Source organism: Primulina eburnea, chromosome 13, assembly GCF_022965805.1.
Source record: "Primulina eburnea isolate SZY01 chromosome 13, ASM2296580v1, whole genome shotgun sequence".
NCBI lineage: Eukaryota > Viridiplantae > Streptophyta > Magnoliopsida > Lamiales > Gesneriaceae > Primulina > Primulina eburnea.
The window spans coordinates 12252782-12324870 of NC_133113.1; the positions used below are offsets into that span (position 1 = coordinate 12252782).

Consider the following 72089-nt stretch of genomic DNA (forward strand, 5'->3'; position numbering starts at 1 on the left):
AACAATTACTGGGATTGTTTTGTTATAAATTATAATTGATGTATACAGATATTGTATAATCAGCATGACAAGATTGATTCTGTCAGAGTTAGTTTGAGAAGTATTGTGATAGGATGCTTCTTAGCTCTGTATTCCTGATTAGAATCAAAGAGGGATACTAGGAAGATATTTCAGAACAAATCTAATGAAGCGAGTTTGGATGATAAACTCTGTTCTACATTTCTTCTAGATTTCTTCTAATAGATTTGGATTGCTTGTGGCGAGTTCGAGGACGAACTCAGATCTAAGAGGGGGAGAAATGTAATGCCCCAAGAATTGTCGTAGAATTAATCAGACAAGATTAATGTAATGTCCCAAGACTTGTAGAATTGATCAGATAAGATTATGGGATGTTGCACGGACCAAAAATAGAATTTTTGGTAGTTTGTACAACCGCACCCGCGGTGCTAGCACGACCGCCCCCGCGGTGCGTGTGCAGAAAATGTAGTGCAAAGCCCGTAGCCACACCGCACCCGCGGTATTATAAGCAGCGCACCCGCGGTCAAGCTTCGGGAAATCTGGATAGAATCGACGAGACGGGACCGCACCCGCGGTGCATGTAGGACCGCACCCGCGGTGCGACGTGCACTTTGAAAAATGATGCCACGTTTCAGACTTTGCATGCAGTATATATATGAGGATTGCACGTGTTTCTCTCCAGATTGCAGAAAAGGGGTCGAAGGTTTGAAAGGAAAATCCTTACGCCTTTTCGATTGGTGATTTCGAAGAATCCGTGTATCAGAATTCGAATCCGAAAGTAGTATCGTTCTCCTCGTACTACGAGCTATACAAGGACGTAAGTTTTATTACGTTTTGCAGTGTTTTGGAATTATGATGTTGTCAGAATTGAATATGATTCAGATATAGTGTTTCTGCTATTGTAGACATTGTATAATCGAAGTTAGATTTCAGAATAGATTGGTTATGCGATTGTTATGAATTTTGAAAGATATTGACTGAGATTCTATATTAGAATTGTGTTAGTATTCAGAGTATGATTGTATTGACACTGATTATGAGTTTCAGTATTATATTTGTGATGTTCAGATTGACGGGGTTATTCAGATTGTATTGTTATGCCGTCAAAACATCAGTTGATTTAGATTGATCAGATTCAGATATGAGTTCGATTAGATTGTGATATTATTGATATGACTCAGATTGTATCTTGTTCAGACATTGATCAGATTGTATACTGATTTGAGTATGGATCAGAACAGATTGTGAATTGAGTTATTTACTGATACAGCGTATTCGATATTGTCTTTTCAGATTGATATGGACAGAGTTGAATACAGATCATCATCTTCGTCAGACCGGGACGACAAAGGTATAATTCATGTGATATTCGGGAAGAAACAACTCAATCGAGATCATCCTTGAGTTGCCCAATAAATCACATACTATATTCTTGTTTATGTTTTATCTTATTATGCTTGGTTTACAGATTTTGTATTCATGCATTAAGATAGGAAAGTCTGCGAGATCATCCAGACTTCTAGATGTTCAGCGATATCACAGCTTAGGGGAAGATCACCGCCCCTATTGTAGATGCGGATACAGATCAGGCCGAAGTCTAGGAATAAGACGTACAACACCTCGATTGGTAGGGTAGGTGACAGACAGTGACGTCTTATTCACACCTGGATCCCTAGAGTTATAGATCGAGTCAACTCTAGACATGATTTGATTAGAACTGCATACTTCTATGGATGTGGTTCCTAGATCATGGGACCCATCATTACTGCTTTCAGTTGAGTTAGCATGTTTTATGATATGCATGTTTATCTGATTTGAGTTGCATGCTTATTTGATTAATTTCATAGATTATGAAATAGATTGTTTCTTTACATGATAGCATGTTTTATAATTCAGTTTGTTTATATACATGTTTACCATGTTTTATACTGGGATTTATTCTCACCGGAGTAATCCGGCTGTTGTCTTTTTTTGTATGTGTGCATGACAACAGATGGGGCTGGATCAGGGTCGAGATGACGATGAGAGAAGACGAGTTAGCGTGGTGATTCCGGACTTGTAGAAGATTTGGTCTATTACTTGAATTTAGTAGTTGAACCTTAGACTTAGGTGGTACAGTATTGTACTTTTCTACTGAACTGTAGTTTTTATACAGAGATGTATATTGTTTAGATTCCATTACTTTCCGCAGTTACATTTTAAAAAGAAAAATTTTTAGACCCTGTTTTATCTTAATTGATAATTAAACCCCAAAGATGATTAATAAGACAGATCAGCGTCCGGGTCCCCACATCATACATTCATATCAGAACGATTTGCATTATTGCATTCTCTGCCTGTTGAGTCTTTGTTAGATGTTGTGTCTATTACTTCTCCGTTGGGAAGTGGTTTGATAGCTGTAACCACGGTTAGACATTGCACCCTACAGTTTGAGGGGCATGAGATTGATCTGGATTGCATAGTACTCGGGTTAGAAGATTTTGATTGTATTGTTGGAATTGACATGTTAACAAAGTACAGAGCCACCGTGGATTGTTTCCACAAGATTGTCAGATTCAGACCAGAAATGACAGACGAGTGGAAATTCTACGGAAAGGGTTCCAGATCTCGGATTCCCTTGATTTCGGCTTTGTCTATGAATAAGTTGTTACAGAAAGGAGCAGATGGGTTCCTTGTGTATGCTGTAGATGTACAAAAATCTAGCCCGGCATTGGCAGATTTGCCAGTAGTACGAGAATTTGCAGATGTGTTTCCGGAGGAGATTCCTGGGTTACCTCCAGTGCGAGAGGTAGATTTTAGTATCGATTTGATTCCAGGTACCACTCCTATTTCGAGAGCTCCGTATAGGATGGCACCGATAGAGTTGAAAGAATTGAAAGCACAGTTGGAAGATCTGCTAGCCAAGGGATATATCAGACCTAGTGTATCTCTTTGGGGTGCTCCGGTACTTTTTGTACGAAAGAAAGATGGATCGATGCGACTGTGTATCGATTACAGGCAGTTGAATAAGGCAACGATCAAGAATAAATATTCTTTGCCTAGGATCGACGACCTATTTGATCAGTTGCAGGGATCCTCTGTGTATTCTAAGATTGACTTGCGATCCGGATATCATCAGCTCAGAGTTCGAGATGTAGACATACTGAAGACAGCGTTTCGAACCAGGTATGGACATTACGAATTTATTGTCATGCCTTTTGGTTTAACCAATGCTCCTGCGGTATTTATGGGCTTGATGAACCAAGTGTTTCAGAGGTATTTGGATGAATTTGTGATTGTCTTCATTGATGATATTTTGGTGTATTCGAAGAACAGAAATGAGCATACAGAGCATCTCAGAATTGTTTTGCAGACATTGAGAAATGAGAGACTGTATGCCAAATTGTCAAAGTGTGAATTTTGGTTGAATCGAGTTGTCTTTTTGGGACATATTATATCTGGAGATGGTATTTCTGTAGATCCGAGTAAAGTGGAAGCTGTGATCAGTTGGCCGAGACCGACTTCTGTGCCAGAGATACGCAGTTTCATGGGTCTAGCAGGATACTATAGACGATTCATCCAAGATTTCTCTCGAATTGCCAAGCCAATCACACATTTGACACAGAAGAATGCGCCATTCCTATGGTCTGAGGAGTGTGAGTCGAGCTTTCTGGAATTGAAGAAGAGGTTGACCAGTGCACCTGTCTTGATGATTCCTTCAGGAACTGGTGATTTCGTTGTATATTGTGATGCCTCTCACAGAGGTTTGGGATGTGTTCTTATGCAGCGAGGTCATGTGGTCGCATATGCCTCAAGACAGTTGAAGACTCACGAGACTCGATACCCCATTCATGATCTTGAATTGGCGGCTATCGTATTTGCACTGAAGATCTGGCGTCATTATCTTTATGGCGAGAAATTCGAGATCTATTCAGACCATAAAAGCCTGAAGTACTTGTTCTCTCAGTCGGAGTTGAACATGAGACAGCGTAGATGTCTTGATTTACTAAAGGACTTTGATTGCGAGATCAAATATTATCCAGGGAAGTCTAATGCAGCAGCGGACGCCTTGAGTCGAAAGGTTTGTTCCCTATCCTTATCGACGATAGGTGTTACAAAGCTAGTTGAAAATTGCTGTTTCTCGGGATTAGAATTTGATACAGATAAGAAGCCACTACGACTTGCTACTATCCAAGTTGAGCCAGACCTGATCCGGAGGATCAAGGAAGCTCAACGAACCGATCAGAATGTGCAAAGATCGATTCAGATGGTCAGAGCAGGGCATTTGTCAGAATATCAGGTGCGTGAACATGTTTTGTACGTCAATAACCGTCTTGTTGTGCCAGATGTTTCAGACTTGAGACATCAGATTATGTCCGAAGCGCACTGCAGTCGGTTCAGCATCCATCCTGGTGGCAGAAAGATGTATAATGATTTGAAGACACAGTTCTGGTGGAAACAGATGAAGTCAGACATCGCCGAGTATGTGTCTAAATGCTTGAACTGCCAACAGGTGAAGGCCGAGAGGAAGAATCCCGGAGGGTTACTTCAGAGTTTGTCTATTCCTGAATGGAAATGGGATCACATTTCCATGGATTTCGTGACGAAGTTACCCCGATCTTCTCGAGGCTGTTATGCGATTTGGGTCATTATCGACAGATTGACCAAATCAGCTTGTTTCATCCCATACAGAATGACCTACAGACATGATCAGATGGCGGAGATTTATATTCGAGAGGTAGTCAGATTACATGGAGTGCCGAAGTCTATCGTATCAGATCGGGATCCAGGATTCACTTCTCACTTTTGGCACAGTTTACAGCAGGCCTTAGGTACGACATTACACCTGAGTACTGCTTATCATCCTCAGACAGACGGACAGTCAGAGCGGACTATCCAGACGTTAGAGGATATGTTGAGAGCCGTAGTGCTAGATTTTGGCACTAGTTGGCAAGATTCCTTACCTCTTTGTGAATTCTCTTACAATAATAGCTACCAGACGAGCATTGAGATGGCACCGTTTGAAGCTTTATATGGTAAGAAGTGCAGATCTCCGCTATACTGGGATGACATTGTAGAGGTACCAGAACTTGGACCAGATATGATTCGTGACATGACAGAGAAAGTAAAAGTCATTCAGAAGAGGATGAAAACGGCGCAAGACAGGCAAGCGAAATATGCCAACATCAGACGTAGACCGTTAGTATTTGAGCAAGGAGACAGGGTGTTTCTAAAGATTTCCCCATTCCGAGGCGTTGTCAGATTTGGCAAGCGTGGAAAGTTGTCTCCTAGATACGTTGGTCCTTATGAGATTCTAGAGAAGATTGGTGATCGAGCATATCAACTGGCTATTCCTCCTTCTCTATCTGGGATACATGATGTCTTTCATGTATCGATGTTGCGTAAATACATGCCTGATGTTTCTCATGTCATTCATCCTGACGAAGCTGAGCTTGATCAGACTTTAAGCTACATTGAACAACCCATACAGATTCTTGACCGGAAAGAAAAGAAGCTCAGAACGAAGACTATTCCATTAGTGAAAGTTCAATGGAGTCGTCATGGCGTCGAAGAAGCGACTTGGGAAACAGAAGCAGATATGCGCCAGAAACATCTCGAGTTATTTACTTGATGTAAGTATTTATTCAGTTTTAGATGGTAATACTGTTTTAGATACTCTAATTGATTTATTTCAAGTTCGAGGACGAACTTATTTCTTAGAGGGGGAGAAATGTAATTCCCAGAACGCTGAGTGATCATTCTAAATTGATAGATATGCTATGAACAATGTGCATAGAGATAAGAAATAAGAGATGAAGAAGTTTGGCTTAAAATGTAGAATTATGCCATTGTAATTCGAAGTCACACCGCACCCGCCGTGCTTGTAGACACCGCACCCGCGGTGCAATGGGCAGAAAGTTGGTAAAATTTTCGTAGCCACACCGCACCCGCGGTACGATAACACCGCACCCGCGGTGGTGCGACCGCACCCGCGGTCGTGCAGTGACCGCACCCGCGGTCCTCGAAATTCTGAAAATGATAGGATGGCCGAGAGCTTGGCGCACCCGCGTTCCTTACAGCTACCGCACCCGCGGTCATGCGTGTAATGTGAAAAATATAGACACTTGTCTCTTAGCATGCAATATTGATCATGTGTCATCCTTTCTCTTCATTTCAGTAGCAAACACCGAGGAAAAGGGGAAGAATTCAGAAAATCTCCCAAAGTTTCTTCTTCATTTAGAATTGTGATTTTGTAAGATTTATACATCCAAACATTAATCCGATTGCGGTTTTGAGCTCCTTGCATCGACGGCTACAAGGTGATGTAAGTTTTGTGTAGTTATAACAAGTCTTGAATCATAGATGTTGGAGAAATTGTAATATGTTAGTTATATTGGATTCTTGGCATAATGAGTATCGTATATTCACTATCGGGTTGAATATCGGATATCGTATAAGATTGTTGTTATTTTCCAGCATATTTAGAATTAAATATGCAGATTTTAGATAATATCTCATGGCTAAGTTGAGGATTATGAGTTGGGATTGATGAATTGTTGATATATGTTGTGAGTTGGACCGATTGGTATTGAGAAATCATGTCGTTATACCGTCCGACTGTACCAAGATTTCGTATAAAATTAGATAGGTGTTGAATTGAGTTGGGAATTGATATTGTATGTCTCTACATTGCCATTTCAGATTTGGAGTGACAGAGTTTATATCCCGACTTCGAGACTTCGATTTAATTCAACAAGAAAGGTATAAACTATGTTGTTTGGGAAGCCACAACTCAAATAAGATATTATTTGAGTTTCCCAAATCAAAATCACATACTAGAATTATTGTATATATAGTATCATGTTATGAATTGTTTATAGAGATTATATTCAAATCTTGTAACATGGTTATGCTTTGATTTTAGCATTGTATTTACATATATATGATCATTGTGATATTCAGATATGAATATAAGCATGCTTTGTTTACAGATTGATATTCATTGCATTTAAGATAGGAGAGTCGTTGACAGTCATTGTCAACTATCTAGATATTCGGTGTATCTCAGCTTAGGAGTAGCCATTACTCTTATTGCAGCCGTTGATACAGTTCTGACCGAAATCTAGGAATAAGACGTACAGTCACCCCGATTGGGAGGGTAGGTGACAGCCACTGACGTCTTATTCACACCGGGATCCCTAGAGTTCTAGTCGAGTCGAGTCCAGACATGGTTTGATTCGCATTGCATTGCATGTACATATGATGTCATTCATGATAGCATGTTTCATGTTAATTGATTATATGCATGTATACATGTTTATACTGGGATTTGTTCTCACCGGAGTTTCCGGCTGTTGTTATGTCTGTATGTGTGCATAACAACAGGTGGGGCAGGATCTGGGTCACGCAGCTGATGAGAGATGGACATAGCGTGGTGATCTCGGGCTTAGCAGAAGGACTAGTAGTTGTACTTTTATCATGTACTGTATTTAATTACTAGTTGTTAAATAAGAATGGAACAAGACATGTTTGTACCTTACGTTTGTACATTATGTTTGTTAAATAAATAAAGACTTTATGTTTGTTTTTATACATTAGATTTAATGTTGAAAAGCGAAAAATTTGACCCACTTTTATATTAATGATCCATTGAATCCCAAAGAAAAAGTTAGAGCTTGGGTCCCCACACCTACTCAACCGATCGTGGTAACCGTACGTCTTATTCCTAGACTTCGGTTCGAGCTGTATCAACGGCTGCAATAGGAGTAATACCTGCTCCTAAGTTGAGATACACCGAACGTCTAGATATTTGACAATGACTGTCAAGACTCTCCTATCTTAACTGCAATGAATAGCAATCTGTAAACAAAGCATAATCATATTCATAGCTGAATATGACAATAATCTCATACATTTGAATACCATTCTATAATCAAAGCATAAACATAATAAAATATAGACAACAGTCTAGTATGTGATTTTTTTGGGAAACTCAAATGAGATTTCATTTCAGTTGGGACTTCCCGAATATCACATGCATTATACATTTGTCGTCCCGGTCTGACGAAGACGATGACTTGTATCCAACTCTGTCCATCTCGAATCTGAAATGACAATATCGAATACGCTGTATCAGTGAATAACTCAATACACAATCTGTTCTGATCAATACCCAACTCAGTACATAATCTGATCAATCTAAATCAACTGATGTTTCGACGGCATAATAATACAATCTGAATAACTCCGTCAATCTGAACATCACAAATATAATACTGGCACTCATAATCTGTGTCAACATAATTCATACTCTGAATATTAACACAATTCTGATATAGAATCTTAGTCAATATCTTTCAAAAATCATAACAATTACAGAAACGGTCTGTTCTTTAATCTGACTTCAATTCTATAATATTTACGGTAGCAGAAACATCATATCTGATTCATATTCAATTCTGACAATATCATAAATTCAAATCTTGTCTAAACGTAACAAAACTTACGTCCAGTTGGAGCCTGCGTTGATAGGAATACAGTACTGTATTCGGATTTAAAATCAGACGGACGGATCTCCAAAATCGTCAATTACAAATCCAAATTCTTCCTCGGAACCTTTTTCCTCGATTCTGTACTTCAACTCTGAAGAATGACTCGGTTATTGCACATATATATATATATATACATGCAATATAAGAAAACGTGTCACACTCTTTGTACAGCACGTCTCTCGCTCGGGCGGACAAAAGTTTCCGCACGGGCGAAGAACTCTCGGCCTTCATCCATTAAACAATCACGCTCGGGCGGACATAATTTACCGCTCGGGCGCGAGATGTTCGGTCGAACATCTTGAGATGTTAGGTCGAACATCTTGATGTAAAATACACCACGCCCGGCTTCGTCATTTGAGTTTATATAACCTCAATTATGTCAATTAATCAACATCTGATTACCGTAATTAAATCTCGGGCATTACAACAAGTAGTAGATTACAACAATATTGAGCAAAGTTTAGCCCATAAAGTAATCCAAAAATAGAATCACTCCCCTTCTTAGTCCTAGGCAATCCAAAAATAAAGTCCATAGAAATGTCAATCCAAGTTCTTTTAAGAATAGCACGCAAAAGTGTTCCCAAAGTTCTATTTACAACTTCAGTTTGTCCATCCGTTTGAGGATGACAAGTAGTAGATTACAACTTTATTGTGCAAAGTTTAGCCCATAAAGTAATCCATAAATAGAATCCCTCCCCTTCTTAGTCTTAGGCAACCCCAAAATAAAGTCCATAAAAATGTCATTCCAAGTTCTTTTAAGAATAGCACGCAAAAGTGTTCCCAAAGTTCTATTTACAACTTCAGTTTGTCCATCCGTTTGATGATGACAAGTAGTAGATTACAACAATATTGAGCAAAGTTTAGCCCATAAAGTAATCCAAAAATAGAATCCCTCCCCTTCTTAGTCCTAGGCAACCCCAAAATAAAGTCCATAGAAATGTCAATCCAAGTTCTTTTTAAGAATAGCACGCAAAAGTGTACCCAAAGTTCTATTGACAACTTCAGTTTGTCCATCCGTTTGAGGATGACTAGTAGTAGATTACAACAATATTGAGCAAAGTTTAGCCCATAAAGTAAACCAAAAATAGAATCCCTCCCCTTCTTAGTCCTAGGCAACCCCAAAATAAAGTCCATAGAAATGTCAATCCAAGTTCTTATAAGAATAGCACGCAAAAGTGTTCCCAAAGTTCTATTTACAACTTCAGTTTGTCTATCCGTTTGAGGATGACAAGTAGTAGATTACAACAATATTGAGCAAAGTTTAGCCCATAAAGTAATCCAAAAATAGAATCCCTCCCCTTCTTAGTCCTAGGCAACCCCAAAATAAAGTTCATAGAAATGTCAATCCAAGTTCTTTTTAAGAATAACACGCAAAAGTGTACCCAAAGTTCTATTGACAACTTCAGTTTGTCCATCCGTTTGAGGATGACAATTAGTAGATTACAACTTTATTGTGCAAAGTTTAGCACATAAAGTAATCCATAAATATAATCCCTCGCCTTCTTAGTCCTAGGCAACCCCAAAATAAAGTCCATAGAAATGTCAATCCAAGTTCTTTTTAAGAATAGCACGCAAAAGTGTTCCCAAAGTTCTATTTACAATTTCAGTTTTTCCAACTTTGGGTACACTTTTGCATACTATTCTTAAAAGAACTTGTATTGACATTTCTATGGACTTTATTTTGAGGTTGCCTAGGACTAAGAAGGGGAGGGATTCTTAAAAGAACTTGGATTGACATTTCTATGGACTTTATTTTGTGGTTGCCTAGGACTAAGAAGCGGAGGGATTCTATTTTTGGATTACTTTATGGGCTAAACTTTGCTCAATATTGTTGTAATCTACTACTTGTTATCCTCAAACGGATGGACAAACTGAAGTTGTCAATAGAACTTTGGGTACACTTTTGCGTGGTATTCTTAAAAAGAACTTGGAGCCCATATAGTAATCCTAAAATAGAATCCCTCCCCTTCTTAGTCCTAGGCAACCCCAAAATAAAGTCCATAGAAATGTCAATCCAAGTTATTTTAAGAATCCCTCCCCTTCTTAGTCCTAGGCAACCCCAAAATAAAGTCCATGGAAATGTCAATCCAAGTTCATTTAAGAATTGCACGCAAAAGTGTTCCCAAAGTTCTATTTACAACTTCAGTTTAACCATCCATTTGAGGATGACAAGTTGTAGATTACAACAATATTGAGCAAAGTTTAGCCCATAAAGTAATCCAAAAATAGAATCCCTCCCCTTCTTAGTCCTAGGCAACCCCAAAATAAAGTCCATAGAAATGTCAATCCAAGTTCTTTTAAGAATAGCACGCAAAAGTGTTCCCAAAGTTCTATTGACAACTTCAGTTTGTCCATCCGTTTGAGGATGACACGTAGTAGATTACAACTTTATTGTTTAAAGTTTAGCCCAAAAAGTAATCCATAAATAGAATCCATCCACTTCTTAGTCCTAGGCAACCCCAAAATAAAGTCCATAGAAATGTCATTCCAAGTTCTTTTAAGAATAGCACGCAAAAGTGTTCCCAAAGTTCTATTTACAACTTCAGTTTGTCCATCCGTTTGAGGATGACAAGTAGTAGATTACAACAATATTGAGCAAAGTTTAGCCCATAAAGTAATCCAAAAATAGAATCCCTCCCCTTCTTAGTCCAAGGCAATCCCAAAATAAAGTCCATAGAAATGTCAATCCAAGTTCTTTTAAGAATAGCACGCAAAAGTGTTCCCAAAGTTCTATTGACAACTTCAGTTTGTCCATCCGTTTGAGGATGACAAGTAGTAGATTACAACTTTATTGTGCAAAGTTTAGCCCATAAAGTAATCTATAAATAAAATCCCTCCCCTTCTTAGTCCTAGGCAACCCCAAAATAAAGTCCATAGAAATGTCATTCCAAGTTCTTCTAAGAATAGCACGCAAAAGTGTTCCCAAAGTTCTATTTACAACTTCAGTTTGTCCATCCGTTTGAGGATGACAAGTAGTAGATTACAACAATATTGAGCAAAGTTTAGCCCATAAAGTAATCCAAAAATAGAATCCCTCCCCTTCTTAGTCCTAGGCAACCCCAAAATAAAGTCCATAGAAATGTCAATCCAAGTTCTTTTAAGAATAGCACGCAAAAGTGTACCCAAAGTTCTATTGACAACTTCAGTTTGTCCATCCGTTTGAGGATGACAAGTAGTAGATTACAACAATATTGAGCAAAGTTTAGCCCGTAAAGTAATCCAAAAATAGAATCCCTCCCCTTCTTAGTCCTAGGCAACCCCAAAATAAAGTCCATAGAAATGTCAATCCAAGTTCTTTTTAAGAATAGCACGCAAAAGTGTACCCAAAGTTCTATTGACAACTTCAGTTTGTCCATCCGTTTGAGGATGACAAGTAGTAGATTACAACAATATTGAGCAAAGTTTAGCCCATAAAGTAATCCAAAAATAGAATCCCTCCCCTTCTTAGTCCTAGGCAACCCTAAAATAAAGTCCATAGAAATGTCAATCCAAGTTCTTTTTAAGAATAGCACGCAAAAGTGTACCCAAAGTTCTGTTGACAACTTCAGTTTGTCCATCCATTTGAGGATGACAAGTTGTAGATTACAACAATATTGAGCAAAGTTTAGCCCATAAAGTAATCCATAAATATAATCCCTCCCCTTCTTAGTCCTAGGCAACCCCAAAATAAAGTCCATAGAAATGTCATTCCAAGTTCTTTTAAGAATAGCACGCAAAAGTGTTCCCAAAGTTCTATTTACAACTTCAGTTTGTCCATCCGTTTGAGGATGACAAGTAGTAGATTACAACTTTATTGAGCAAAGTTTAGCCCATAAAGTAATCCATAAATCTAATCCCTCCCCTTCTTAGTCCTAGGCAACCCCAAAATAAAGTCCATAGAAATGTCAATCCATGTTCTTTTTAAGAATAGCACACAAAAGTGTACTCAAAGTTCTATTGACAACTTCAGTTTGTCCATCCGTTTGAGGATGACAAGTAGTAGATTACAACAATATAGAGCAAAGTTTAGCCCATAAAGTAATCCAAAAATAGAATACCTCCCCTTCTTAGTCCTAGGCAACCCCAAAATAAAGTCCATAGAAATGTCAATCAAAGTTCTTTTAAGAATCCCTCCCCTTCTTAGTCCTAGGCAACCCCAAAATAAAGTCCATAGAAATGTCAATCCAAGTTCTTTTAAGAATAGCACGCAAAAGTGTTCCCAAAGTTCTATTTACAACTTCAGTTTGTCCATCCGTTTGAGGATGACAAGTAGTAGATTACAACAATATTGAGCAAAGTTTAGCCCATAAAGTAATCCAAAAATAGAATCACTCCCCTTCTTAGTCCTAGGCAATCCCAAAATAAAGTCCATAGAAATGTCAATCCAAGTTCTTTTAAGAATAGCACGCAAAAGTGTTCCCAAAGTTCTATTTACAACTTCAGTTTGTCCATCCGTTTGAGGATGACAAGTAGTAGATTACAACTTTATTGTGCAAAGTTTAGCCCATAAAGTAATCCATAAATAGAATCCCTCCCCTTCTTAGTCTTAGGCAACCCCAAAATAAAGTCCATAGAAATGTCATTCCAAGTTCTTTTAAGAATAGCACGCAAAAGTGTTCCCAAAGTTCTATTTGCCACTTCAGTTTGTCCATCCGTTTGAGGATGACAAGTAGTAGATTACAACAATATTGAGCAAAGTTTATCCCATAAAGTAATCCAAAAATAGAATTCCTCCCCTTCTTAGTCCTAGGCAACCCCAAAATAAAGTCCATAGAAATGTCAATCCAAGTTCTTTTTAAGAATAGCACGCAAAAGTGTTCCCAAAGTTCTATTGACAACTTCAGTTTTTCCATCCGTTTGAGGATGACAAGTAGTAGATTACAACAATATTGAGCAAAGTTTAGCCCATAAAGTAAACCAAAAATAGAATCCCTCCCCTTCTTAGTCCTAGGCAACCCCAAAATAAAGTCCATAGAAATGTCAATCCAAGTTCTTATAAGAATAGCACGCAAAAGTGTTCCCAAAGTTCTATTTACAACTTCAGTTTGTCCATCCGTTTGAGGATGACAAGTAGTAGATTACAACAATATTGAGCAAAGTTTAGCCCATAAAGTAATCCAAAAATAGAATCCCTCCCCTTCTTAATCCTAGGCAACCCCAAAATAAAGTTCATAGAAATGTCAATCCAAGTTTTTTTTAAGAATAGCACGCAAAAGTGTACCCAAAGTTCTATTGACAACTTCAGTTTGTCCATCCGTTTGAGGATGACAAGTAGTAGATTACAACTTTATTGTGCAAAGTTTAGCACATAAAGTAATCCATAAATATAATCCCTCGCCTTCTTAGTCCTAGGAAACCCCAAAATAAAGTCCATAGAAATGTCAATCCAAATTCTTTTTAAGAATAGCACGCAAATGTGTTCCCAAAGTTCTATTTACAACTTCAGTTTTCCAACTTTGGGTACACTTTTGCGTGCTATTCTTAAAAGAACTTGGATTGACATTTCTATGGACTTTATTTTGGGGTTGCCTAGTGTGGGGACCCGGGCTCTAATTCTTTTTCTTGGGATTAAATGGATTGTTATTAAAAACGTGGGTCAATTTTTTCGCTTTTTACCTTAAATCTAATGTAAACAAACGAGCATGAGTTCTTTATTTAAATACAACATACAAACATCAAATACATGTATTATTCTGTATGTCCTCACCTAACCAGTAATAAAAGACAAAACATAATACAAGACAACTACTGGTCCATCTGCTATACCCGAGATCTCCACGCTAACACGATCATCTCTGTCTCGACCCAGATCCTGCCCCACCTGTTGTTATGTACACATACAGACATAACAACAGCCGGAAAACCGGTGAGAACAAATCCCAGTATAAACATGTAGCCATGCAATAAAACAATCTAAAACATGAAACATGCTGATATGAATGTCATTCATATATAATCATGAAATGCGAGCCTAATCATGTCTAGATGCGACTCGACTAAAACTCTAGGGATCCCGGTGTGAATAAGACGGTCTGTCACCTACCCTCCCAATCGGGGTGACGGTACGTCTTATTCCTAGACTTCGGCCTGATCTGTATCCACGTCTACAAAGGGGCGGTGATCTTCCCCTAAGCTGGGATAGAACCGAACATCTAGAAGTCTGCCTGATCTCCAGACTGTCCTATCTTAATGCATGAATACAAAATCTGTAAACAATCATAATCGTGTAATGCAATGTAACATGATCTGTAAACAAAGCAACAAGCATAATCGTCTAATGCAATGTAACATGATCTGTAAACAAAGCATATCAAGATTTGTATATAAGTTCTATAAACAAATCTATAAACAATCATAATCATATCAAGATCTAGATAATAAAACAAGTATGTGATTTTGGTTGGGAACTCAAATGTGATCTCATTTGAGTCGTGATTCCCCAAAAACAAAGCATGTAGTATACCTTTCGTCGTAGAATTGCTGTCACTGTCGAGAAGATGAATCTGAAGTAAAATGTCTACCGCTTTCTAGGAAATGAAATCTCGTAGAAATGATTCTAAACTGAGACCTCGCGCCTCTATTTATAGACAACGATCGGAAGATCCGATCCACTTCGGACGATCCGATCTGACACACTTCGGACGCTCCGAACTCACTTCGGACGTTCCGAATCCTGCATGTCTTCCACGTCTCCAGCCAACTGTCTCGGATGCTCCGAACTACGATCGGTCGATCCGAACTATTGCATGCCATCCATGTGTCCAGCCACCTGGCTCGGACGCTCCGAACTTCGAACGGACGATGCGAACTCTGATCGTACGTTCCGATCTCGGTTCGGTCCTTCCGGTCTCACCGAAATGTAAATACTCCAATATTCTCGATACCGGTCAATCTAATTCTCAATAGATATCAACACTATCATATTCTTAATCATAATCCAATACAATACTTCTGTCCCAACAAGTCATAATTATACTGAAAGTCATAGGAAATACGTTATGTACAATCTTCACAACATATTCGTATATGTCAATCATTGTTCCGGGCATTACATTTCTCCCCCTCTAAGACAGAAGTTCGTCCTCGAACTGAAGTAATCATACAAATTATTTAAAACAGTTTGATAATCTAACACTGAATACGTACTCATATCATATAAATAACTCGGGGTGTTTCTGCCTCATGTTTGCTTCCGTTTCCCACGTCGCTTCCTCAATGCCATGTCGACTCCACTGAACTTTCACAAGTGGAATGGTCTTCATTCTGAGCTGTTTGTCCTTTCGATCAAGAATCTGTATTGGTTGTTCTACATAGCTCAAGGTTTGATCGAGTTCAGCTTCGTTCGGTTGAATGACATGAGAAACATCTGGCATATATCTTCGTAACATGGATACATGAAATACGTCATGTATTCCGGATAAAGAAGGAGGAAGAGCAAGTCGATAAGCTCGATCGCCAATCTTTTCAAGAATCTCGTAAGGACCAATGTATCGAGGAGAGAGTTTTCCGCGTTTGCCAAATCGAACAACGCCTCTGAATGGAGAAATCTTTAAAAACACTCTATCTCCCGTCTCAAATACTAACGGTCTACGTCTGATATTGGCGTACTTTGCTTGTCGATCTTGTGCTGTCTTCATTCGTTTCTGAATGATCTTTACCTTCTCAGTCATGTCACGAATCATATCTGGCCCAAGTTCTGGTACTTCTGAAACGTCATCCCAATATAGCGGAGATCTGCACTTCTTGCCATACAAAGCTTCAAACGGTGCCATCTCGATACTCGTCTGATAGCTATTATTGTAAGAGAATTCACAAAGAGGTAGGGAATCTTGCCAACCAATGCCAAAATCTAGCACGACGGCCCTCAGCATATCCTCTAATGTCTGGATAGTCCGTTCTGACTGTCCGTCTGTCTGAGGATGGTAAGCAGTGCTAAGGTGTAAGGTCGTACCTAACGCCTGCTGTAAGCTGTGCCAAAAGTGAGAAGTGAATCGTGGATCACGATCTGATACGATAGACTTCGGCACTCCATGTAATCTGACTACTTCGCGAATATAAATCTCCGCCATCTGATCTTGTCTATACGTCATTCTGTATGGGATGAAACATGCGGATTTGGTCAGTCTGTCAATAATGACCCAAATCGCATCGCAGCCTTTGGATGATCGTGGTAACTTCGTCACAAAATCCATGGAAATGTGATCCCATTTCCATTCTGGAATGGCTAGACTCTGAAGTAATCCAGCAGGTTTCTTCCTCTCAGCTTTCACCTGTTGGCAGTTCAAACACTTAGACACAAATTCGGCAATGTCTGACTTCATTGGCTTCCACCAGAACTGTGTCTTTAAGTCATTGTACATTTTCCTGCCACCAGGATGAATGCTGAACCGACTACAATGTGCCTCTGTCAGAATCTGCTGTCTCAAATCTGCAACATCTGGCACAACTAGACGGTTATTCACGTACAATACATGATCTCGTACCTGATATTCTGATACATGCCCTGATCTGACCATTTGGATTGATCTTTGCACATTCTGATCAGTTCTTTGTGCTTCCTTGATCCTCATAATCAAATTGGGCTCAACTTGGATCGTAAAAAGTCGTAGTGGCTTACTATCGGTATCAAATTCTAATCCAGATGTACAGCAATTTTCAACTAACTTGTTAACACCTATCGTCGATAAGGACAATGAACATACCTTACGACTCAAGGCATCTGCTGCTGCATTTGACTTCCCTGGATAATATTTGATTTCACAGTCAAAATCTTTCAATAAATCTAACCATCTACGCTGCCTCATATTCAGTTCTGATTGAGAGAATAGGTACTTTAGGCTCTTGTGATCGGAAAAGATCTCAAATTTCTCGCCGTAAAGATAATGACGCCAAATCTTTAATGCAAATACGATAGCCGCCAATTCCAGATCGTGAATGGGGTATCGGATCTCGTGTGGCTTCAATTGTCTCGAGGCGTATGCGATCACATGGCCTCGCTGCATAAGAACACATCCCAAACCTCTATGAGAAGCATCACAATATACAACGAAATCACCCGTACCTGAAGGTATCGTCAGTACTGGAGCACTAGTCAGCCTTTTCTTCAATTCAACAAAGCTAGACTCACACTCCTCTGACCAAACAAATGGTGCATTCTTTTGCGTCAATTGAGTTATCGGCTTGGCAATACTGGAGAAATCTTTGATAAATCTTCTGTAGTATCCGGCTAAGCCAATGAAACTGCGTATTTCTGGTACAGAAGTCGGTCTCGACCAACTGATCACAGCTTCCACTTTACTCGGATCAACAGAAATACCATCTCCAGAAATAATATGTCCTAAGAAGACAACTCGATTCAACCAAAATTCACATTTTGACAATTTAGCATACAGTCGCTCGTTTCTCAACGTCTGCAAAACAATTCTGAGATGCTCTGTATGCTCATTTCTATTCTTCGAATACACCAAAATATCATCAATGAAAACAATTACAAAATCGTCCAAATACCTCTGAAAGATTTGATTCATCAAGCCCATGAATACTGCCGGAGAATTTGTCAAACCAAAAGGCATAACAATGAATTCGTAATGCCCATACCTGGTTCGAAATGCTGTCTTCGGTATGTCTACATCTCGAACTCGAAGCTGATGATATCCAGAACGCAAATCAATCTTCGAATAGACAGAGGATCCCCGCAACTGATCAAAGAGGTCGTCGATCCTAGGCAAAGGATATTTATTCTTAATCGTGGCCTTATTCAACTGTCTGTAATCGATACACAGCCGCATCGATCCATCTTTCTTTCGTACAAAAAGTACTGGAGCACCCCAAGGAGATACACTGGGTCGGATATATCCCTTGGTCAGAAGATCTTCCAATTGTGCCTTTAGTTCCTTCAATTCGACGGGTGCCATCCTATATGGAGCTCTCGAAATAGGAACGGTACCTGATACAAGATCAATACTAAAATCTACCTCTCGTACTGGAGGTAATCCTGGGATCTCATCTGGAAAGATATCTGCGAAATCTCGCACTACTGGTATATCCGCCAAGGCCGGGCTCGACTTCTGCATGTCTACGGCATAAACAAAGAAACCATCTGCCCCTTTTTGCAACAATCTGTTCATAGTCAGAGCCGAAATCAAGGGAATCCGAGATCTGGAACCCTTCCCGTAGAATTTCCATTCGTCTGTCATCTCGGGTCTGAATCTGACAATCTTATGGAAACAATCCACGGTGGCTCTGTACTTAGTTAGCATATCAATACCAACTATACAATCAAAGTCAGCTAAACCCAATACTATACAATCTAGGTCAAGCTCATGCCCTTCAAACTGTAAAATGCAGTGTCTAACAGTAGTTACAGATATCAATCCACTCCCTAATGGGGAAGTGATAGATACAACATCCACTAGAGACTCAACAGGCAGTGAATGCAATAATACAAATCGTTCCGAAATGAAGGTGTGTGATGCACCGGTATCTATCAAAATATATGCAGGGTAACCATAAAGAGAGCAGTTACCTGCGATCACATCATCAGGTGCATCTTGTGCTTGCTCCTCTGTCAAAGCAAACACTTGGGCTTGTTGCCTCGGAGGTTGACTCACCGTCTGACTACCTCGGCCTCTGGGTGGAGTCTGTGCTGGGGGAGGCTGAAAAGAGTGAACCGATGATGCCTGCCGCTCAAACTGAGGTACTGAACCGGATGCTCTTCCACTCTGGCCTTGCTGTACACCTCTCTGTGGACAGACTTTGGCAAAATGCCCCGGTTGCCTACAAATGTTGCATCGGCCCGTAACTCCCTGGCACTGTTCAGTCGCATGCTTTCCTCCACAGGAACTGCAATAAACACTTATAAACCTTGAACTTTGATCAAAACCACTCTGTTTTGATCCGCTGGAGCTGGACGAGCTGCTCCCTGGTCTTTTAAACTGCTTCCCCTTCGCCTTCAACTGATCTTTGCGTCCACTACTGTTACTACCGCCGCTTTCAAATCGAGGAGGAGGAACTTGGGATGGAGGTAGTGGCGGTCTCGGACTCGGTGCAACATAAGGAGCACTCCGCTGCCGCAACAATCCTGCTTCTGCACCCTTGGCTCGATTCAATGCATCCGAAAAATTATCGGGTCTCCCAGTATTTACTAACGTAAAGATGTCCGGATTCAGGCCATTTATAAACTGATCCGCCATGGCTTCATCATTTCCTGAAACATGGGGTGCAAAGCGAAGCAGAGAGGAAAATTTGGCAACGTACTCCTCAATGTTCAGTGCTCCTTGCCTCAGATTGGCAAATTCTGCACCTTTATCCTTGCGATAGGAAATGGGAAAGAAACGCAGATAGAATTCCGTCTTGAACACTTTCCAAGAAATTTCGGTACCACGTTGCTCTAGTGCTCTCTTGATATTCAACCACCAATTTTTGGCTACATCCTGGAGTTGATGGCCAATAAGCTTTATTCTTTTCTCGTCACTGTACTCCAAGGAGTCGAATAACATCTCAATGTCTTCCAGCCAGCTTTCACAATCCACGGCCAGTTCTGTACCTTTCAAGGTTGGCGGTCGAAAGGATTGGAATCGCTTCAGCAACGTCTCCATAGGGGTCGCAGTAACATCCATAGGATCTCCGGATGTGCTACCCTGCTCTGGTGCTGGTGGTCGCAAAGGTACAACTGCTCTTCTAGGAGGCATGAATCTGATATACAAACAGATTAGTACACCTTCTATACAATCTGTCTCAGCCCTCCTCTGATCATATACCTCTGATCCAGAATCGGTTCTGATTCAGTCTTTACCAATACATGCTGAAAATCATATCGGATAACAAACCACATGTAATAGGGAAAGCAATAATCATGCTAGCACACAAAACAAGGAAGAAAACACATTCTACCCCGCTCATGCTACTCTATCTCAATCTACAGAACCTACGGCTCTGATACCACCTGTTGTGGGGACCCGGGCTCTAATTCTTTTTCTTGGGATTAAATGGATTGTTATTAAAAACGTGGGTCAATTTTTTCGCTTTTTACCTTAAATCTAATGTAAACAAACGAGCATGAGTTCTTTATTTAAATACAACATACAAACATCAAATACATGTATTATTCTGTATGTCCTCACCTAACCAGTAATAAAAGACAAAACATAATACAAGACAACTACTGGTCCATCTGCTATACCCGAGATCTCCACGCTAACACGATCATCTCTGTCTCGACCCAGATCCTGCCCCACCTGTTGTTATGTACACATACAGACATAACAACAGCCGGAAAACCGGTGAGAACAAATCCCAGTATAAACATGTAGCCATGCAATAAAACAATCTAAAACATGAAACATGCTGATATGAATGTCATTCATATATAATCATGAAATGCGAGCCTAATCATGTCTAGATGCGACTCGACTAAAACTCTAGGGATCCCGGTGTGAATAAGACGGTCTGTCACCTACCCTCCCAATCGGGGTGACGGTACGTCTTATTCCTAGACTTCGGCCTGATCTGTATCCACGTCTACAAAGGGGCGGTGATCTTCCCCTAAGCTGGGATAGAACCGAACATCTAGAAGTCTGCCTGATCTCCAGACTGTCCTATCTTAATGCATGAATACAAAATCTGTAAACAATCATAATCGTGTAATGCAATGTAACATGATCTGTAAACAAAGCAACAAGCATAATCGTCTAATGCAATGTAACATGATCTGTAAACAAAGCATATCAAGATTTGTATATAAGTTCTATAAACAAATCTATAAACAATCATAATCATATCAAGATCTAGATAATAAAACAAGTATGTGATTTTGGTTGGGAACTCAAATGTGATCTCATTTGAGTCGTGATTCCCCAAAAACAAAGCATGTAGTATACCTTTCGTCGTAGAATTGCTGTCACTGTCGAGAAGATGAATCTGAAGTAAAATGTCTACCGCTTTCTAGGAAATGAAATCTCGTAGAAATGATTCTAAACTGAGACCTCGCGCCTCTATTTATAGACAACGATCGGAAGATCCGATCCACTTCGGACGATCCGATCTGACACACTTCGGACGCTCCGAACTCACTTCGGACGTTCCGAATCCTGCATGTCTTCCACGTCTCCAGCCAACTGTCTCGGATGCTCCGAACTACGATCGGTCGATCCGAACTATTGCATGCCATCCATGTGTCCAGCCACCTGGCTCGGACGCTCCGAACTTCGAACGGACGATGCGAACTCTGATCGTACGTTCCGATCTCGGTTCGGTCCTTCCGGTCTCACCGAAATGTAAATACTCCAATATTCTCGATACCGGTCAATCTAATTCTCAATAGATATCAACACTATCATATTCTTAATCATAATCCAATACAATACTTCTGTCCCAACAAGTCATAATTATACTGAAAGTCATAGGAAATACGTTATGTACAATCTTCACAACATATTCGTATATGTCAATCATTGTTCCGGGCATTACACCTAGGACTAAGAAGGGGAGGGATTCTTAAAAGAACTTGGATTGACATTTCTATGGACTTTATTTTGTGGTTGTCTAGGACTAAGAAGGGGAGGGATTCTATTTTTGAATTACTTTATGGGCTAAACTTTGCTCAATATTGTTGTAATCTACTACTTGTCATCCTCAAACGGATGGACAAACTGAAGTTGTCAATAGAACTTTGGGTACACTTTTGCGTGGTATTCTTAAAAAGAACTTGGAGCCCATATAGTAATCCAAAAATAGAATCCCTCCCCTTCTTAGTCCTAGGCAACCCCAAAATAAAGTCCATAGAAATGTCAATCCAAGTTCTTTTAAGAATCCCTCCCCTTCTTAGTCCTAGGAAACCCCAAAATAAAGTCCATAGAAATGTCAATCCAAGTTCATTTAAGAATAGCACGCAAAAGTGTTCCCAAAGTTCTATTTACAACTTCAGTTTAACCATCCGTTTGAGGATGACAAGTAGTAGATTACAACAATATTGAGCAAAGTTTAGCCCATAAAGTAATCCAAAAATAGAATCCCTCCCCTTCTTAGTCCTAGGCAACCCCAAAATAAAGTCCATAGAAATGTCAATCCAAGTTCTTTGAAGAATAGCACGCAAAAGTGTTCCCAAAGTTCTATTGACAACTTCAGTTTGTCCATCCGTCTGAGGATGACAAGTAGTAGATTACAACTTTATTGTTTAAAGTTTAGCCCAAAAAGTAATCCATAAATAGAATCCATCCCCTTCTTAGTCCTAGGCAACCCCAAAATAAAGTCCATAGAAATGTCAATCCAATTTCTTTTTAAGAATAGCACGCAAAAGTGTACCCAAAGTTCTGTTGACAACTTCAGTTTGTCCATCCGTTTGAGGATGACAAGTTGTAGATTACAACAATATTGAGCAAAGTTTAGCCCATAAAGTAATCCATAAATATAATCCCTCCCCTTCTTAGTCCTAGGCAACCCCAAAATAAAGTCCATAGAAATGTCATTCCAAGTTCTTTTAAGAATAGCACGCAAAAGTGTTCTCAAAGTTCTATTTACAACTTCAGTTTGTCCATCCATTTGAGGATGACAAGTAGTAGATTACAACTTTATTGTGCAAAGTTTAGCCCAGAAAGTAATCCATAAATAAAATCCCTCCCCTTCTTAGTCCTAGGCAACCACAAAATAAAGTCCATAGAAATTTCAATCCAAGTTCTTTTAAGAATAGCACGCAAAAGTGTTCCCAAAGTTCTATTTACAACTTCAGTTTGTCCATCCGTTTGAGGATGACAAGTAGTAGATTACAACAATATTGAGCAAAGTTTAGCCCATAAAGTAATCCAAAAATAGAATCCCTCCCCTTCTTAGTCCTAGGCAACCCCAAAATAAAGTCCATAGAAATGTCAATCCAAGTTCTTTTAAGAATAGCACGCAAAAGTGTACCCAAAGTTCTATTGACAACTTCAGTTTGTCCATCCGTTTGAGGATGACAAGTAGTAGATTACAACAATATTGAGCAAAGTTTAGCCCGTAAAGTAATCCAAAAATAGAATCCCTCCCCTTCTTAGTCCTAGGCAACCCCAAAATAAAGTCCATAGAAATGTCAATCCAAGTTCTTTTAAGAATAGCACGCAAAAGTGTTCCCAAAGTTCTATTGACAACTTCAGTTTGTCCATCCGTTTGAGGATGACAAGTAGTAGATTACAACATTTATTGTGCAAAGTTTAGCCCATAAAGTAATCCATAAATAAAATCCCTCCCCTTCTTAGTCCTAGGCAACCCCAAAATAAAGTCCATAGAAATGTCATTCCAAGTTCTTTTAAGAATAGCACGCAAAAGTGTTCCCAAAGTTCTATTTACAACTTCAGTTTGTCCATCCTTTTGAGGATGACAAGTAGTAGATTACAACAATATTGAGCAAAGTTTAGCCCATAAAGTAATCCAAAAATAGAATCTCTCCCCTTCTTAGTCCTAGGCAACCCCAAAATAAAGTCCATAGAAATGTCAATCCAAGTTCTTTTAAGAATAGCACGCAAAAGTGTACCCAAAGTTCTATTGACAACTTCAGTTTGTCCATCCGTTTGAGGATGACAAGTAGTAGATTACAACAATATTGAGCAAAGTTTAGCCCGTAAAGTAATCCAAAAATAGAATCCCTCCCCTTCTTAGTCCTAGGCAACCCCAAAATAAAGTCCATAGAAATGTCAATCCAAGTTCTTTTTAAGAATAGCACGCAAAAGTGTACCCAAAGTTCTATTGACAACTTAAGTTTGTCCATCCGTTTGAGGATGACAAGTAGTAGATTACAACAATATTGAGCAAAGTTTAGCCCATAAAGTAATCCAAAAATAGAATCTCTCCCCTTCTTAGTCCTAGGCAACCCCAAAATAAAGTCCATAGAAATGTCAATCCAAGTTCTTTTTAAGAATAGCACGCAAAAGTGTACCCAAAGTTCTGTTGACAATTTCAGTTTGTCCATCCGTTTGAGGATGACAAGTTGTAGATTACAACATATTGAGCAAAGTTTAGCCCATAAAGTAATCCATAAATATAATCTCTCCCCTTCTTAGTCCTAGGCAACCCCAAAATAAAGTCCATAGAAATGTCATTCCAAGTTCTTTTAAGAATAGCACGCAAAAGTGTACCCAAAGTTCTGTTGACAACTTCAGTTTGTCCATCCGTTTGAGGATGACAAGTTGTAGATTACAACAATATTGAGCAAAGTTTAGCCCATAAAGTAATCCATAAATATAATCCCTCCCCTTCTTAGTCCTAGGCAATCCCAAAATAAAGTCCATAGAAATGTCATTCCAAGTTCTTTTAAGAATAGCACGCAAAAGTGTTCCCAAAGTTCTATTGACAACTTCAGTTTGTCCATCCGTTTGAGGATGACAAGTAGTAGATTACAACTTTATTGTGCAAAGTTTAGCCCATAAAGTAATCCATAAATAGAATCCCTCCCCTTCTTAGTCCTAGGCAACCCCAAAATAAAGTCCATAGAAATGTCATTCCAAGTTTGTTTAAGAATAGCACGCAAAAGTGTTCCCAAAGTTCTATTTACAACTTCAGTTTTTCCATCCGTTTGAGGATGACAAGTAGAAGATTACAACAATATTGAGCAAAGTTTAGCCCATAAAGTAATCCAAAAATAGAATCCCTCCCTTCTTAGTCCTAGGCAACCCCAAAATAAAGTCCATAGAAATGTCAATCCAAGTTCGTTTTAAGAATAGCACGCAAAAGTGTACCCAAAGTTCTGTTGACAACTTCAGTTTGTCCATCCCTTTGAGGATGACAAGTTGTAGATTACAACAATATTGAGCAAAGTTTAGCCCGTAAAGTAATCCAAAAATAGAATCCCTCCCCTTCTTAGTCCTAGGCAACCTCAAAATAAAGTCCATAGAAATGTCAATCTAAGTTCTTTTTAAGAATAGCACGCAAAAGTGTACCCAAAGTTCTGTTGACAACTTCAGTTTTTCCATCCCTTTGAGGATGACAAGTTGTAGATTACAACAATATTGAGAAAAGTTTAGCCCATAAAGTAATCCATAAATATAATCTCTCCCCTACTTAGTCCTAGGCAACCCCAAAATAAAGTCCATAGAAATGTCATTGCAAGTTTTTTTAAGAATAGCACGCAAAAGTGTACCCAAAGTTCTATTGACAACTTCAGTTTGTCCATCCGTTTGAGGATGACAAGTAGTAGATTACAACAATATTGAGCAAAGTTTAGCCCATAAAGTAATCCAAAAATAGAATACCTCCCCTTCTTAGTCCTAGGCAACCCGAAAATAAAGTCCATAGAAATGTCAATCAAAGTTCTTTTAAGAATCCCTCCCCTTCTTAGTCCTAGGCAACCCCAAAATAAAGTCCATAGAAATGTCATTCCAAGTTTTTTTAAGAATAGCACGCAAAAGTGTTCCCAAAGTTCTATTTACAACTTCAGTTTGTCCATCCGTTTGAGGATGACAAGTAGTAGATTACAACAATATTGAGCAAAGTTTAGCCCATAAAGTAATCCAAAAATAGAATCTCTCCCCTTCTTAGTCCTAGGCAACCCCAAAATAAAGTCCATAGAAATGTCAATCCAAGTTCTTTTTAAGAATAGCACGCAAAAGTGTACCCAAAGTTCTATTGAGAACTTCAGTTTGTCCATCCGTTTGAGGATGACAAGTAGTAGATTACAACTTTATTGTGCAAAGTTTAGCCCATAAAGTAATCCATAAATAGAATCTCTCCCCTTCTTAGTCCTAGGCAACCCCAAAATAAAGTCCATAGAAATGTCATTCCAAGTTTTTTTAAGAATAGCACGCAAAAGTGTTCCCAAAGTTCTATTTACAACTTCAGTTTTTCCATCCGTTTGAGGATGACAAGTAGTAGATTACAACAATATTGAGCAAAGTTTAGCCCATAAAGTAATCCAAAAATAGAATCCCTCCCCTTCTTAGTCCTAAGCAACCCCAAAATAAAGTCCATAGAAATGTCAATCCAAGTTCTTTTAAGAATAGCACGCAAAAGTGTTCCCAAAGTTCTATTTACAACTTCAGTTTGTCCATCCGTTTGAGGATAACAAGTAGTAGATTACAACTTTATTGTGCAAAGTTTAGCCCATAAAGTAATCAAAAAATAGAATCCCTCTCCTTCTTAGTCCTAGACAACCCCAAAATAAAGTCCATAGAAATGTCAATCCAAGTTCTTTTTAAGAATAGCACGCAAAAGTTTACCCAAAGTTCTATTGACAACTTCATTTTGTCCATCCGTTTGAGGATGACAAGTAGTAGATTACAACAATATTGAGCAAAGTTTAGCCCATAAAGTAATCCAAAAATTGAATCCCTCCACTTCTTAGTCCTAGGCAACCCCAAATAAAGTCCATAGAAATGTCAATCCAAGTTCTTTTTAAGAATAGCACGCAAAAGTGTACCCAAAGTTCTGTTGAAAATTTCAGTTTGTCCATCCGTTTGAGGATGACAAGCAGTAGATTACAACAATATTGAGCAAAGTTTAGCCCATAAAGTAATCCAAAAATAGAATCCCTCCCCTTCTTAGTCCTAGGCAACCCCAAAATAAAGTCCATAGAAATGTCAATCCAAGTTCTTTTAAGAATAGCACGCAAAAGTGTTCCCAAAGTTCTATTGACAACTTCAGTTTGTCCATCCGTTTGAGGATGACAAGTAGTAGATTACAACTTTATTGTGCAAAGTTTAGCCCATAAAGTAATCCATAAATAGAATCCCTCCCCTTCTTAGTCCTAGGCAACCCCAAAATAAAGTCCATAGAAATGTCATTCCAAGTTTTTTTAAGAATAGCACGCAAAAGTGTTCCCAAAGTTCTATTTACAACTTCAGTTTTTCCATCCGTTTGAGGATGACAAGTAGTAGATTACAACAATATTGAGCAAAGTTTAGCCCATAAAGTAATCCAAAAATAGAATCCCTCCCCTTCTTGGTCCTAGGCAACTCCAAAATAAAGTCCATAGAAATGTCAATCCAAGTTCTTTTTAAGAATAGCACGCAAAAGTGTACCCAAAGTTCTATTGAGAACTTCAGTTTGTCCATCCGTTTGAGGATGACAAGTAGTAGATTACAACTTTATTGTGCAAAGTTTAGCACATAAAGTAATCCATAAATATAATCCCTCGCCTTCTTAGTCCTAGGAAACCCCAAAATAAAGTCCATAGAAATGTCAATCCAAGTTCTTTTTAAGAATAGCACGCAAAAGTGTACCCAAAGTTCTGTTGACAACTTCAGTTTGTCCATCCGTTTGAGGATGACAAGTTGTAGATTACAACAATATTGAGCAAAGTTTAGCCCATAAAGTAATCCATAAATATAATCCCTCCCCTTCTTAGTCTTAGGCAACCCCAAAATAAAGTCCATAGAAATGTCATTCCAAGTTCTTTTAAGAATTGCACGCAAAAGTGTTCCCAAAGTTCTATTGACAACTTCAGTTTGTCCATCCGTTTGAGGATGACAAGTAGTAGATTACAATTTTATTGTGCAAAGTTTAGCCCATAAAGTAATCCATAAATAGAATCTCTCCCCTTCTTAGTCCTAGGCAACCCCAAAATAAAGTCCATAGAAATGTCATTCCAAGTTTTTTAAGAATAGCACGCAAAAGTGTTCCCAAAGTTCTATTTACAACTTCAGTTTTTCCATCCGTTTGAGGATGACAAGTAGTAGATTACAACAATATTGAGCAAAGTTTAGCCCATAAAGTAATCCAAAAATAGAATCCCTCCCCTTCTTAGTCCTAGGCAACCCCAAAATAAAGTCCATAGAAATGTCAATCCAAGTTCTTTTAAGAATAGCACGCAAAAGTGTTCCCAAAGTTCTATTTACAACTTCAGTTTGTCCATCCGTTTGAGGATGACAAGTAGTATATTACAACTTTATTGTGCAAAGTTTAGCCCATAAAGTAATCCAAAAATAGAATCCCTCTCCTTCTTAGTCCTAGAAAACCCCAAAATAAAGTCCATAGAAATGTCAATCCAAGTTCTTTTTAAGAATAGCACGCAAAAGTGTACCCAAAGTTCTATTGACAACTTCAGTTTGTCCTATCTGTTTGAGGATGACAAGTAGTAGATTACAACAATATTGAGCAAAGTTTAGCCTATAAAGTAATCCAAAAATTGAATCCCTCCACTTCTTAGTCCTAGGCAACCCCAAAATAAAGTCCATAGAAATGTCAATCCAAGTTCTTTTTAAGAATAGCACGCAAAAGTGTACCCAAAGTTCTGTTGAAAATTTCAGTTTGTCCATCCGTTTGAGGATGACAAGTTGTAGATTACAACAATTTTGAGCAAAGTTTAGCCCATAAAGTAATCCATAAATATAATCCCTTCCCTTCTTAGTCCTAGGCAACCCCAAAATAAAGTCCATAGAAATGTCATTGCAAGTTCTTTTAAGAATAGCACGCAAAAGTGTTCCCAAAGTTCTATTTACAACTTCAGTTTGTCCATCCGTTTGAGGATAACAAGTAGTAGATTACAACAATATTGAGCAAAGTTTAGCCCATAAAGTAATCCAAAAATAGAATCCCTCCCCTTCTTAGTCCTAGGCAACCCCAAAATAAAGTCCATAGAAATGTCAATCCAAGTTCTTTTAAGAATAGCACGCAAAAGTGTTCCCAAAGTTCTATTGACAACTTCAGTTTGTCCATCCGTTTGAGTATGACAAGTAGTAGATTACAACTTTATTGTGCAAAGTTTAGCCCATAAAGTAATCCATAAATAGAATCCCTCCCCTTCTTAGTCCTAGGCAACCCCAAAATAAAGTCCATAGAAATGTCATTCCAAGTTTTTTTAAGAATAGCACGCAAAAGTGTTCCCAAAGTTCTATTTACAACTTCAGTTTTTCCATCCGTTTGAGGATGACAAGTAGTAAATTACAACAATATTGAGCAAAGTTTAGCCCATAAAGTAATCCAAAAATAGAATCCCTCCCCTTCTTAGTCCTAGGAAACCCCAAAATAAAGTCCATAGAAATGTCAATCTAAGTTCTTTTTAAGAATAGCACGCAAAAGTGTACCCAAAGTTCTATTGACAACTTCAGTTTGTCCATCCGTTTGAGGATGAAAAGTAGTAGATTACAACTTTATTGTGCAAAGTTTAGCACATAAAGTAATCCATAAATATAATCCCTCGCCTTCTTAGTCCTAGGAAACCCCAAAATAAAGTCCATAGAAATGTCAATCCAAGTTCTTTTTAAGAATAGCACGCAAAATTGTACCCAAAGTTCTGTTGACAACTTCAGTTTGTCCATCCGTTTGAGGATGACAAGTTGTAGATTACAACAATATTGAGCAAAGTTTAGCCCATAAAGTAATCCATAAATATAATCCCTCCCCTTCTTAGTCCTAGGCAACCCCAAAATAAAGTCCATAGAAATGTCATTCCAAGTTCTTTTAAGAATAGCACGCAAAAGTGTTCCCAAAGTTCTATTGACAACTTCAGTTTGTCCTTCCGTTTGAGGATGACAAGTAGATTACAACTTTATTGTGCAAAGTTTAGCCCATAAAGTAATCCATAAATAGAATCCCTCCCCTTCTTAGTCCTAGGCAACCCCAAAATAAAGTCCATAGAAATTTCATTCCAAGTTTTTTTAAGAATAGCACGCAAAAGTGTTCCCAAAGTTTTATTTACAACTTCAGTTTTTCCATCCGTTTGAGGATGACAAGTAGTAGATTACAACAATATTGAGCAATGTTTAGCCCATAAAGTAATCCAAAAATAGAATCCATCCCCTTCTTAGTCCTAGGCAACCCCAAAATAAAGTCCATAGAAATATCAATCCAAATTCTTTTAAGAATAGCACGTAAAAGTGTACCCAAAGTTCTATTGACAACTTCAGTTTGTCCATCTGTTTGAGGATGACAAGAAGTAGATTACAACAATATTGAGCAAAGTTTAGCCCGTAAAGTAATCCAAAAATAGAATCCCTCCCCTTCTTAGTCCTAGGCAACCCCAAAATAAAGTCCATAGAAATGTCAATCCAAGTTCTTTTTAAGAATAGCACGCAAAAGTGTACCCAAAGTTCTGTTGACAACTTCAGTTTGTCCATCCCTTTGAGGATGACAAGTTGTAGATTACAACAATATTGAGCAAAGTTTAGCCAATAAAGTAATCCATAAATATAATCCCTCCCCTTCTTAGTCCTAGGCAACCCCAAAATAAAGTCCATAGAAATGTCATTGCAAGTTCTTTTAAGAATAGCACGCAAAAGTGTACCCAAAGTTCTATTGACAACTTCAGTTTGTCCATCCGTTTGAGGATGACAAGTAGTATATTACAACAATATTGAGCAAAGTTTAGCCCATAAAGTAATCCAAAAATAGAATACCTCCCCTTCTTAGTCCTAGACAACCCCAAAATAAAGTCCATAGAAATGTCAATCAAAGTTCTTTTAAGAATCCCTCCCCTTCTTAGTCCTAGGCAACCCCAAAATAAAGTCCATAGAAATGTCAATCCAAGTTCTTTTAAGAATAGCACGCAAAAGTGTTCCCAAAGTTCTATTTACAACTTCAGTTTGTCCATCCGTTTGAGGATGACAAGTAGTAGATTACAACTTTATTGTGCAAAGTTTAGCCCATAAAGTAATCCAAAAATAGAATCCCTCTCCTTCTTAGTCCTAGACAACCCCAAAATAAAGTCCATAGAAATGTCAATCTAAGTTCTTTTTAAGAATACCACGCAAAAGTGTACCCAAAGTTCTATTGACAACTTCAGTTTGTCCATCCGTTTGAGGATGACAAGTAGTAGATTACAACAATATTGAGCAAAATTTAGCCCATAAAGTAATCCAAAAATTGAATCCCTCCACTTCTTAGTCCTAGGCAACCCCAAAATAAAATCCATAGAAATGTCAATCCAAGTTTTTTTTGAGAATAGCACGCAAAAGTGTACCCAAAGTTCTGTTGAAAATTTCAGTTTGTCCATCCGTTTGAGGATGACAAGTTGTAGATTACAACAATATTGAGAAAAGTTTAGCCCATAAAGTAATCCATAAATATAATCCCTTCCCTTCTTAGTCCTAGGCAACCCCAAAATAAAGTCCATAGAAATGTCATTGCAAGTTCTTTTAAGAATAGCACGCAAAAGTGTTCCCAAAGTTCTATTTACAACTTCAGTTTGTCCATCCGTTTGAGGATGACAAGTAGTAGATTACAACAATATTGAGCAAAGTTTAGCCCATAAAGTAATCCAAAAATAGAATCCCTCCCCTTCTTAGTCCTAGGCAACCCCAAAATAAAGTCCATAGAAATGTCAATCCAAGTTCTTTTAAGAATAGCACGCAAAAGTGTTCCCAAAGTTCTATTGACAACTTCAGTTTGTCCATCCGTTTGAAGATGACAAGTAGTAGATTACAACTTTATTGTGCAAAGTTTAGCCCATAAAGTAATCCATAAATAGAATCCCTCGCCTTCTTAGTCCTAGGAAACCCCAAAATAAAGTCCATAGAAATGTCATTCCAAGTTTTTTTAAGAATAGCACGCAAAAGTGTTCTCAAAGTTCTATTTACAACTTCAGTTTTTCCATCCGTTTGAGGATGACAAGTAGTAGATTACAACAATATTGAGCAAAGTTTAGCCCATAAAGTAATCCAAAAATAGAATCCCTCCCCTTCTTAGTCCTAGGCAACCCCAAAATAAAGTCCATAGAAATATCATTACAAGTTCTTTTTAATAATAGCACGCAAAAGTGTACCCAAAGTTCTATTGAGAACTTCAGTTTGTCCATCCGTTTGAGGATGACAAGTAGTAGATTACAACTTTATTGTGCAAAGTTTAGCACATAAAGTAATCCATAAATATAATCCCTCGCCTTCTTAGTCCTAGGTGTGGGGACCCGGACGCTAATCATCTTCTTAATCATCGTTGGGATTTAATTGCTCAGTTCTGATAAACAGGGTCTAAAAATTTTTCTTTTTAAAATGCAAATGCGGAAGGTAATGGAATCTAAATAATATACATCTCAGTATACAATACTTTTCAGTATAAAAGTACAATACTGTACAATCTAAGTCTAAGGTTTAGTTACTAAATTCAAGTAATAAAACATGTCTACAGTAAGTCCGGAATCACCACGCTAAACTCGTCTTCTCTCGTCGTTTTCTCGACCCTGATCTTGCCCCACCTGTTGTCATGCACACATACAAAACAAGACAACAGCCGGATAACTCCGGCGAGAATAAATCCCAGTATAAAACATGGTAAACATGCATATACACATAATGATACATGAAACATGCTGTCATGCATAAAAGCAATAACAATAGTAATAGAGTTCATCATCTATGTAACACCCCTGACCTCTTTAAATAAAATACGCAGCGGAATAAAAATAATTTTCTTTAAAATATGGAAGGAGTTTCAAAATACATTTTCTTTAAACATTTTACAACCAAAATAAATACATGATCATTCAAAAGGTATAACAAAATACAAAACATCATTCCTTTGATCATGGCCAAAATCTTCCTTCCAACGGTGTATGCATATGACCCCAATCCACAGTCAACGTCCCGGGTCGCCACTCTGATCTGCATCACATGAAATAACTGGAATGAGAATAAATCTCAGCAAGTGGAACTCTACATAGTAATGATATATAGTATACTCTGTAAAACATAGCTTTTAAATCATAAATACCATCGACTCTGAAACATGAATACTGTAGCAATAACTGTAGCAATAGCATAGCAATAGATAGCAATACGATGGTATTCTCCTTTCTATGGTTGGATTGATATCAATAGTATCTCTGTCTGTGGTTGCCAATATCCCATCGATATAAATACCGATAACTGTGAGGGGATAAAAGCCTATGGTCGATGATCATCTAATTGCATGCAATGCTATGGCTATGATTAATCAATCCAATAAAACATTTGAATTCTCAATAGCATTTAAGGCCGTCGTTTCGCAATCTCATAATATATCTTGTATTCCCTTTTATAACAATGGTGAGACATACAATGCCTCCAATAGATAATCAATGAAATGAATACATAGCAATGGCTCAATGGAAGGGAATAACACTTTGAAACCTTTAAAACACAATACATATATCAATCATGTGAGCAAAAAGGATGAAATTCCACTTACAACCCAATAGAACACCTCAACTTAGCTCTTGATTCACCACCTACAACAATAATCCATAAATAACACCAATATCAACTCTATATCCAAGAATCCATGACAATAAATCCATAAATCCATAAGAACAACAAACCCAACAAAACTCTCAACTCTAAACCATGAGATAAATGCACCAAAAACTTACCAAAGCTACCTCTTACCACGTAGAAGCTCGATCTCAACTCGGAAATCCAAACAAATCCAAGAATCAAAGGTAGGAAGCAAAAGAAAATGGAGAAAACCCTTGGAAATGAGAGGAAACTCGAAAATGAAAGGAAAAGAATGGGTAAAGTGATGGCCAACCACTCCAAAAAGCACTAAATATCTCGCCCATACCTCCACCGCGGGTGCGCCAACACAAGCACCGCGGGTGCGCCATGCTTTCGGCCAACCATAAAATTCTGCACAACTGGGACCGCGGGTGCGGCGCTGTAAGCACCGCGGGTGCGGTGCACACCGCGGGTGCGGTCCTTGCACTGCCGCGGGTGCGGTGGTGCCACGGCCTTCCAAATGCAAAATGATGAATAGTACACCGCGGGGGCACTCCTCTGAGAGCGCGGGTGCACTCTACTCACGGCAATGAACAGTACAAACTCAACTAAAATCGATCCGAAACGCTGAAACGAACAATCAACACCAACTAATACCTCAAATAAATAATAACCAATAATACTATAGCCCAAAACACAACTATAAACGACTAATCAAATAACCCAAATAACATGCAAATCTTAAACTGCACCGTACACCGGGCTGGGCTATTACAATCTCCCCTCCTTAGAGGAATTTCGTCCTCGAAATTGACGACACTGTACTAACAACTCATGATACCTCTCTCTCAATTCAACCTCTGATTCCCACGTAGCCTCTTCTATCAAATGATTTCTCGAAAGAACTATAACAATGCCAAACTCTGCGTCAAGTCCAATGGCTCTGGATAATCGATAGCACCAACTCTGATCATATCCTCTATACTCTGAATGACTTTCTCTGATTGACTGCCGCTCTGAGGGTGAAAAGCTGCACTAAATGCTAACCTCGAACCCAAAGCTCTATGCAAACTCTTCCAAAACTCTGAAGTAAATCTAGGATCAGGATCAGTCACGATCGACACAGGAACCCAAATACATCCTCTGAAGATCACCAAACCATCACCAAACACTCTAAACTCTAAGGTACCTCTATCCTCTGCTCTAGCTTTCATCTCTATCAACCGAACATCAACAGTCTACTCTCTACGGATCCTGTCCGCCAATAAAGCCTTAATAACTAATGCTGATAAACGAGCAATGAGTCCAGGGACCATCAAAGCAATCACAAACTTCCTATCTCTGACCGGAGGCAAACCAGGCACATCAAGCTCAAACACATCAACAAACTCTATCACTACATCAATATAACCAATATTCAACTTAACCATACTATCCACATCAACAAAAAAAACCAAAAGCCCATCACAACCTCTACACAGCAATCTTTCAATCCTCAAAACAAGAAATAAAAGGAAGGACCAGCGAAGTACCTGTACTGGCTCCCTGAGGACAATCTCTGGCAACGTGGCCTGCCGTGCCACAACGATAACAAGTATGAGTGCCATATCTGCACTCTCCCCAATGATGACGACCACACCTAGGACATAAAGGCTTCTCTGAATCAGATGGGACTGTCGGTGGTCTAAGACTCAAATCCATCTTGTCTTTCTCCTTGAATCGATCTCCACCTTGCTGACTCGAACTCTGGCTCCTCCTCGCTTGCCTCTCCCGGGCAATGTCTTTCTCATCCTGCTCGGCCAACAATGCCTTGGACACAATCTCCTTGAAAGTCACAGCCTTGGACATATTGATATCTCTACGAATCTCTGCTCTAAGGCCTCGAATGAAATGAGCGCCTTTATCCTTGTCATTGGAAGCAACATACGGGGCAAACAAGCAACCCTCCTCAAACTTCAGAATATACTCACCAACATCCATGCTCCCCTGTCTAAGTTCCAAGAACTCCGTAACCTTCCTCGCTCTAAGTGCATCGGGGAAATACTTGTCATAGAACAACTCTGTAAACTCTGTCCACTTCAAGGTAGAAACATCAACTCCAACCTTGGTCGCATTCCACCAAATGCGAGCAGCTTTAACCAACATGAAAACAGCACAACTGATACGGTCTCTATCTGAATAACTGAGATGATCGAAGATCGCCTCTAAAGCCTTGACCCACTCTACAGCAACTAAAGGATCGGTGCTCCCTGAAAACTCTGGCGGATCCATGCTCTTAAACGCAGAAAAGATACCATCGGTGCCAACGACTGGAGCAACTTGCCCTCTAACCTGACCTCTACCCTGACCTGCTCCTTGCAATCGGAGCAACTGCTGGATCTGCTCACTATGGACCTTAGCCTGCTCTCTCAGTAACTTACCGAACTCGTCGACAACTCTCGAGGAAGAACTATCCTCACCCTCTACTGCTTTCCTCTTAGGTGGCATCCTCTACTCTACAATAGCTCACAAGATACAAATCAATATATAACAATGGATAGATGCAAGAAAACATACCCGGACAGTTGAAAGTAGACGAAGTCATATGCATTGGTCCGAAGAACACCGCTCTGATACCAATTGTAACACCCCTGACCTCTTTAAATAAAATACGCAGCGGAATAAAAATAATTTTCTTTAAAATATGGAAGGAGTTTCAAAATACATTTTCTTTAAACATTTTACAACCAAAATAAATACATGATCATTCAAAAGGTATAACAAAATACAAAACATCATTCCTATGATCATGGCCAAAATATTCCTTCCAACGGTGTATGCATATGACCCCAATCCACAGTCAACGTCCCGGGTCGCCACTCTGATCTGCATCACATGAAATAACTGGAATGAGAATAAATCTCAGCAAGTGGAACTCTACATAGTAATGATATATAGTATACTCTGTAAAACATAGCTTTTAAATCATAAATACCATCGACTCTGAAACATGAATACTGTAGCAATAACTGTAGCAATAGCATAGCAATAGATAGCAATACGATGGTATTCTCCTTTCTATGGTTGGATTGATATCAATAGTATCTCTGTCTGTGGTTGCCAATATCCCATCGATATAAATACCGATAACTGTGAGGGGATAAAAGCCTATGGTCGATGATCATCTAATTGCATGCAATGCTATGGCTATGATTAATCAATCCAATAAAACATTTGAATTCTCAATAGCATTTAAGGCCGTCGTTTCGCAATCTCATAATATATCTTGTATTCCCTTTTATAACAATGGTGAGACATACAATGCCTCCAATAGATAATCAATGAAATGAATACATAGCAATGGCTCAATGGAAGGGAATAACACTTTGAAACCTTTAAAACACAATACATATATCAATCATGTGAGCAAAAAGGATGAAATTCCACTTACAACCCAATAGAACACCTCAACTTAGCTCTTGATTCACCACCTACAACAATAATCCATAAATAACACCAATATCAACTCTATATCCAAGAATCCATGACAATAAATCCATAAATCCATAAGAACAACAAACCCAACAAAACTCTCAACTCTAAACCATGAGATAAATGCACCAAAAACTTACCAAAGCTACCTCTTACCACGTAGAAGCTCGATCTCAACTCGGAAATCCAAACAAATCCAAGAATCAAAGGTAGGAAGCAAAAGAAAATGGAGAAAACCCTTGGAAATGAGAGGAAACTCGAAAATGAAAGGAAAAGAATGGGTAAAGTGATGGCCAACCACTCCAAAAAGCACTAAATATCTCGCCCATACCTCCACCGCGGGTGCGCCAACACAAGCACCGCGGGTGCGCCATGCTTTCGGCCAACCATAAAATTCTGCACAACTGGGACCGCGGGTGCGGCGCTGTAAGCACCGCGGGTGCGGTGCACACCGCGGGTGCGGTCCTTGCACTGCCGCGGGTGCGGTGGTGCCACGGCCTTCCAAATGCAAAATGATGAATAGTACACCGCGGGGGCACTCCTCTGAGAGCGCGGGTGCACTCTACTCACGGCAATGAACAGTACAAACTCAACTAAAATCGATCCGAAACGCTGAAACGAACAATCAACACCAACTAATACCTCAAATAAATAATAACCAATAATACTATAGCCCAAAACACAACTATAAACGACTAATCAAATAACCCAAATAACATGCAAATCTTAAACTGCACCGTACACCGGGCTGGGCTATTACAATCTATGAAATCTAATCTAACTAAACATGCAATGCAAATCAGATAAACATGCATGTAAATAGTCTAAATCATGAAACATGCTGTCATGACTGAAAGTATTAACAATAGGTTCCATAGTCTATGAAACCAATTCATCTACGCATGCTAATCTAATCAAATCATGTCTAGACTTGACTCAACTATAACTCTAGGGATCCCGGGGTGAATAAGACGTCACTGACTGTCACCTACCCAACCACTCGGGGCGACTGTACGTCTTATTCCTAGACTTCGGTCCGAGCTGTATCGACGGCTGGCAATAGGAGTAATGGCTACTCCTAAGTTGAGATACACCGAACGTCTAGAAGTCTGACAATGGCTGTCAAGACTTTCCTATCTTAAATGCAATGAATAACAATCTGTAAACAAAGCATAATCATATTCATAACTGAATATCACAATTATCTTACATGCTTGAATACAATTCTATAATCAAAGCATAATCAGGTAAGAATATAAACAATAATCTAGTATGTGATTTTATTGGGAAACTCAAATTAATCTAATTTGAGTTATGCTTCCCGAATATCACATGAATTATACCTTTGTCTTCCTGATCTGACGAAGACGATGTCTCGAATCTGTCCATATCAAATCTGAAATGACAATATCGAATACGCTGTATCAGTGAATAACTCAAGACACAATCTGTTCTGATCAATACTCAAATCAGTACATAATCTGATCAATATCTGAACAAGATACAATCTACTTCATATCAACGATATCACAATACAATCGAATTCATTTCTGAATCTAAATAATCTGAATCAACTGATGTTTCAACGGTATAGCAACACAGTCTTGATAACCCCGTCGGTCTCAACATCACAGATAAAATATCAGACTTCATAATCTGTGTCAATACAATTCATACTCTGAATACTAACACAATTCTAATATAGAATCTCAGTCAATATCTTTCACAAATCATAACAAATACAGAAACAGTCTGTTCTTTAATCTGACTTCAATTCTATGATGTCTAACATATCAAGAACATCATATATGAATCCCATTCAATTATGACAATATCATAATTTCAAATGATATCATAAATCAATAAAACTTACGTCCTGTAGTAGCTGTCGACGAGAGGAGTACGGTACTGTGTCCGGATTACAAATCTAATAATTAAATCTCGCCAAATCGCAATATGAAGGTACGAAGAAATTTTGGAATCCCCCGTAGCTTATCTCGATTTCTACACTTGAGATGAAGGCAAAATGTAATATATATCATTGCATGGCTATCACACGTGTTTCCTCTCAATTTTTGCCCAATTTACTCAATAATTACGAAAATGCCATTGCCTCCAATAATTACGAAAATGCCATTGCCATCCAATAATTACGAAAATGCCATTGCCTCCAATAATTACGAAAATGCCATTGCCATCCAATAATTACGAAAATGCCATTTTCCTCAAATAATTACGAAAATGCCATCCGAAAATCACAAAAATGCCATTCAATAATTTAAATCAATTATTTAATTTTCGGGTTCTCACAAAATGATGACATCTCGGGCCTTACATTTCTCCCCCTCTTAGATCTGAGTTTGTCCCCGAACTTATAAACAATCACTTCGGAGATATCAGAGGACATATATACAGAGTTTAAATCAAAACTCCCCTCACGGAATCAATTCTGAAATCTCAATCTCATATCAGGACAGCTCTACTGATTTTTCAACAGCAGAATAGTCTTCATTCTGAAGCCTCTTACTTCTACTGATTCTAATTCCAATCTGGACTAGTAGTTCGACAAGTACAATCTTATAATACCATTCGAAATAATTCTGATAGAATCAATCTTAGAATATTGGCTATACAACTTCTGGATAGACCAATCATAGTTCATAACAAAGCAATACCAGTAGTGGTGATCCAATCTGTTTATCTCAATTAAGGACATATACAGTCTTCAGCTTCAAATACCCATCGTCATCATCTAACGTTGGTTTCTTAAGTCTGTCTATTCTGAACTATCTTCATCTTCCTTCGAACTTTCTTCAAAAGAATTAGAAATCTATAGTATTCACTGTATACTGTCCTGACTGTAACTATCTTGTTACCACTCTGGTAGGCTGCTAGATATTGTCATGTCATGATAATAAGTCATATCAATTAGTGCTAACATCCAGCACTAAAGCTGTACAAAAATCTTCCAATCTCTGGCTAATATATTCTGACGGTCTGTCAATCTATAAAACCATCTACGAGAGAGTTTATGATCTATTCTGTCACGACTACAAACTCCATCAAAATCATAATCTGACATATTCTACTTAAATTTTCTGTTCCATCTGAACCTTTCTTTGACATCGATCTTATGTCATCTAGTTCTGTTTGTACGTAATCTGGTACAAACTGATAGATATAGATTGAACAATCTGTCAATCTTAATCATATCATATTACAATCTGTAAAATGACAGTAATTTCATTACGAAGCCTATAGAAATGTACTCCCATTTCTATTTAAAACTATACAATTCTGTAATGAATCTTCTGATGTCTATCTTTCTTTCTTTTCTGTTAGCGATTCATACATATCAATACAATTTCTGCCAACATTTCAATACAATTCTGTTATAACTAATCTCATCTGTCTATATCACAACTATCTGTTCGAACAAAATACATTCTCAATCATCAAACTGAAAACTGAATCTACTACTATCTGTTTCTGACACCATCTGTCATCTCAGATTCGAACTATTCGATACAAACCAATCAGTTAATAATATAAGTTAAAAAAAATATACCTACCTGGTATTTGGCTCTGATTATCGATATCAATTCTGTTATACAATTCTGAAACATTCTGATACATTCTGATCTCATATTTCTGAATTGTTGCAACTCTCAACTGTTTACAATATTCGGTATCAAACATACATGCAAACCACAGTAATATCAATCAGATTCGAGATAAAACAACCTATACAGATCTAGTGAGTTTAAGAAAACTCATAAAATAACGTTTGCTGGCAATACTGATAATTCTGACTACTGATCAATCTTCACAGTGCCCCAAATCATCTGCAAATAGAATATGCTCCCAAACAATATAAGATGTCTCAAATACTGATTTAGATCAATCACAATACGCAATCAGATATAACATAATAAGAGAATAAGAGAATAAGAAAATCTGTAAAACTCAGCAATTCTGACTTTCTGACATTTCCGCTAATTCTGATATATCTGTTACCTGTGTCGTTTACCGTCGCTGATTTCTGTCTCAACTGTGCACATAAATCGGTATACAAACTGCAGATATCACATATTCTGAATACAATCTGTTTCAATTATGATTCATACCTGAGTAATTTCTGTATACAATACTCACCGTTCTCTGAATATTCAACAAAATCTTTAAATATTCAATATCGTTCTGTACTGACTCTAACAGACAAACAATACGGAATCGTAATTCGCTTCTGAAATCTATCTACAAATCTGAAATCTTATCTAGGCAGATATCAGCCGACCTATATATCACTGGCGAATCTGCCAATGCTAGGCTCGATTTCAGTGGGTCTACTGAATACATAAGGATGCAATCTGCCCCTTTCTATACTAATCGAGTCATATACAATACAGATATCAAAGGTATTCTAAATCTAGAATCCTCTCCACTGATCAGTCATCTCTGATCTGACTCTTACCATTTCTGGAAAAATTCTACAATATATCTGTACTTGTTCAGCATATACATATCAATAATGCGTTCAAATCAGAAAGCCCAAGTACATCATAATCTATCTCTATTTCATTCTCATCTTACTGTAGTATACAACATGTTCAGCAATCTCTGATATCAACATTTCCTCAACAAGCAAGGACATCAATACTACAGTACATATAAACCCAACAGATACAACATATCTCCATGCAACTCAGTCAAAGATATTCTTAAGGAATGCATTAGTATATATCAATACATATGCAATAGAATCATAAAGAATAGTACCTGTTGTGAATTCTGGATCTGTGTTTTCAATTGAACTTTGTTCCCTACAATCTTCGGGAACGCTTCTGAGGACAGACTTTAACAAAGTGTCCCGGCTGTCCACAAATATTGCATCTACCAGTCACTCCCTAGCATTGCTCGGTGGGATGTCTCCCTCCGCAACTCCTGCAATACACTCCATTATAACTCGGACTAGAACCGCTGGAGCTAGATAAACCACTTCCCATCTTCTTGAATGGCTTCTTTTAAGCTTTCAGCAAATCTTGCTTTCCACTCGTGCTGCCACGCTCAATTCGAAGAGGGGACTGCTGTGTCTGGGGTGGCTTCACACACAACCTGGTCAATTGTCTAATCAGACTCATCTCCGCTCTCTTTGCTCTACTCAAGATATCAGCAAAATGGTACGGTCGTTGCAAATTCATAAATGCAACTACCTCTGAATTCAACCCTCTGAGGAATTGATTCACTACAGCTTCATCATTCCCAGCTAAATGAGGAGCAAAATGCAGTAGAGTAGAGAATTTAGCAATATATTGGTCAATATTCAGCTGCCCTTGGCTCAAATTTTCAAACTCTAATTTCTTGTTCTCCCGATACGAAGCTGAGAAAAATCTTCGATAGAATTCAGTTCTGAATATTTCCCACGAAATCACTGTACCTCTCTGTGCCCACATTCTTGTACTGGTAATCCACCAACTCCTGGCGGCTTCTCGTAACTGATAAGGCACCATTTTAACCCTCTGTTCATCTGTACAATCAAGCAAATCAAACAAGATTTCTATATCATCAAACCAGTTCTGACAATCTTCAGATGTCTCGGTACCACTCAGAATCGGCGGCTGTAATAACTCAAACTCTTTCATCTTTTCTTCTAGCTGAGCTTCTGATACATCCATCTGTTCAGACGAAGTGCTACCCCTTTCTGGAAATCTCCGAGGCGGTATATCTGAATATCAAACAGATTAGTACCCAATCTATACAATCTGTCTCAGCCCTCCTCTGATCATATACCTCTGATCCAGACTCGGTTCTGATTCAGGCTTAACCATTACATGCTGCAATCAATTCAGATAACAAACAACATGTAATAGGGAAAGCGATAAATCATGCTAGCACACATCATGCAAGTCAACATTAACATAATTCTCATGCTAGCAATCACATGCAAGGAAAAAAATTCAATCTACCCCGCTCATTCTCTTCTATCTCAGTCTAAAGAATCTATCAACTCTGACTATCTCAATCTAAAGGACCTATCGCTCTGATACCACCTGTTGTGGGGACCCGGACGCTAATCATCTTCTTAATCATCGTTGGGATTTAATTGCTCAGTTCTGATAAACAGGGTCTAAAAATTTTTCTTTTTAAAATGCAAATGCGGAAGGTAATGGAATCTAAATAATATACATCTCAGTATCCACCTGTTGTGGGGACCCGGACGCTAATCATCTTCTTAATCATCGTTGGGATTTAATTGCTCAGTTCTGATAAACAGGGTCTAAAAATTTTTCTTTTTAAAATGCAAATGCGGAAGGTAATGGAATCTAAATAATATACATCTCAGTATACAATACTTTTCAGTATAAAAGTACAATACTGTACAATCTAAGTCTAAGGTTTAGTTACTAAATTCAAGTAATAAAACATGTCTACAGTAAGTCCGGAATCACCACGCTAAACTCGTCTTCTCTCGTCGTTTTCTCGACCCTGATCTTGCCCCACCTGTTGTCATGCACACATACAAAACAAGACAACAGCCGGATAACTCCGGTGAGAATAAATCCCAGTATAAAACATGGTAAACATGCATATACACATAATGATACATGAAACATGCTGTCATGCATAAAAGCAATAACAATAGTAATAGAGTTCATCATCTATGAAATCTAATCTAACTAAACATGCAATGCAAATCAGATAAACATGCATGTAAATAGTCTAAATCATGAAACATGCTGTCATGACTGAAAGTATTAACAATAGGTTCCATAGTCTATGAAACCAATTCATCTACGCATGCTAATCTAATCAAATCATGTCTAGACTTGACTCAACTATAACTCTAGGGATCCCGGGGTGAATAAGACGTCACTGACTGTCACCTACCCAACCACTCGGGGCGACTGTACGTCTTATTCCTAGACTTCGGTCCGAGCTGTATCGACGGCTGGCAATAGGAGTAATGGCTACTCCTAAGTTGAGATACACCGAACGTCTAGAAGTCTGACAATGGCTGTCAAGACTTTCCTATCTTAAATGCAATGAATAACAATCTGTAAACAAAGCATAATCATATTCATAACTGAATATCACAATTATCTTACATGCTTGAATACAATTCTATAATCAAAGCATAATCAGGTAAGAATATAAAAAATAATCTAGTATGTGATTTTATTGGGAAACTCAAATTAATCTAATTTGAGTTATGCTTCCCGAATATCACATGAATTATACCTTTGTCTTCCTGATCTGACGAAGACGATGTCTCGAATCTGTCCATATCAAATCTGAAATGACAATATCGAATACGCTGTATCAGTGAATAACTCAAGACACAATCTGTTCTGATCAATACTCAAATCAGTACATAATCTGATCAATATCTGAACAAGATACAATCTACTTCATATCACCGATATCACAATACAATCGAATTCATTTCTGAATCTAAATAATCTGAATCAACTGATGTTTCAACGGTATAGCAACACAGTCTTGATAACCCCGTCGGTCTCAACATCACAGATAAAATATCAGACTTCATAATTTGTGTCAATACAATTCATACTCTGAATACTAACACAATTCTAATATAGAATCTCAGTCAATATCTTTCACAAATCATAACAAATACAGAAACAGTCTGTTCTTTAATCTGACTTCAATTCTATGATGTCTAACATATCAAGAACATCATATATGAATCCCATTCAATTATGACAATATCATAATTTCAAATGATATCATAAATCAATAAAACTTACGTCCTGTAGTAGCTGTCGACGAGAGGAGTACGGTACTGTGTCCGGATTACAAATCTAATAATTAAATCTCGCCAAATCGCAATATGAAGGTACGAAGAAATTTTGGAATCCCCCGTAGCTTATCTCGATTTCTACACTTGAGATGAAGGCAAAATGTAATATATATCATTGCATGGCTATCACACGTGTTTCCTCTCAATTTTTGCCCAATTTACTCAATAATTACGAAAATGCCATTGCCTCCAATAATTACGAAAATGCCATTGCCATCCAATAATTACGAAAATGCCATTGCCTCCAATAATTACGAAAATGCCATTGCCATCCAATAATTACGAAAATGCCATTTTCCTCAAATAATTACGAAAATGCCATCCGAAAATCACAAAAATGCCATTCAATAATTTAAATCAATTATTTAATTTTCGGGTTCTCACAAAATGATGACATCTCGGGCCTTACACTAGGAAACCCCAAAATAAAGTCCATAGAAATGTCAATCCAAGTTCTTTTTAAGAATAGCACGCAAAAGTGTACCCAAAGTTCTGTTGACAACTTCAGTTTGTCCATCCGTTTGAGGATGACAAGTTGTAGATTACAACAATATTGAGCAAAGTTTAGCCCATAAAGTAATCCATAAATATAATCCCTCCCCTTCTTAGTCCTAGGCAACCCCAAAATAAAGTCCATAGAAATGTCATTCCAAGTTCTTTTAAGAATAGCACGCAAAAGTGTTCCCAAAGTTCTATTGACAACTTCAGTTTGTCCATCCGTTTCAGGATGACAAGTAGTAGATTACAACAATATTGAGCAATATTTAGCCCATAAAGTAATCCAAAAATTGAATCCCTCCACTTCTTAGTCCTAGGCAACCCCAAAATAAAGTCCATAGAAATGTCAATCCAAGTTCTTTTTAAGAATAGCACGCAAAAGTGTACCCAAAGTTATGTTGAAAATTTCAGTTTGTCCATCCGTTTGAGGATGACAAGTTGTAGATTACAACATTATTGAGCAAAGTTTAGCCCATAAAGTAATCCAAAAATAGAATCCCTCCCCTTCTTAGTCCTAGGCAACCCCAAAATAAAGTTCATAGAAATGTCAATCCAAGTTCTTTTTAAGAATAGCACGCAAAAGTGTACCCAAAGTTCTGTTGACAACTTCAGTTTGTCCATCCGTTTGAGGATGACAAGTTGTAGATTAGAACAATATTGAGCAAAGTTTAGCCCATAAAGTAATCCATAAATATAATCCCTCCCCTTCTTAGTCCTAGGCAACCCAAAAATAAAGTCCATAGAAATGTCATTCCAAGTTCTTTTAAGAATAGCACGCAAAAGTGTTCCCAAAGTTCTATTTACAACTTCAGTTTGTCCATCCGTTTGAGGATGACAAGTAGTAGATTACAACTTTATTGTGCAAAGTTTAGCCCATAAAGTAATCCATAAATAAAATCCCTCCCCTTCTTAGTCCTAGGCAACCCCAAAATAAAGTCCATAGAAATGTCAATCCAAGTTCTTTTAAGAATAGCACGCAAAAGTGTTCTCAAAGTTCTATTTACAACTTCAGTTTGTCCATTCGTTTGAAGATGACAAGTAGTAGATTACAACTTTATTGTGCAAATTTTAGCCCATAAAGTAATCCAAAAATAGAATCCCTCCCCTTCTTAGTCCTAGGCAACCCCAAAATAAAGTCCATAGAAATGTCAATCCAAGTTCTTTTTAAGAATAGCACGCAAAAGTGTACCCAAAGTTCTATTGACAACTTCAGTTTGTCCATCCGTTTGAGGATGACAAGTAGTAGATTTAAACAATATTGAGAAAAGTTTAGCCCATAAAGTAATCCAAAAATTGAATCCCTCCCCTTCTAAGTCCTAGACAACCCCAAATAAAGTCCATAGAAATGTCAATCCAAGTTCTTTTTAAGAATAGCACGCAAAAGTGTACGCAAAGTTCTGTTGACAACTTCAGTTTGTCCATCCGTTTGAGGATGACAAGTTGTAGATTACAACAATATTGAGCAAAGTTTAGCCCATAAAGTAATCCATAAATATAATCCCTCCCCTTCTTAGTCCTAGGCAACCCCAAAATAAAGTCCATAGAAATGTCATTCCAAGTTCTTTTAAGAATAGCACGCAAAAGTTTTTCCAAAGTTCTATTTACAACTTCAGTTTGTCCATCCGTTTGAGGATGACAAGTAGTAGATTACAACAATATTGAGCAAAGTTTAGCCCATAAAGTAATCCAAAAATAGAATCCCTCCCCTTCTTAGTCCTAGGCAACCCCAAAATAAAGTCCATAGAAATGTCAATCCAAGTTCTTTTAAGAATAGCACGCAAAAGTGTACCCAAAGTTCTATTGACAACTTCAGTTTGTCCATCCGTTTGAGGATGACAAGTAGTAGATTACAACAATATTGAGCAAAGTTTAGCCCGTAAAGTAATCCAAAAATAGAATCCCTCCCCTTCTTAGTCCTAGGAAACCCCAAAATAAAGTCCATAGAAATGTCAATCCAAGTTCTTTTAAGAATAGCACGCAAAAGTGTTCCCAAAGTTCTATTGACAACTTCAGTTTGTCCATCCGTTTGAGGATGACAAGTAGTAGATTACAACTTTATTGTGCAAAGTTTAGCCCATAAAGTAATCCATAAATAAAATCCCTCCCCTTCTTAGTCCTAGGCAACCCCAAAATAATGTCCATAGAAATGTCATTCCAAGTTCTTTTAAGAATAGCACGCAAAAGTGTTCCCAAAGTTCTATTTACAACTTCAGTTTGTCCATCCGTTTGATGATGACAAGTAGTAGATTACAACAATATTGAGCAAAGTTTAGCCCGTAAAGTAATCCAAAAATAGAATCCCTCCCCTTCTTAGTCCTAGGCAACCCCAAAATAAAGTCCATAGAAATGTCAATCCAAGTTCTTTTTAAGAATAGCATGCAAAAGTGTACCCAAAGTTCTGTTGACAACTTCAGTTTGTCCATCCCTTTGAGGATGACAAGTTGTAGATTACAACAATATTGAGCAAAGTTTAGCCAATAAAGTAATCCATAAATATAATCCCTCCCCTTGTTAGTCCTAGGCAACCCCAAAATAAAGTCCATAGAAATGTCATTGCAAGTTCTTTTAAAAATAGCACGCAAAAGTGTACCCAAAGTTCTATTGACAACTTCAGTTTGTCCATCCGTTTGAGGATGACAAGTAGTAGATTACAACAATATTGAGCAAAGTTTAGCCCATAAAGTAATCCAAAAATAGAATACCTCCCCTTCTTAGTCCTAGGCAACCCCAAAATAAAGTCCATAGAAATTTCAATCAAAGTTCTTTTAAGAATCCCTCCCCTTCTTAGTCCTAGGCAACCCCAAAATAAAGTCCATAGAAATGTCAATCCAAGTTCTTTTAAGAATAACACGCAAAAGTGTTCCCAAAGTTCTATTTACATCTTCAGTTTGTCCATCCGTTTGAGGATGACAAGTAGTAGATTACAACTTTATTGTGCAAAGTTTAGCCCATAAAGTAATCCAAAAATAGAATCCCTCTCCTTCTTAGTCCTAGACAACCCCAAAATAAAGTCCATAGAAATGTCAATCCAAGTTCTTTTTAAGAATAGCACGCAAAAGTGTACCCAAAGTTCTGTTGAAAATTTCAGTTTGTCCATCCGTTTGAGGATGACAAGTTGTAGATTACAACAATATTGAGCAAAGTTTAGCCCATAAAGTAATCCATAAATATAATCCCTTCCCTTCTTAGTCCTAGGCAACCCCAAAATAAAGTCCATAGAAATGTCACTGCAAGTTCTTTTAAGAATAGCACGCAAAAGTGTTCCCAAAGTTCTATTTACAACTTCAGTTTGTCCATCCGTTTGAGGATGACAAGTAGTAGATTACAACAATATTGAGCAAAGTTTAGCCCATAAAGTAATCCAAAAATAGAATCCCTCCCCTTCTTAGTCCTAGGCAACCCCAAAATAAAGTCCATAGAAATGTCAATCCAAGTTCTTTTAAGAATAGCACGCAAAAGTGTTCCCAAAGTTCTATTGACAACTTCAGTTTGTCCATCCGTTTGAAGATGACAAGTAGTAGATTACAACTTTATTGTGCAAAGTTTAGCCCATAAAGTAATCCATAAATAGAATCCCTCCCCTTCTTAGTCCTAGGCAACCCCAAAATAAAGTCCATAGAAATGTCATTCCAAGTTTTTTTAAGAATAGCACGCAAAAGTGTTCCCAAAGTTCTATTTACAACTTCAGTTTTTCCATCCGTTTGAGGATGACAAGTAGTAGATTACAACAATATTGAGCAAAGTTTAGCCCATAAAGTAATCCAAAAATAGAATCCCTCCCCTTCTTAGTCCTAGGCAACCCCAAAATAAAGTCCATAGAAATATCAATCCAAGTTCTTTTTAAGAATAGCACGCAAAAGTGTACCCAAAGTTCTATTGAGAACTTCAGTTTGTCCATCTGTTTGAGGATGACAAGTAGTAGATTACAACTTTATTGTGCATAGTTTAGCACATAAAGTAATCCATAAATATAATCCCTCGCCTTCTTAGTCCTAGGAAACCCCAAAATAAAGTCCATAGAAATGTCAATCCAAGTTCTTTTTAAGAATAGCACGCAAAAGTGTACCCAAAGTTCTGTTGACAACTTCAGTTTGTCCATCTGTTTGAGGATAACAAGTTGTAGATTACAACAATATTGAGCAAAGTTTAGCCCATAAAGTAATCCATAAATATAATCCCTCCCCTTCTTAGTCCTAGGCAACCCCAAAATAAAGTCCATAGAAATGTCATTCCAAGTTCTTTTAAGAATAGCACGCAAAAATGTTCCCAAAGTTCTATTGACAACTTCAGTTTGTCCATCCGTTTGAGGATGACAAGTAGTAGATTACAACTTTATTGTGCAAAGTTTAGCCCATAAAGTAATCCATAAATAGAATCCCTCCCCTTCTTAGTCCTAGGCAACCCCAAAATAAAGTCCATAGAAATGTCATTCCAAGTTTTTTTAAGAATAGCACGCAAAAGTGTTCCCAAAGTTCTATTTACAACTTCAGTTTTTCCATCCGTTTGAGGATGACAAGTAGTAGATTACAACAATATTGAGCAAAGTTTAGCCCATAAAGTAATCCAAAAATAGAATCCCTCCCCTTCTTAGTCCTAGGCAACCCCAAAATAAAGTCCATAGAAATGTCAATCCAAATTCTTTTAAGAATAGCACGTAAAAGTGTACCCAAAGTTCTATTGACAACTTCAGTTTGTCCATCCGTTTGAGGATGACAAGTAGTAGATTACAACAATATTGAGCAAAGTTTAGCCCGTAAAGTAATCCAAAAATAGAATCCCTCCCCTTCTTAGTCCTAGGCAACCCCAAAATAAAGTCCATAGAAATGTCAATCCAAGTTCTTTTTAAGAATAGCACGCAAAAGTGTACCCAAAGTTCTGTTGACAACTTCAGTTTCTCCATCCCTTTGAGGATGACAAGTTGTAGATTACAACAATATTGAGCAAAGTTTAGCCAATAAAGTAATCCATAAATATAATCCCTCCCCTTCTTAGTCCTAGGCAACCCCAAAATAAAGTCCATAGAAATGTCATTGCAAGTTCTTTTAAAAATAGCACGCAAAAGTGTACCCAAAGTTCTATTGACAACTTCAGTTTGTCCATCCGTTTGAGGATGACAAGTAGTAGATTACAACAATATTGAGCAAAGTTTAGCCCATAAAGTAATCCAAAAATAGAATACCTCCCCTTCTTAGTCCTAGGCAACCCCAAAATAAAGTCCATAGAAATGTCAATCAAAGTTCTTTTAAGAATCCCTCCCCTTCTTAGTCCTAGGCAACCCCAAAATAAAGTCCATAGAAATGTCAATCCAAGTTCTTTTAAGAATAGCACGCAAAAGTGTTCCCAAAGTTCTATTTACAACTTCAGTTTGTCCATCCGTTTGAGGATGACAAGTAGTAGATTACAACTTTATTGTGCAAAGTTTAGCCCATAAAGTAATCCAAAAATAGAATCCCTCTCCTTCTTAGTCCTAGACAACCCCAAAATAAAGTCCATAGAAATGTCAATCCAAGTTCTTTTTAAGAATAGCACGCAAAAGTGTACCCAAAGTTCTATTGACAACTTCAGTTTGTCCATCCGTTTGAGGATGACAAGTAGTAGATTACAACAATATTGAGCAAAATTTAGCCCATAAAGTAATCAAAAAATTGAATCCCTCCACTTCTTAGTCCTAGGCAACCCCAAAATAAAGTCCATAGAAATGTCAATCAAAGTTCTTTTAAGAATCCCTCCCCTTCTTAGTCCTAGGAAACCCCAAAATAAAGTCCATAGAAATGTCAATCCAAGTTCTTTTAAGAATAGCACGCAAAAGTGTTCCCAAAGTTCTATTTACAACTTCAGTTTGTCCATCCGTTTGAGGATGACAAGTAGTAGATTACAACTTTATTGTGCATAGTTTAGCACATAAAGTAATCCATAAATATAATCCCTCGCCTTCTTAGTCCTAGGAAACCCCAAAATAAAGTCCATAGAAATGTCAATCCAAGTTCTTTTTAAGAATAGCACGCAAAAGTGTACCCAAAGTTCTGTTGACAACTTCAGTTTGTCCATCTGTTTGAGGATGACAAGTTGTAGATTACAACAATATTGAGCAAAGTTTAGCCCATAAAGTAATCCATAAATATAATCCCTCCCCTTCTTAGTCCTAGGCAACCCCAAAATAAAGTCCATAGAAATGTCATTCCAAGTTCTTTTAAGAATAGCACGCAAAAAATGTTCCCAAAGTTCTATTGACAACTTCAGTTTGTCCATCCGTTTGAGGATGACAAGTAGTAGATTACAACTTTATTGTGCAAAGTTTAGCCCATAAAGTAATCCATAAATAGAATCCCTCCCCTTCTTAGTCCTAGGCAACCCCAAAATAAAGTCCATAGAAATGTCATTCCAAGTTTTTTTAAGAATAGCACGCAAAAGTGTTCCCAAAGTTCTATTTACAACTTCAGTTTTTCCATCCGTTTGAGGATGACAAGTAGTAGATTACAACAATATTGGGCAAAGTTTAGCCCATAAAGTAATCCAAAAATAGAATCCCTTCCCTTCTTAGTCCTAGGCAACCCCAAAATAAAGTCAATAGAAATGTCAATCCAAGTTCTTTTTAAGAATAGCACGCAAAAGTGTACCCAAAGTTCTGTTGACAACTTCAGTTTGTCCATCCCTTTGAGGATGACAAGTTGTAGATTACAACAATATTGATCAAAGTTTAGCCAATAAAGTAATCCATAAATATAATCCCTCCCCTTCTTAGTCCTAGGCAACCCCAAAATAAAGTCCATAGAAATGTCATTGCAAGTTCTTTTAAAAATAGCACGCAAAAGTGTACCCAAAGTTCTATTGACAACTTCAGTTTGTCCATCCGTTTGAGGATGACAAGTAGTAGATTACAACAATATTGAGCAAAGTTTAGCCCATAAAGTAATCCAAAAATAGAATACCTCCCCTTCTTAGTCCTAGGCAACCCCAAAATAAAGTCCATAGAAATGTCAATCAAAGTTCTTTTAAGAATCCCTCCCCTTCTTAGTCCTAGGCAACCCCAAAATAAAGTCCATAGAAATGTCAATCCAAGTTCTTTTAAGAATAGCACGCAAAAGTGTTCCCAAAGTTCTATTTACAACTTCAGTTTGTCCATCCGTTTGAGGATGACAAGTAGTAGATTACAACTTTATTGTGCAAAGTTTAGCCCATAAAGTAATCCAAAAATAGAATCCCTCTCCTTCTTAGTCCTAGACAACCCCAAAATAAAGTCCATAGAAATGTCAATCCAAGTTCTTTTTAAGAATAGCACGCAAAAGTGTACACAAAGTTCTATTGACAACTTCAGTTTGTCCATCCGTTTGAGGATGACAAGTAGTAGATTACAAAAATATTGAGCAAAATTTAGCCCATAAAGTAATCAAAAAATTGAATCCCTCCACTTCTTAGTCCTAGGCAACCCCAAAATAAAGTCCATAGAAATGTCAATCCAAGTTTTTTTTAAGAATAGCACGCAAAAGTGTACCCAAAGTTCTGTTGACAACTTCAGTTTGTCCATCCGTTTGAGGATGACAAGTTGTAGATTACAACAATATTGAGCAAAGTTTAGCCCATAAAGTAATCCATAAATAGAATCCCTCCCCTTCTTAGTCCTAGGCAACCCCAAAATAAAGTCCATAGAAATGTCATTGCAAGTTCTTTTAAGAATAGCACGCAAAAGTGTTCCCAAAGTTCTATTTACAACTTCAGTTTGTCCATCCGTTTGAGGATGACAAGTAGTAGATTACAACAATATTGAGCAAAGTTTAGCCCATAAAGTAATCCAAAAATAGAATCCCTCCCCTTCTTAGTCCTAGGCAACTCCAAAATAAAGTCCATAGAAATGTCAATCCAAGTTCTTTTAAGAATAGCACGCAAAAGTGTTCCCAAAGTTCTATTGACAACTTCAGTTTGTCCATCCGTTTGAAGATGATAAGTAGTAGATTACAACTTTATTGTGCAAAGTTTAGCCCATAAAGTAATCCATAAATAGAATCCCTCGCCTTCTTAGTCCTAGGAAACCCCAAAATAAAGTCCATAGAAATGTCAATCCAAGTTCTTTTTAAGAATAGCACGCAAAAGTGTACCCAAAGTTCTGTTGACAACTTCAGTTTGTCCATCCGTTTGAGGATGACAAGTTGTAGATTACAACAATATTGAGCAAAGTTTAGCCCGTAAAGTAATCCAAAAATAGAATCCCTCCCCTTCTTAGTCCTAGCCAACCCCAAAATAAAGTCCATAGAAATGTCAATCCAAGTTCTTTTTAAGAATAGCACGTAAAAGTGTACCCAAAGTTCTATTGACAACTTCAGTTTGTCCATCCGTTTGAGGATGACAAGTAGTAGATTACAACAATATTGAGCAAAGTTTAGCCCATAAAGTAATCCAAAAATAGAATCCCTCCCCTTCTTAGTCCTAGGCAACCCCAAAATAAAGTTCATAGAAATGTCAATCCAAGTTCTTTTTAAGAATAGCACGCAAAAGTGTACCCAAAGTTCTGTTGACAACTTCAGTTTGTCCATCCGTTTGAGGATGACAAGTTGTAGATTAGAACAATATTGAGCAAAGTTTAGCCCATAAAGTAATCCATAAATATAATCCCTCCCCTTCTTAGTCCTAGGCAACCCCAAAATAAAGTCCATAGAAATGTCATTCCAAGTTCTTTTAAGAATAGCACGCAAAAGTGTTCCCAAAGTTCTATTTACAACTTCAGTTTGTCCATCCGTTTGAGGATGACAAGTAGTAGATTACAACTTTATTGTGCAAAGTTTAGCCCATAAAGTAATCCATAAATAAAATCCCTCCCCTTCTTAGTCCTAGGCAACCCAAAAATAAAGTCCATAGAAATGTCAATCCAAGTTCTTTTAAGAATAGCACGTAAAAGTGTTCTCAAAGTTCTATTTACAACTTCAGTTTGTCCATTCGTTTGAAGATGACAAGTAGAAGATTACAACTTTATTGTGCAAATTTTAGCCCATAAAGTAATCCAAAAATAGAATCCCTCCTCTTCTTAGTACTAGGCAACCCCAAAATAAATTCCATAGAAATGTCAATCCAAGTTCTTTTTAAGAATAGCACGCAAAAGTGTACCCAAAGTTCTATTGACAACTTCAGTTTGTCCATCCGTTTGAGGATGACAAGTAGTAGATTTCAACAATATTGAGAAAAGTTTAGCCCATAAAGTAATCCAAAAATTGAATCCCTCCCCTTCTAAGTCCTAGACAACCCCAAAATAAAGTCCATAGAAATGTCAATCCAAGTTCATTTTAAGAATAGCACGCAAAAGTGTACGCAAAGTTCTGTTGACAACTTCAGTTTGTCCATCCGTTTGAGGATGACAAGTTGTAGATTACAACAATATTGAGCAAAGTTTAGCCCATAAAGTAATCCATAAATATAATCCCTCCCCTTCTTAGTCCTAGGCAACCCCAAAATAAAGTCCATAGAAATGTCATTCCAAGTTCTTTTAAGAATAGCACGCAAAAGTGTTCCTAAAGTTCTATTTACAACTTCAGTTTGTCCATCCCTTTGAGGATGACAAGTAGTAGATTACAACAATATTGAGCAAAGTTTAGCCCATAAAGTAATCCAAAAATAGAATCCCTCCCCTTCTTAGTCCTAGGCAACCCCAAAATAAAGTCCATAGAAATGTCAATCCAAGTTCTTTTAAGAATAGCACTTAAAAGTGTACCCAAAGTTCTATTGACAACTTCAGTTTGTCCATCCGTTTGAGGATGACAAGTAGTAGATTACAACAATATTGAGCAAAGTTTAGCCCGTAAAGTAATCCAAAAATAGAATCCCTCCCCTTCTTAGTCCTAGGCAACCCCAAAATAAAGTCCATAGAAATGTCAATCCAAGTTCTTTTAAGAATAGCACGCAAAAGTGTTCCCAAAGTTCTATTGACAACTTCAGTTTGTCCATCCGTTTGAGGATGACAAGTAGTAGATTACAACTTTATTGTGCAAAGTTTAGCCCATAAAGTAATCCATAAATAAAATCCCTCCCCTTCTTAGTCCTAGGCAACCCCAAAATAAAGTGCATAGAAATGTCATTCCAAGTTCTTTTAAGAATAGCACGCAAAAGTGTTCCCAAAGATCTATTTACAACTTCAGTTTGTCCATCCGTTTGAGGATGACAAGTAGTAGATTACAACTTTATTGTGCAAAGTTTAGCCCATAAAGTAATCCATAAATAAAATCCCTCCCCTTCTTAGTCCTAGGCAACCCCAAAATAAAGTCCATAGAAATGTCAATCCAAGTTCTTTTTAAGAATAGCACGCAAAAGTGTACCCAAAGTTCTGTTGACAACTTCAGTTTGTCCATCTGTTTGAGGATGACAAGTAGTAGATTACAACAATATTGAGCAAAATTTAGACCATAAAGTAATCAAAAAATTGAATCCCTCCACTTCTTAGTCCTAGGCAACCCCAAAATAAAGTCCATAGAAATGTCAATCAAAGTTCTTTTAAGAATCCCTCCCCTTCTTAGTCCTAGGCAACCCCAAAATAAAGTCCATAGAAATGTCAATCCAAGTTCTTTTAAGAATAGCACGCAAAAGTGTTCCCAAAGTTCTATTTACAACTTCAGTTTGTCCATCCGTTTGAGGATGACAAGTAGTAGATTACAACTTTATTGTGCTTAGTTTAGCACATAAAGTAATCCATAAATATAATCCCTCGCCTTCTTAGTCCTAGGAAACCCCAAAATAAAGTCCATAGAAATGTCAATCCAAGTTCTTTTTAAGAATAGCACGCAAAAGTGTACCCAAAGTTCTGTTGACAACTTCAGTTTGTCCATCTGTTTGAGGATGACAAGTTGTAGATTACAACAATATTGAGCAAAGTTTAGCCCATAAAGTAATCCATAAATATAATCCCTCCCCTTCTTAGTCCTAGGCAACCCCAAAATAAAGTCCATAGAAATGTCATTCCAAGTTCTTTTAAGAATAGCACGCAAAAAATGTTCCCAAAGTTCTATTGACAACTTCAGTTTGTCCATCCGTTTGAGGATGACAAGTAGTAGATTACAACTTTATTGTGCAAAGTTTAGCCCATAAAGTAATCCATAAATAGAATCCCTCCCCTTCTTAGTCCTAGGCAACCCCAAAATAAAGTCCATAGAAATGTCATTCCAAGTTTTTTTAAGAATAGCACGCAAAAGTGTTCCCAAAGTTCTATTTACAACTTCAGTTTTTCCATCCGTTTGAGGATGACAAGTAGTAGATTACAACAATATTGAGCAAAGTTTAGCCCATAAAGTAATCCAAAAATAGAATCCCTCCCCTTCTTAGTCCTAGGCAACCCCAAAATAAAGTCCATAGAAATGTCAATCCAAATTCTTTTAAGAATAGCATGTAAAAGTGTACCCAAAGTTCTATTGACAACTTCAGTTTGTCCATCCGTTTGAGGATGACAAGTAGTAGATTACAACAATATTGAGCAAAGTTTAGCCCGTAAAGTAATCCAAAAATAGAATCCCTCCCCTTCTTAGTCCTAGGCAACCCCAAAATAAAGTCAATAGAAATGTCAATCCAAGTTCTTTTTAAGAATAGCACGCAAAAGTGTACCCAAAGTTCTGTTGACAACTTCAGTTTGTCCATCCCTTTGAGGATGACAAGTTGTAGATTACAACAATATTGAGCAAAGTTTAGCCAATAAAGTAATCCATAAATATAATCCCTCCCCTTCTTAGTCCTAGGCAACCCCAAAATAAAGTCCATAGAAATGTCATTGCAAGTTCTTTTAAAAATAGCACGCAAAAGTGTACCCAAAGTTCTATTGACAACTACAGTTTTTCCATCCGTTTGAGGATGACAAGTAGTAGATTACAACAATATTGAGCAAAGTTTAGCCCATAAAGTAATCCAAAAATAGAATACCTCCCCTTCTTAGTCCTAGGCAACCCCAAAATAAAGTCCATAGAAATGTCAATCAAAGTTCTTTTAAGAATCCCTCCCCTTCTTAGTCCTAGGCAACCCCAAAATAAAGTCCATAGAAATGTCAATCCAAGTTCTTTTAAGAATAGCACGCAAAAGTGTTCCCAAAGTTCTATTTACAACTTCAGTTTGTCCATCCGTTTGAGGATGACAAGTAGTAGATTACAACTTTATTGTGCAAAGTTTAGCCCATAAAGTAATCCAAAAATAGAATCCCTCTCCTTCTTAGTCCTAGACAACCCCAAAATAAAGTCCATAGAAATGTCAATCCAAGTTCTTTTTAAGAATAGCACGCAAAAGTGTACCCAAAGTTCTATTGACAACTTCAGTTTGTCCATCCGTTTGAGGATGACAAGTAGTAGATTACAACAATATTGAGCAAAATTTAGCCCATAAAGTAATCAAAAAATTGAATCCCTCCACTTCTTAGTCCTAGGCAACCCCAAAATAAAGTCCATAGAAATGTCAATCCAAGTTCTTTTTAAGAATAGCACGCAAAAGTGTACCCAAAGTTCTGTTGAAAATTTCAGTTTGTCCATCCGTTTGAGGATGACAAGTTGTAGATTACAACAATATTGAGCAAAGTTTAGCCCATAAAGTAATCCATAAATATAATCCCTTCCCTTCTTAGTCATAGGCAACCCCAAAATAAAGTCCATAGAAATGTCATTGCAAGTTCTTTTAAGAATAGCACGCAAAAGTGTTCCCAAAGTTCTATTTACAACTTCAGTTTGTCCATCCGTTTGAGGATGACAAGTAGTAAATTACAACAATATTGAGCAAAGTTTAGCCCATAAAGTAATCCAAAAATAGAATCCCTCCCCTTCTTAGTCCTAGGCAACTCCAAAATAAAGTCCATAGAAATGTCAATCCAAGTTCTTTTAAGAATAGCACGCAAAAGTGTTCCCAAAGTTCTATTGACAACTTCAGTTTGTCCATCCGTTTGAAGATGACAAGTAGTAGATTACAACTTTATTGTGCAAAGTTTAGCCCATAAAGTAATCCATAAATAGAATCCCTCCCCTTCTTAGTCCTAGGCAACCCCAAAATAAAGTCCATAGAAATGTCATTCCAAGTTTTTTTAAGAATAGCACGCAAAAGTGTTCCCAAAGTTCTATTTACAACTTCAGTTTTTCCATCCGTTTGAGGATGACAAGTAGTAGATTACAACAATATTGAGCAAAGTTTAGCCCATAAAGTAATCCAAAAATAGAATCCCTCCCCTTCTTAGTCCTAGGCAACCCCAAAATAAAGTCCATAGAAATGTCAATCCAAGTTCTTTTTAAGAATAGCACGCAAAAGTGTACCCAAAGTTCTGTTGACAACTTCAGTTTGTCCATCCGTTTGAGGATGACAAGTTGTAGATTACAACAATATTGAGCAAAGTTTAGCCCGTAAAGTAATCCAAAAATAGAATCCCTCCCCTTCTTAGTCCTAGGCAACCCCAAAATAAAGTCCATAGAAATGTCAATCCAAGTTCTTTTTAAGAATAGCACGTAAAAGTGTACCCAAAGTTCTATTGACAACTTCAGTTTGTCCATCCGTTTGAGGATGACAAGTAGTAGATTACAACAATATTAAAGTAATCCAAAAATAGAATCCCTCCCCTTCTTAGTCCTAGGCAACCCCAAAATAAAGTTCATAGAAATGTCAATCCAAGTTCTTTTTAAGAATAGCACGCAAAAGTGTACCCAAAGTTCTGTTGACAACTTCAGTTTGTCCATCCGTTTGAGGATGACAAGTTGTAGATTAGAACAATATTGAGCAAAGTTTAGCCCATAAAGTAATCCATAAATATAATCCCTCCCCTTCTTAGTCCTAGGCAACCCCAAAATAAAGTCCATAGAAATGTCATTCCAAGTTCTTTTAAGAATAGCACGCAAAAGTGTTCCCAAAGTTCTATTTACAACTTCAGTTTGTCCATCCGTTTGAGGATGACAAGTAGTAGATTACAACTTTATTGTGCAAAGTTTAGCCCATAAAGTAATCCATAAATAAAATCCCTCCCCTTCTTAGTCCTAGGCAACCCCAAAATAAAGTCCATAGAAATGTCAATCCAAGTTCTTTTAAGAATAGCACGTAAAAGTGTTCTCAAAGTTCTATTTACAACTTCAGTTTGTCCATTCGTTTGAAGATGACAAGTAGAAGATTACAACTTTATTGTGCAAATTTTAGCCCATAAAGTAATCCAAAAATAGAATCCCTCCTCTTCTTAGTCCTAGGCAACCCCAAAATAAAGTCCATAGAAATGTCAATCCAAGTTCTTTTTAAGAATAGCACGCAAAAGTGTACCCAAAGTTCTATTGACAACTTCAGTTTGTCTATCCGTTTGATGATGACAAGTAGTAGATTTCAACAATATTGAGAAAAGTTTAGCCCATAAAGTAATCCAAAAATTGAATCCCTCCCCTTCTAAGTCCTAGACAACCCCAAAATAAAGTCCATAGAAATGTCAATCCAAGTTCTTTTTAAGAATAGCACGCAAAAGTGTACGCAAAGTTCTGTTGACAACTTCAGTTTGTCCATCCGTTTGAGGATGACAAGTTGTAGATTACAACAATATTGAGCAAAGTTTAGCCCATAAAGTAATCCATAAATATAATCCCTCCCCTTCTTAGTCCTAGGCAACCCCAAAATAAAGTCCATAGAAATGTCATTCCAAGTTCTTTTAAGAATAGCACGCAAAAGTGTTCCCAAAGTTCTATTTACAACTTCAGTTTGTCCATCCGTTTGATGATGACAAGTAGTAGATTACAACAATATTGAGCAAAGTTTAGCCCATAAAGTAATCCAAAAATAGAATCCCTCCCCTTCTTAGTCCTAGGCAACCCCAAAATAAAGTCCATAGAAATGTCAATCCAAGTTCTTTTAAGAATAGCACGCAAAAGTGTACCCAAAGTTCTATTGACAACTTCAGTTTGTCCATCCGTTTGAGGATGACAAGTAGTAGATTACAACAATATTGAGCAAAGTTTAGCCCGTAAAGTAATCCAAAAATAGAATCCCTCCCCTTCTTAGTCCTAGGCAACCCCAAAATAAAGTCCATAGAAATGTCAATCCAAGTTCTTTTTAAGAATAGCACGCAAAAGTGTACCCAAAGTTCTGTTGACAACTTCAGTTTGTCCATCCCTTTGAGGATGACAAGTTGTAGATTACAACAATATTGAGCAAAGTTTAGCCCATAAAGTAAACCATAAATATAATCCCTCCCCTTCTTAGTCCTAGGCAACCCCAAAATAAAGTCCATAGAAATGTCATTGCAAGTTCTTTTAAGAATAGCACGCAAAAGTGTACCCAAAGTTCTATTGACAACTTCAGTTTGTCCATCCGTTTGAGGATGACAAGTAGTAGATTACAACAATATTGAGCAAAGTTTAGCCCATAAAGTAATCCAAAAATAGAATACCTTCCCTTCTTAGTCCTAGGCAACCCCAAAATAAAGTCCATAGAAATGTCAATCAAAGTTCTTTTAAGAATCCCTCCCCTTCTTAGTCCCAGGCAACCCCAAAATAAAGTCCATAGAAATGTCAATCCAAGTTCTTTTAAGAATAGCACGCAAAAGTGTTCCCAAAGTTCTATTTACAACTTCAGTTTGTCCATCCGTTTGATGATGACAAGTAGTAGATTACAACAATATTGAGCAAAGTTTAGCCCATAAAGTAATCCAAAAATAGAATCCCTCCCCTTCTTAGTCCTAGGCAACCCCAAAATAAAGTCCATAGAAATGTCAATCCAAGTTCTTTTAAGAATAGCACGCAAAAGTGTACCCAAAGTTCTATTGACAACTTCAGTTTGTCCATCCGTTTGAGGATGACAAGTAGTAGATTACAACAATATTGAGCAAAGTTTAGCCCATAAAGTAATCCAAAAATAGAATCCCTCCCCTTCTTAGTCCTAGGCAACCCCAAAATAAAGTCCATAGAAATGTCAATCCAAGTTCTTTTTAAGAATAGCACGCAAAAGTGTACCCAAAGTTCTGTTGACAACTTCAGTTTGTCCATCCCTTTGAGGATGACAAGTTGTAGATTACAACAATATTGAGCAAAGTTTAGCCCATAAAGTAATCCATAAATATAATCCCTCCCCTTCTTAGTCCTAGGCAACCCCAAAATAAAGTCCATAGAAATGTCATTGCAAGTTCTTTTAAGAATAGCACGAAAAAGTGTACCCAAAGTTCTATTGACAACTTCAGTTTGTCCATCCGTTTGAGGATGACAAGTAGTAGATTACAACAATATTGAGCAAAGTTTAGCCCATAAAGTAATCCAAAAATAGAATACCTTCCCTTCTTAGTCCTAGGCAACCCCAAAATAAAGTCCATAGAAATGTCAATCAAAGTTCTTTTAAGAATCCCTCCCCTTCTTAGTCCCAGGCAACCCCAAAATAAAGTCCATAGAAATGTCAATCCAAGTTCTTTTAAGAATAGCACGCAAAAGTGTTCCCAAAGTTCTATTTACAACTTCAGTTTGTCTATCCGTTTAAGGATGACAAGTAGTAGATTACAACTTTATTGTGCAAAGTTTAGCCCATAAAGTAATCCAAAAATAGAATCCCTCTCCTTCTGAGTCCTCGACAACCCCAAAATAAAGTCCATAGAAATGTCAATCCAAGTTCTTTTTAAGAATAGCACGCAAAAGTGTACCCAAAGTTCTATTTACAACTTCAGTTTGTCCATCCGTTTGAGGATGACAAGTAGTAGATTACAACAATATTGAGCAAAGTTTAGCCCATAAAGTAATCCAAAAATAGAATCACTCTCCTTCTTAGTCCTAGGCAACCCCAAAATAAAGTCCATAGAAATGTCAATCCAAGTTCTTTTTTAAGAATAGCACTCAAAAGTGTACCCAAAGTTCTATTGACAACTTCAGTTTGTCCATCCGTTTGAGGATGACAAGTAGTAGATTACAACAATATTGAGCAAAGTTTAGCCCATAAAGTAATCCAAAAATTGAATCCCTCCCCTTCTTAGTCCTAGGCAACCCCAAAATAAAGTCCATAGAAATGTCAATCCAAGTTCTTTTTAAGAATAGCACGCAAATGTGTACCCAAAGTTCTGTTGACAACTTCAGTTTGTCCATCCGTTTGAGGATGACAAGTTGTAGATTACAACAATATTGAGCAAAGTTTAGCCCATAAAGTAATCCATAAATATAATCCCTCCCCTTCTTAGTCCTAGGCAACCCCAAAATAAAGTCCATAGAAATGTCATTGCAAGTTCTTTTAAGAATAGCACGCAAAAGTGTTCCCAAAGTTCTATTTACAACTTCAGTTTGTCCATCCGTTTGAGGATAACAAGTAGTAGATTACAACAATATTGAGCAAAGTTTAGCCCATAAAGTAATCCAAAAATAGAATCCCTCCCCTTCTGTAATTGTAATGCCCGAGATTTAATTACGGTAATCAGATGTTGATTAATTGACATAATTGAGGTTATAGGAACTCAAATGACGAAGCCGGGCGTGGTGTATTTTACACCGAGATGTTCGACCTAACATCTCAACATGTTAGTTTGAGATTATTGATTTTGAGTGGACATGATTATAACCAGGTTATTTTAAGATTAAATTGAGATAATAATAGTGTTGGGCGAAAGTGACTCGCCCGGGCGAACGTTTTTGACCGCCCGAGCGAGAGTGCCTAGGAGAAGAGGGCCGAGAGTCACTCGCCCGGGCGGATGTTTTTGACCGCCCGAGCGAGGCTACTGGAATGGGCGAGGGCCGAGAATTACTCTCGCCCGGGCGGCAACTTTTGTCCGCCCGAGCGAGTAACGTGTAGCTTGAAAGGCGAGCCACTTGGCCTATTGCATGTTCGTGTGTGTGTATATATATATATATATATATATATACATGCATATCAGAAACGAATTTTCAGAAAGGAAAAAGAGAGAATCGAGGAACCGAGGGAAGATTTGGAAATTGTGAACGATCCGCCTGTCTGTTTTTGAATCCGACTTCGGTATCGTGTTCCTAGCGACGACAGCTACAACTGGACGTAAGTTTTGTCACGTTTAGACAAGATTTGAATTTATGATATTGTCAGATTTAAATATGATTCAGATATAGTGTTTCTGCTACCGTAGACATTATAGAATTGAAGTCAGATTAAATAACAGACCGTTTCGGTAATTGTTATGATTTTTGAAAGATATTTACTGAGATTTTATATCAGAATTGTGTTAATATTCAGAGTATGAATTATGTGGGCACAGATTATGAGTTCAGTATTATATTTGTGATGTTCAGATTGACGGGGTTATTCAGATTGTATTGTTATGCCGTCGAAACATCAGTTGAATTAGATTGATCAAATTCAGATATGATTTTGATTTGATTGTGATATTATTGATATGACTCAGATAGTATCTTGTTCAGATATTGATCAGATTGTATACTGAATTGAGTATTGATCAGAACAGATTGTATATTGAGTTATTTACTGATACAGTGTATTCGATATTGTCATTTCAGATTTGATATGGACAGAGTTGAATACAGATCATCATCTTCGTCAGATCGGGACGACAAAGGTATAATTCATGTGATATTCGGGAAGAAACAACTCAAACGAGATCATCCTTGAGTTGCCCAATAAATCACATACTATATTCTTGTTTATGTTTTATCTTATTATGCTTGGTTTACAGATTTTGTATTCATGCATTAAGATAGGACAGTCTGGAGATCAGGCAGACTTCTAGATGTTCGGCGATATCCCAGCTTAGGGGAAGATCACCGCCCCTTTGTAGATGCGGATACAGATCAGGCCGAAGTCTAGGAATAAGACGTACAGCACCTCGATTGGTAGGGTAGGTGACAGACAGTGACGTCTTATTCACACCGGGATCCCTTGAGTTATAGATCGAGTCAAGTCTAGACATGATTTGATTAGAACTGCATGCTTATATGGATGTGGCTCCTAGATCTTGGGACCCATCATTACTGCTTTCAGTTGGGTTAGCATGTTTTATGATTAAGATTGTTTATATGCATGTTTATCTGATTTGAGTTGCATGCTTATTTGATTAATTTCATAGATTATGAAATAGATTGTTTTTATACGTGATAGCATGTTTTATAAATTTGTTGTTTATATACATGCTTACCTATGTTTTATACTGGGATTTATTCTCACCGGAGTTATCCGGCTGTTGTCTTGTTTTGTATGTGTGCATGACAACAGGTGGGGCTGGATCGGGGTCAAGAAGATGATAAGAGAAGACGAGTTAGCGTGGTGATTCCGGACTTACTGTAGATTTGGTTTATTACTTGAACTTAGTAATCGAACCTTAGACTTAGATTGTACAGTATTGTACTTTTATACTGAAATATATTTTATACAGATATGTATAATATTTAGATTCCATTACCATCCGCATTTACATTTTAAAAAGAAAAATTTTTAGACCTTGTTTATCAGAACTGATAATTAAATCCCAACGATGATTAAGAAGATGATTAGCGTCCGGGTCCCCACAGTAATGCCCGGGAATTATTGAATGGATAAATCAAGATTATCAATCTTCATTAACGAGAGATTTGGAAGATATGAGAATGCATGACATGCAATGAGGGAAGAAAGATTTGAGAAACCAGGTGTTGCATGATCAGAAAACTAGAATTTAGAAGTTTGCACGACCGCACCCGCGGTGCATGTGCAGAAAATTAAGTACAAATTCCGTAGACACACCGCACCCGCGGTATTAGACGGAGCGCACCCGCGCTGATGACACCGCACCCGCGGTCGTGTAGGCAGCGCACCCGCGGTCTCAGCTTTGAGAGAATGGATAGGAATCACCGCTTGAGCGCACCCGCGCTCCTTACACTCACCGCACCCGCGGTCATGCGTGTTGCATGAGAAATGAAGCCACGTTTCAGACTTTGCATGCAATATATATAGGAGGATTGCACGTGTTTTTCCTCAGAAATTCAGTAAAAGGGTCGAGGATTTGAGAGGAAAATCCTTATGCCTTTTTAAGTTGCGATTGTGGAAGATCCGTCTACCAGAATTCGAATCCGAAAGTAGTATCGTTCTCCTCGTGCTACGAGCTATACAAGGACGTAAGTTTTGTTACGTTTGAGATGTTTTGAAAATATGATGTTGCTAGAATTGCATGTGATTCAGATATGGTGTTTCTACTACCGTAGATATCGTATAATTGAAGTCAGATGAAAGAACAGAATATGTATGTAATTGTTATGATTTTTGAAAGATAGTGACTGAGATTCTATATTAGAATTGTGTTAGTACTCAGAGTATGATTGTATTGACACCGATTATGAGTTTCAGTATTATATATGTGATGTCAGATTGGCAGAGTTATTCAGATTGTATTATTATGCCGTCGAAACATCAGTTGATTTAGATTGATCAGATTCAGTATTGATTTAGATTATTCAGATTCAGATATGACTTCGATTAGATTGTGATATTATTGATATGGATCAGATTGTATCTTATTCAGATATTGATCAGATTATGTACTGAGTTGGGTATTGATCAGAACAGATTGTGTATTGAGTTATTCACTGACACAGTGTATTCGATATTGTCATTTCAGATTGGATATGGACAGAGTTGAATACAGGTCATCGTCTTCGTCAGACCGGGACGACAAAGGTATAATTCATGTGATATTCGGGAAGCATAACTCAAATTGGATTAATTTGAGTTTCCCAATAAAATCACATACTAGAGTATTGTTTATATTGTTACCTGATTATGCTTTGATTATAGAATTGTATTCAAGCATGTAAGATAATTGTGATATTCAGTTATGAATATGATTATGCTTTGTTTACAGATTGTTATTCATTGCATTTAAGATAGGAAAGTCTTGACAGCCATTGTCAGACTTCTAGACGTTCGGTGTATCTCAACTTAGGAGTAGCCATTACTCCTATTGCCAGCCGTCGATACAGCTCGGACCGAAGTCTAGGAATAAGACGTACAGTCGCCCCGAGTGGTTGGGTAGGTGACAGTCAGTGACGTCTTATTCACCCCGGGATCCCTAGAGTTATAGTTGAGTCAAGTCTAGACATGATTTGATTAGAACAACATGCGTAGATGAATTGGTTTCATAGACTATGGAACCTATTGTTATTACTTTCAGTCATGACAGCATGTTTCATGATTTAGACTATTTACATGCATGTTTATCTGATTTGAATTGCATGTTTAGTTAGATTAGAGTTCATAGATGATGAAATCTATTACTATTGTCTTTGCTTTTATTCATGACAGTATGTTCCATGAATCATTATGTGTATATGCATGTTTACCATGTTTTATACTGGTATTTATTCTCACCGGAGTTATCCAGCTGTTGTCTTGTTTTGTATGTGTGCATGACAACAGGTGGGGCAAGATCAGGGTCGAGAAAACGACGAGAGAAGACGAGTTTAGCGTGGTGATTCCGGACTTACTGTAGACTTGTTTTATTACTTGAACTTAGTAACTAAACCTTAGACTTAGATTGTACAGTATTGTACTTTTATACGGAAAAGTATTGTATACTAAGATGTATATTATTTAGATTCCATTACCTTCCGCATTTGCATTTTAAAAAGAAAAATTTTTAGACCCTGTTTATCAGAACTGATTAATTAAATCCCAACGATGATTAAGAAGATGATTAGAGTCCGGGTCCCCACACCTTCTTAGTCCTAGGCAACCCCAAAATAAAGTCCATAGAAATTTCAATCCAAGTTCTTTTAAGAATAGCACGCAAAAGTGTTCCCAAAGTTCTATTGACAACTTCAGTTTGTCCATCCGTTTGAGGATTACAAGTAGTAGATTACAACTTTATTGTGCAAAGTTTAGCCCATAAAGTAATCCAAAAATAGAATCCTTCCCCTTCTTAGTCCTAGGCAACCCCAAAATAAAGTCCATAGAAATGTCAATCCAAGTTCTTTTAAGAATCCCTCCCCTTCTTAGTCCTAGGCAACCCAAAAATAAAGTCCATAGAAATGTCAATCCAAGTTCTTTTAAGAATAGCACGCAAAAGTGTTCCCAAAGTTCTATTTACAACTTCAGTTTGTCCATCCGTTTGAGGATGACAAGTAGTAGATTAAAACTTTATTGTGCAAATTTTAGCCCATAAAGTAATCCAAAAATAGAATCCCTCCCCTTCTTAGTCCTAGGCAACCCCAAAATAAAGTCCATAGAAATGTCAATCCAAGTTCTTTTTAAGAATAGCACGCAAAAGTGTACCCAAAGTTCTATTGACAACTTCAGTTTGTCCATCCGTTTAAGGATGACAAGTAGTAGATTTCAACAATATTGAGCAAAGTTTAGCCCATAAAGTAATCCAAAAATTGAATCCCTCCCCTTCTTAGTCCTAGGCAACCCCAAAATAAAGTCCATAGAAATGTCAATCCAAGTTCTTTTTAAGAATAGCACGCAAAAGTGTACCCAAAGTTCTGTTGACAACTTAAGTTTGTCCATCCGTTTGAGGATGACAAGTTGTAGATTACAACAATATTGAGCAAAGTTTAGCCCATAAAGTAATCCATAAATATAATCCCTCCCCTTCTTAGTCCTAGGCAACCCCAAAATAAAGTCCATAGAAATGTCATTGCAAGTTCTTTTAAGAATAGCACCCAAAAGTGTTCCCAAAGTTCTCTTTACAACTTCAGTTTGTCCATCCGTTTGAGGATGACAAGTAGTAGATTACAACAATATTGAGCAAAGTTTAGCCCATAAAGTAATCCAAAAATAGAATCCCTCCCCTTCTTAGTCCTAGGCAACCCCAAAATAAAGTCCATAGAAATGTCAATCCAAGTTCTTTTAAGAATAGAACGCAAAAGTGTTCCCAAAGTTCTATTGACAACTTCAGTTTTTCCATCCGTTTGAGGATGACAAGTAGTAGATTACAACTTTATTGTGCTAAGTTTAGTCCATAAAGTAATCCATAAATAGAATCCCTCCCCTTCTTAGTCCTAGGCAACCCCAAAATAAAGTCCATAGAAATGTCAATCCAAGTTCTTTTAAGAATAGAACGCAAAAGTGTTCCCAAAGTTCTATTGACAACTTCAGTTTTTCCATCCGTTTGAGGATGACAAGTAGTAGATTACAACTTTATTGTGCAAAGTTTAGCCCATAAAGTAATCCAAAAATAGAATCTCTCCCCTTCTTAGTCCTAGGCAACCCCAAAATAAAGTCCATAGAAATGTCAATCCAAGTTCTTTTAAGAATCCCTCCCCTTCTTAGTCCTAGGCAACCCCAAAATAAAGTCCATAGAAATGTCAATCCAAGTTCTTTTAAGAATAGCACGCAAAAGTGTTCCCAAAGTTCTATTTACAACTTCAGTTTGTCCATCCGTTTGAGGATGACAAGTAGTAGATTACAACTTTATTGTGCAAATTTTAGCCCATAAAGTAATCCAAAAATAGAATCCCTCCCCTTCTTAGTCCTAGGCAACCCCAAAATAAAGTCCATAGAAATGTCAATCCAAGTTCTTTTTAAGAATAGCACGCAAAAGTGTACCCAAAGTTCTATTGACAACTTCAGTTTGTCCATCCGTTTGAGGATGACAAGTAGTAGATTTCAACAATATTGAGCAAAGTTTAGCCCATAAAGTAATCCAAAAATTGAATCCCTCCCCTTCTTAGTCCTAAGCAACCCCAAAATAAAGTCCATAGAAATGTCAATCCAAGTTCTTTTTAAGAATAGCACGCAAAAGTGTACCCAAAGTTCTGTTGACAACTTCAGTTTGTCCATCCGTTTGAGGATGACAAGTTGTAGATTACAACAATGTTGAGCAAAGTTTAGCCCATAAAGTAATCCATAAATATAATCCCTACCCTTCTTAGTCCTAGGCAACCCCAAAATAAAGTCCATAGAAATTTCATTGCAAGTTCTTTTAAGAATAGCACGCAAAAGTGTTCCCAAAGTTCTCTTTACAACTTCAGTTTGTCCATCCGTTTGAGGATGACAAGTAGTAGATTACAACAATATTGAGCAAAGTTTAGCCCATAAAGTAATCCAAAAATAGAATCCCTCCCCTTCTTAGTCCTAGGAAACCCCAAAATAAAGTCCATAGAAATGTCAATCCAAGTTCTTTTAAGAATAGAACGCAAAAGTGTTCCCAAAGTTCTATTGACAACTTCAGTTTTTCCATCCGTTTGAGGATGACAAGTAGTAGATTACAACTTTATTGTGCAAAGTTTAGTCCATAAAGTAATCCATAAATAGAATCCCTCCCCTTCTTAGTCCTAGGCAACCCCAAAATAAAGTCCATAGAAATGTCATTCCAAGTTCTTTTAAGAATAGCACCCAAAAGTGTTCCCAAAGTTATATTTACAACTTCAGTTTTTCCATCCGTTTGAGGATGACAAGTAGTATATTACAACAATATTGAGCAAAGTTTAGTCCATAATGTAATCCATAAATAGAATCCCTCCCCTTCTTAGTCCTAGGCAACCCCAAAATAAAGTCCATAGAAATGTCATTCCAAGTTCTTTTAAGAATAGCACCCAAAAGTGTTCCCAAAGTTCTATTTACAACTTCAGTTTTTCCATCCGTTTGAGGATGACAAGTAGTATATTACAACAATATTGAGCAAAGTTTAGCACAGAAAGTAATCCAAAAATAAAATCCCTCCCCTTCTTAGTCCTAGGCAACCCCAAAATAAAGTCCATAGAAATGTCAACCCAAGTTCTTTTAAGAATAGCACGCAAAAGTGTACCCAAAGTTCTATTGACAACTTCAGTTTGTCCATCCGTTTGAGGATGACAAGTAGTAGATTACAACAATATTAAGCAAAGTTTAGCCCATAAAGTAATCCAAAAATAGAATCCCTCTCCTTCTTAGTCCTAGGCAACCCCAAAATAAAGTCCATAGAAATTTCAATCCAAGTTCTTTTTAAGAATAGCACGCAAAAGTGTACCCAAAGTTCTATTTACAACTTCAGTTTTCCATCCGTTTGAGTATGACAAGTAGTAGATTACAACAATATTGAGCAAAGTTTAGCCCATAAAGTAATCGAAAAATATAATCCCTCCCCTTCTTAGTCCTAGGCAACCCCAAAATAAAGTCCGTAGAAATGTCAATCCAAGTTCTTTTAAGAATAGCACGCAAAAGTGTACCCAAAGTTCTATTGACAACTTCAGTTTGTCCATCCGTTTGAAGATGACAAGTAGTAGATTACAACAATATTGAGCAAAGTTTATCCCATAAAGTAATCCAAAAATAGAATCCCTCCCCTTCTTAGTCCTAGGCAACCCCAAAATAAAGTCAATAGAAATGTCAATCCAAGTTCTTTTTAAGAATAGCACGCAAAAGTGTTCCTAAAGTTCTATTGACAACTTCAGTTTGTCCATCCGTTTGAGGATGACAAGTAGTAGATTACAACTTTATTGTGCAAAGTTTAGCCCATAAAGTAATCCATAAATAGAATCCCTCCCCTTCTTAGTCCTAGGCAACCCCAAAATAAAGTCCATAGAAATGTCATTCCAAGTTCTTTTAAGAATAGCACGCAAAAGTGTTCCCAAAGTTCTATTTACAACTTCAGTTTTTTCATCCGTTTGAGGATGACAAGTAGTAGATTACAACAATATTGAGCAAAGTTTAGCCCATAAAGTAATCCCAAAATAGAATCCCTCCCCTTCTTAGTCCTAGGCAACCCCAAAATAAAGTTCATAGAAATGTCAATCCAAGTTCTTTCAAGAATAGCACGCAAAAGTGTACCCAAAGTTCTATTGACAACTTCAGTTTGTCCATCCGTTTGAAGATGACAAGTAGTAGATTACAACAATATTGAGCAAAGTTTAGCCCATAAAGTAATCCGAAAATAGAATCCCTCCCCTTCTTAGTCCTAGGCAACCCCAAAATAAAGTCCATAGAAATGTCAATCCAAGTTCTTTTTAAGAATAGCACGCAAAAGTGTACCCAAAGTTCTATTGATAACTTCAGTTTGTCCATCCGTTTGAGGATGACAAGTAGTAGATTACAACAATATTGAGCAAAGTTTAGCCCATAAAGTATTCCAAAAATAGAATCCCTCCCCTTCTTAGTCCTAGGCAACCCCAAAATAAAGTTTATAGAAATGTCAATCCAAGTTCTTTTTAAGAATAACACGCAAAAGTGTACCCAAAGTTCTGTTGACAACTTCTGTTTGTCCATCCGTTTGAGGATGACAAGTTGTAGATTACAACAATATTGAGCAAAGTTTAGCCCATAAAGTAATCCATAAATATAATCCATCCCCTTCTTAGTCCTAGGCAACCCCAAAATAAAGTCCATAGAAATGTCAATCCAAGTTCTTTTAAGAATAGCACGCAAAAGTGTACCCAAAGTTCTATTGATAACTTCAGTTTGTCCATCCGTTTGAGGATGACAAGTAGTAGATTACAACAATATTGAGCAAAGTTTAGCCCATAAAGTAATCCAAAAATAGAATCCCTCCCCTTCTTAGTCCTACGCAACCCCAAAATAAAGTCCATAGAAATGTCAATCCAAGTTCTTTTAAGAATAGCACGCAAAAGTGTTCCCAAAGTTCTATTGACAACTTCAGTTTGTCCATCCGTTCGAGGATGACAAGTAGTAGATTACAACTTTATTGTGCAAAGTTTAGCCCATAAAGTAATCCATAAATAGAATCCCTCCCCTTCTTAGTCCTAGGCAACCCCAAAATAAAGTCCATAGAAATGTCATTCCAAGTTCTTTTAAGAATAGCACGCAAAAGTGTTCCCAAAGTTCTATTTACAACTTCAGTTTTTCCATCCGTTTGAGGATGACAAGTAG

General features: G+C 37.6%; 1 protein-coding gene and 2 long non-coding RNA genes across 3 annotated transcripts; all 3 read right to left on the minus strand.

Moving 5' to 3' along the window:
- Positions 1 to 32970: 32970 nt before the first annotated feature.
- Positions 32971 to 36437, minus strand: LOC140809794 (uncharacterized). The gene is made up of 2 exons (XM_073167526.1): positions 35146 to 36437; positions 32971 to 33022 (listed from the first exon to the last, which is right to left on the minus strand). Exons 1-2 carry the CDS (start codon positions 36098 to 36100, stop codon positions 32997 to 32999), a joined length of 981 nt encoding a protein of 326 aa, XP_073023627.1. The 5' UTR covers positions 36101 to 36437; the 3' UTR covers positions 32971 to 32996.
- Positions 33212 to 34066, minus strand: LOC140810887 (uncharacterized). Its single transcript, XR_012113335.1, has 2 exons — positions 33769 to 34066; positions 33212 to 33627 (listed from the first exon to the last, which is right to left on the minus strand). It is a non-coding gene; the product is annotated as an uncharacterized lncRNA (long non-coding RNA).
- A 230-nt stretch (positions 36438 to 36667) lies between the features above and the next one.
- On the minus strand, positions 36668 to 37522 carry LOC140810882 (uncharacterized). The gene is made up of 2 exons (XR_012113334.1): positions 37225 to 37522; positions 36668 to 37083 (listed from the first exon to the last, which is right to left on the minus strand). It is a non-coding gene; the product is annotated as an uncharacterized lncRNA (long non-coding RNA).
- Positions 37523 to 72089: the final 34567 nt, after the last annotated feature.

What these genes read in the sequence shown, in the direction of transcription:
- LOC140809794 (XM_073167526.1), bottom strand. Translation starts at nt 36,100, where the DNA reads ATGCCACCTAAGAGGAAAGCAGTAGAGGGTGAGGATAGTTCTTCCTCG. An exon ending in TCCTCAGGGAGCCAGTACAG is followed by an intron (nt 33,023 to 35,145) that starts GTACTTCGCTGG and finishes CATGTGATGCAG; the next exon opens with ATCAGAGTGGCGACCCGGGA.